At 56.3% G+C, this 68,014-nt stretch overlaps 3 protein-coding genes across 3 annotated transcripts in view; all 3 read left to right on the top strand.

The window, feature by feature from the left end:
• The window catches only part of SZRD1 (SUZ RNA binding domain containing 1), a 17,851-nt gene extending 15,983 nt beyond the window's left edge, over positions 1-1,868 (top strand). The window contains exon 5 of the mRNA XM_054394867.1: positions 1,766-1,868. Within this exon, the coding sequence (XP_054250842.1) occupies positions 1,766-1,868 (103 nt within the window). The remainder of the gene's footprint in view (positions 1-1,765) is intronic.
• A 3,010-nt stretch (positions 1,869-4,878) lies between these two features.
• Positions 4,879-9,780, top strand: NECAP2 (NECAP endocytosis associated 2). The gene is made up of 8 exons (XM_054395012.1): positions 4,879-4,979; positions 5,768-5,868; positions 5,973-6,077; positions 6,477-6,558; positions 7,667-7,775; positions 8,601-8,778; positions 8,917-8,998; positions 9,732-9,780. Exons 1-8 carry the CDS (start codon positions 4,879-4,881, stop codon positions 9,778-9,780), a joined length of 807 nt encoding a protein of 268 aa, XP_054250987.1.
• A 4,523-nt stretch (positions 9,781-14,303) lies between these two features.
• On the top strand, positions 14,304-56,172 carry CROCC (ciliary rootlet coiled-coil, rootletin). Its single transcript, XM_054394866.1, has 36 exons — positions 14,304-14,588; positions 16,959-17,069; positions 20,711-20,896; positions 20,974-21,057; positions 22,011-22,102; positions 22,187-22,352; positions 24,116-24,222; positions 24,329-24,523; positions 25,503-25,599; positions 26,235-26,330; positions 26,560-26,688; positions 28,394-28,593; positions 29,580-29,741; positions 30,663-30,807; positions 31,352-31,720; positions 32,812-33,005; positions 33,089-33,216; positions 35,285-35,448; positions 37,151-37,252; positions 37,328-37,462; positions 38,692-38,823; positions 39,776-40,014; positions 42,006-42,165; positions 42,529-42,696; positions 44,941-45,277; positions 46,156-46,283; positions 46,364-46,491; positions 47,534-47,678; positions 48,780-49,005; positions 49,553-49,565; positions 50,009-50,141; positions 50,220-50,369; positions 51,712-51,831; positions 54,674-54,802; positions 55,896-56,024; positions 56,122-56,172. The coding sequence occupies exons 1-36, from the start codon at positions 14,304-14,306 to the stop codon at positions 56,170-56,172; spliced, it is 5,535 nt and encodes a 1,844-aa protein (XP_054250841.1).
• Positions 56,173-68,014: the final 11,842 nt, after the last annotated feature.

The raw sequence follows: 68,014 nt of genomic DNA, 5'->3' as shown, positions 1-68,014 counted from the left end.
TCTAGATAGGTGAGGAGACCCTGTTCTGGGTAGTGAGGGGACCTACTCCAGAAAGATGAGGAAACCCATTCTAGATAGGTGAGGAGAACCCACTCTAGGTGAGTGAGGAACCCTGTTCTAGATGGGTGAGGGAACACATCCTAAGTAAGTGAGGGACCTCGTTCCAGATGGGTGAGAAACCTACCCCAGATAAGGGAGGGACTTCATTCTAGATGGGCAAGGGGACCCAGTCTTGGTAGGTGAGGAAACTCAGTCTGGGTAAATAAGGAACCTTGTGCTTGTCCTGTGGTGGTGACATCCTACCTGAAGATAGGTGGTGCACCCACCCTGAGGTGGGTACAAGGTTATTTGTTGAAGGCATACAGTGTTCTGCTGCCTATCATCTCCATGCTCTAGGGAGACCTTCTAGTGGCCTTCAAGTGCTTGAAGTGGTAAATCAGAAAGCTGGGCAGAGACTTTTGAGCATAGCCTGTTGTGAAAGGACAAGGGGTGATGGTTTGGAGAGAGATTCAAAGAAGGGGATTCAAACTGGAGAGAAGGAAGAGATTTTTAACCTGACGGTGTTGAGATCCCTGCCCAGGTTGCCCAGAGAGGTGGGAAGTGTCCCATCCCTGGAACCATTCCAGGTCAGGTTATTTGGAGTTCTGAGCAACCTGATACAAGGTTCAAGCAGGACCAGTGCAGAGATTGTCCCCTTGTAGTGGGCACTGGTGGGACTATGACTTGAGTCCTGGGTTCAGTTTTGGGACTGTCACTCCAAGAAGGACGTAGAGGGGCTGGAGCAGGTCCAGAGAAGGGCAAGGAAGCTGAGGAAGGGTCTGGAGAGCAGAGCTGGTGAGGAGCAGATTGTGGACCTGGGGTTGTTTAGCCTGGAGGAAGGGAGGCTGAGGAGAGACCTTGTTGCTCTCTACAACTCATTGAAAGGAGAGTCTAGTTGCAGCTGCCCCTGCTCACTGCAGGGAGATTAGGCTCCCAGGATCAGAGGATGTTAGTGGTTAGAAGGGACCTCTGAAGATCATCAAGTCCAACCCCCCTGCCAGAGCAGGACCATAGAATAGAGCACAGGTCACACAGGAACACATCCAGATGGGGCTGGAAAGTCTCCAAAGAAGGAGACTCCACAACCTCTCTGGGCAGCCTGTTCCAGTGCTCTGTGACCCTCACAGTGCAGAAGTTCCTCCTCATGTTGAGGTGGAACCTCCTGTGCTGGAGTTTCTATCCATTGCCCCTTGTCCTGTTCCAGGGTGCAACTGAGCAGAGCCTGTCCCTGTCCCCTGCCTCCTGACCCCCAGCCCTGAGACAGTTCTAAACATTGATCAGATCCCCTCTCAGTCTTCTCCTGTCCAGACTAAGCACCCCCAGGGCTCTCAGCCTCTCCTCCCCAGGCAGTGCTCCAGTCCCTTCAGCATCCCTGTAGCCCTCCCTTGGACTCTCTCCAGCAGATCCCTGTCCCTCTTGAACTGAGGAGCCCAGAACTGGCTGCAATATTCTAGGTGTGGCTTTCACCAGGGCAGAGTAGAGGGGGAGGAGAACCTCCCTGGATCTGCTGGACCGATGTATGCCCCCCAGGACCCTCTGTATGCCCCCCAGGACCCCATTGGCCTTCTTGCCCACCAGAGCACATTGCTGCCCCATGCAGCACCACCAGCTGCATGTTGTCCACCAGCACTCCCAGGTCCTTCTCCACGGGGCTGCTCTCCAAGCAGGACAGCCAAGATCTGACCTGCACAGCTGCCTTCCAACCCAAAGCCCTCTGTCCCTGCAGGCCGCCGAGGATCTCGCAGCCGGAGGACAGCCGACAGCCCAACAATGTGATCCGACAGCCGCTGGGTCCCGATGGCTCGCAGGGCTTCAAGCAGCGCAGATAAACGCCGGCGGGAGGCGCCGGGCCCAGCCGGGACGGACAGACGGACTCGAGCAAAGGGAACTCCCTGGTTTATTTGCACTGTGATCCCCCTTTTGCTCTGCCCACTGTGACCTTCAACCCCTACGCACTGTGACCTCCCCTCTCCACACCCACTGTGACCGGCAAACCCAGAAGGGCTTGGTCCCCCCTCAGAAACAAAGCAACGAAACAAAAGGAGGGAGGGGACAGAGGAGGTGGGGAGGGGGTTGGAAAGGACTCGGGGTGGGTGCAGGGAGAGCCCTGTGAGTGGCACTGGGGTCGAAGGCGGCCCCAGCAATAATGGTTGTGCTCCAAACCTGGCATTCTAAGGCTAAAACAAAGCAAAGAACCCAACGGGGAGGCTCTCCCCGGCTGCACGCGGTGCTCTCGTTGCCTACAGAGCAACTCAGCTTTCCAAGGAGCTCTTTTCAGTTCTTTTTGATTCTTTCTGTTTGGTTTTTTCTTCTTTGTTTTCCATGGAGCAGCTCCGCAAGAGTGTATGGGAAAAGGTTTTTGAAAGCCTTGGGTTGAATTCTGGAGAGGTTTTCCTCTCCCAAAAAAAAAAAAAGGCACCAAACAGTTTTGGTGAATATTTTGCCATTTTCATGGCTCAGGTTTGGCAAACTCCTGCTTCTGGTCCTCTTGTTTCTCCTGCTGCCAAGCACGTGGAGGTGGCCTCCTGCCATACCTGGCCTTTTCCAACGCCTTGGGAGTCTTCATCTCCTTCACATCTTGCACCTCTTCAAGCTTGGCTGGTGTTTTCTGCTGGCTTTTGAGGAAGAGCTTCAAAACACAGCTTTTTGTTGTTTGTTTTTTCTTTTTTGTTTTTTTGTGTTTGGGGAGAAGGGAATGTAGATGGATCCCACGGAAATCCTGGCTGCCTGGCTGCTGTTAATGCCAGGTGGGGAAGGATTAGGGCTCCATGGTGAGGAGGAGGAGGAGAAGAGCTGGTGCCGCTCTGCTCCGTGAAATAAGGAGGTGGCCAGGGAGGAGCCCAGCTCTGGACTGTGGAACAAAGAGGAACCACAAAGGCTCCGATGGGTCTCTTGGTCACGGTACAAGCTGCCTTTGCCTCCTGAAATGGCAGACATCAGGGTAAACCCAACAGCCTTGGATACAGTGTGGATGGTTCCACCGTCTTCCCGGCTCCTCACCAGGCTTCAGAGAAGGGATTTTTCTTCCTCCAGCTCCTGGGAAGAGGATGAGGAGGCTCAGTGGTCTGCAGGAACATGGCTGTTCCCCTTCGGATGAAGCTGACCTTACCTTACCATCGCTTGAGAGCGAGGGATGAGATGAACACTAAAAGCTCTTCATGGAGGGGGATGGTACCCAGAAACCAGTTCTGGTTCTTGACGGCTGAGGCCGCAGGGGTGCAGCCTTCCCTGGCCAGGGGTGAACGAGCGAAGCGGTGCTGCCCTGCCCCAGGCACAGGGAAGTGACCCCACGGAAAGAGGTGTCCTGGAGACCTTGGCTTCAGAACAAACCAACCCGGGAAAATAAAACCTCCCTGTGTGCAAACGAACCTGCTGCGGCGTTAATTAGCTGATCAAAGCTGATGGAAGGTCCTGGCGAGGTGTGGGGATGGGTGGGCGGATGGCCACTGGAACACCCCCAGCTGCTGGGGCTTTGACTGGGAAGGGCTGGATCTCATTTTTTTTTCCCCCTTCCCCCAAGCTGGGGGTCTGGATGAGTACCTGGGGGTAGCGGGAGGGTAGAAGGATGTCAGCAATAACCGTAGTCACCGCGCCTTTCCTTAATTATTACTGAAAATAGCTTTTGATGGCCAAAATACCCCAAATCCACCCAAATCCTGGTAGAGCTGGGCCAGTGTTAAAGGCGCCATCATCTCCCGCACCCAAATCCTTCCCCGTTTCCAGCACCGAAATCGTCGTCTCCAGCACCAAAATCCTCCCATTTCTGTCACCAAAATCTTCCTCTCCGGCACTGAAATCCTCCGTCACCGAAACCTCCTGGTTCCTCCATCCCGATGCCCAGGATACGTCCGGCCCGCGGGCAGGGCTCGGCGGCGTTCCTGCGGGAAGCTCCTTCCTCCCCGTGGAGGAAGGTGGAGGAGAAAAAGCCGGGAACTGCCTGTTCTCAACCCAAACCGTGCGCCGGAAAGAAACCCCTTTTATAAATGGTATTTTAAAATAAATGTCTTTAAACTTTTACCGACTTCAGCCCTTTCTTTTTTTCTCTCTCTCTGTTTTCTCGCCGTCTCACAGGGGCTGCTGCGAGAGGGCTGTTTCTATGGCAGCTTAAGCACCCGGCGTGACTAGGACCTTAAAAAAAACTTCAGGAAGGTAAAATTTGGGAGTGTTTGGAAGGAATTGCGCCGATTTTTACCCCAAAAGGCAGAATTTTAACCATTTTAACCCTTTGTCCTCTGTGGTTTTTAGGCTCACTGGGGAGATGCTGCCGGAGGAGGGTGGGAAGTGGCACTGCTCAGAGGGACCCTAATGAGCTGTGCCTGTGCTGTTTCTCACCTTGGAGGAGAAAGAAGTGATTTTGGGGTTATTTTAGTTATTTTAATTCGTTTCTGGACTCTCCACCTTGCGTGTTCTGTTTGGAGAAGGTGGGCAGAAGCTGTCGGGGTGCCTCTGACCCGGGAGGAGGGGTCAGGGTGTGCTGGCAGCTCCCACAGGTGATTGACTTTGAATTTTTTTTTTTTTTAATGTCAAATCAGGCAAACCCGTGATTTTTCGTGGCAGAATGTTGCTAGCTGATGAGGTAAACTGCTGCAGCAGCATGCCCTGCCAGAGCCCGGGCTGGGAGCTGGCCGCAATCTCACCCCACCACCATATCCTGGTTCCAAGTTCCAGCAGCCGACTACCTCCCGCCCGCCAGGGGGCGTCGCGGCGGCGGGGCGGGGTGTACAGAAGTGACTCCTCCCACTCCTCGGCCCCGCCCGGGGACAAGGGGCGGTACCATCGAGGCGGGGCGGGGCGGGGCAGAGCGGCAGGGGCGGGCCGGGTTCCGCCGTGCTGGCGGCCATGGCAGCGGAGGAGGAGGAGGAGTACGAGGCGGTGCTGTGTGTGAAACCGGCGGTGCACGTCTACCGGGTCCCGCCGCGGGCCTCCAACCGCGGCTACAGGTGCGGCCTGCCCCTCTCCTGCGGAGCCTGTTGCCCTGTCCCGCTTCGGGTTATATGGAGCCTGTCCTTGCCCTTCCCAGAGCCTGGCTGGCCTCCTGTCATGGGGCTAAGGGAGGTTTGTCTCCTCTCCCTGGGATGTTTGTGATCTGCCTTTTCCCCGTGGGCCCTGTCGCGCTGTGTGGGACTTCTGTCCCTTCCTTAGGTTACGGGGTGCCTGTCCCCTGGCTGTCCAGAGGGTGTCTGGTCACCTGTCATGGGGCTGTGGAGGGCTTTGCCCCTTCCCCGTGGTGTCTCTGGCGCAGCAGGACCTGCCCCTCATGAGGTACCTCTGCCTCTATGCCCAGCCCCACGCCCACAACAAGGGTTCTCCACCCACCCATGTGTTTTGGGGCACCTCTCCCCTCACTCCTCAGGCTGCCCTGGCAGAGCCAGGCTGTAGCTAGGGCACCTCAGCACCTCTGGGAAGCTGTTTCCGAGCTGCAGATCCTGCGGAAGGGGAAGTGAAACCTGTCGTGTGATTCTTGCCCAGTCCCTGCTGGGACCTGCGTCTGGTTCTGCAGGGGTCTGGCTGGTTTGGGGTGAAACAAGACACGTCACGGTGAATCTGTCCCCTTCCCCAGCGAGCACAGGTGCCAGCAGGATCTCTCTTATGCCACTTTGGTGCTGTCAGTGAGGAGAGTCAAGCAGCTGAGCTCTGTGCTACATTACAGGGGCACTACAATAGGTTGATGGTGTTGTCTGGGGTGTGAGGCAGCTCAGACCCCTGTTGCTGTTTCCTCTTTCTCCAGAGCTGCAGAGTGGCAGCTGGACCAGCCGGTGTGGAGCGGCAGGCTGCGGATCACAGCCAAGGGCAAGACTGCGTTCATTAAGCTGGAGGATAAAAACTCGGGTAAGGAGAAAGGAAAGCAGAAGCTCCGTGCCTCTTGGTGAGGAAGAAGATGGTGCAGAGAAGCTACGCCCTGGTGTTAACCCACCCCTGTTTCTCTTTCTCAGGAGAGCTTTATGCCCAGGCACCAGTGGAGCAGTTCCCTGGCATCGCTGTGGAGAGTGTGACTGACTCCAGCAGATACTTCGTCATCCGGATCGAGGATGGGAACGGTACCGGATGGGTGCCCCAGCTGGGGACAGGCTGGGGGAGTCACCTTACAAAGTCTCCAGTGCCCTCACTGTCCTTGTTTGTGAAGGATTCCTGCTGTCAAGGGCTAAATGTCCCCTGTGTTCCAGTGGCAAAGAGACAATTATCTCACTGCCAGGAGCAGCCACGCTGCGTCCTTCACCAACAGTCAAAGCAGCTGCGTTTTGCTGCTCACTGTTAGCCTCAGGACCCCTCTCTGGTTTTGCTCAGCCTGTGTGTGCAGCCAGCAAGCTAAAGATATCTCCAGTCCCATATCTCAGTCTCCAGAGGGTATCTGCAGCTGGAGGAGGTGGCAGGCAGGAGGGTGTGTGGGATGTGGCACTGTTTTGTGACTGCAGCCCTTGCTCTTCCTCCCTCCCCAGGCCGCCGGGCATTCATCGGAGTTGGCTTTGTCGACCGAGGGGATGCTTTTGACTTCAATGTAGCCCTCCAAGACCATTTTAAGTGAGTTTGTGCCTCTCCCTGTGGCCCCTCAGCTTGTTTTTTTGTGTTTTTCTTGTGCACATCCCCTAGAAGGGGTGTGGGAGAGGAAGCTGCGAGCTGCTGTCGTGCTTGAGCAGGCAGCTGTGGTGTCAGGTGGAAATGCCTGGTCCTCTGCACAGCCTCTGAGCAGGCAGCTCTTCCTCTCTCAGAAATGTTCAACATCTTTGTCAGGGACCTGGCTGCCAGGTTGCTGATGATCCAAAGCTGAGAGGAGCGGCTGATAGCTCCTCAGCCTGGGCTGGCATTTAGCTAGGCCTGGCCAAGCTGGAGAGTTGGGCCAAAAGGGCAAGTGTAGGGTCCTGCCCCTGGGGAGGAGCAACCCCCTGCAGCCCTACAGGGGAAAGGTGACCTGCTGGGAAGAAGCGCCATAGAGAAAGACCTGGGAGTGCTGGGGGACAATAAGTTGCCCAGGAGCCAGCAATGTGCCCTCCTAGCCAAGAAGGCAAATGGTCTCCTGGGGTGCATGAAGAGTGAGGCCAGCAGGTCACAAAGGGAAGTTCTTCTCCCTCTCTACTCTGCCCTGGTGAGCCACCTCTGGAGTCCTGGATCCAGTTCAGGAGAAACAGGAAACAGCTGGAGAGATTCCAGTGGAGGCTGTGAAGCTGCTGAGGGGCCTGGAGCAGCTCTGTGAGGAGCAAAGGCTGAGAGCCCTGGGGCTGAGAGCCTGCAGAAGAGCAGCCCCAGAGGGGAGCTGAGCAATGCTCAGCAAGAGCTAAAGGAGCTGTGGGGGGCAAGAGGCAGGGGCCAGCAACAGCACAAGGGACTGTGGGCACAAACTGGAACTCCACTTAAACAGGAGAAGAAACTTGTGTGGTGCTGGAGGGTGCTGGAGGCCTGGAGCAGGCTGCCCAGAGAGGTTGTGGAGTCTCCTTGTGTGGAGAGCTTCTAACCCCCCCTGGGCATTGTGCTGCTGGGCAAGCTGCTGTGGGTGCCCTGCTGGAGCAGGGGTTTGGACTGGATGAGCCCCAGAGGTCCCTTCTAGCTCCAGCATGCTGGGATTCTGTGTCTTGGCCATGATTTGTCTAGGGGAGCCTAAGGCTTGTTGTGAACTTGTCCTTCTCTCCTGCAGGTGGGTTAGGCAGCAGAGTGAGCTGGCCAAACAGGCTGAGAACCCTGAGCAGGGCCCCAAACTGGATCTGGGTTTCAAGGAAGGACAAACCATCAAGCTCAACATTGCGGTGAGGCTCCTGCAGCTGGATCTGCTCCTGCCCTTTCCTGGGGCTGGCACCAGAGGAAGTGGCAGCTTCACCTTGAAATCCCCACACATGGGGAGCACCCAGTGCAGAGCCCTGTGAGATAATGCTGCCTGCAGTGATGTGCAGAGGGATTCCCAGTTTCAGAACTGGGTCTCTGGGTTCATGGTGGGGATTTGTGGGGCAAAACCAATCTTGGGTTCACCAATTTAGGACATCCAACTGTTGGAGTGGGTCCAGAGGAGGCCACAAAGATGATCAGAGGGCTGGAGAACCTCTACTATGGGGACAGGCTGGGAGAGATGTGGCTCTTCAGCCTGGAGTAGAGAAGGCTCCAGGGAGACCTTAAAGTAGCCTTCCAGTACCTGTAGAGGGCTCCAGGAGAGCTGGGGAGGGACTTTGGACAAGGGCTGGGAATGACAGGATGAGGGACAATGGCTTTGAGCTGGGAGAGGGGAGAGTGAGAGTGGAGATGACGAAGAAATTCTTTGGAGTGAGGGTGGGGAGAGACTGGAACAGGTTGCCCAGGGAGGTTGTGGCTGTCCCCTCCCTGGAGGTGTTCAAGGCCAGGCTGGATGAGGCCTTGAGCAAGCTGGGCTGGGGGGAGGTGTCCCTGCCCATGGCAGGGGGTTGGAACTGGATGAGCTTTGAGGTCCCTTCCAACCCAACCCATTCTGTCAGTGTGTGACTCTTGGCACACCAGAGCACAGCAGCTTTTTGATCCCCAGATAAAGTGAGCCCTGGCTGGGAGGAGCCACACTCCAGCCCTGCATTTAACCATGCCACTCAACTGTCCCTCTCTTCTTTCAGAACATGAAGAAAAAGGAAGGAGGAACAGGGAACCCCAGACCACGTCCTGCAGGTCCTGGGGGCCTGAGCTTGCTGCCTCCACCTCCTGGAGGAAAATCTTCCACTGCAGTTTGTCCTTCTGCCGAGCGGCCGACACCGCTCGCTGCACCCACCCAGCTCCCAGGCACCCCCATCACAGGTCTGTGGTCACACAACCACCACTGCAGAGCTCTCCAGGCTCCATTGCATCCATCAGAGTTGGGAAAAGAGAATGGGAAGCTGGGAAGAGGAGCAGAAAGTAACTCCTGCTGTTTGTTTGCTCTCTTTCTGCCTTCAGACTCCCTCTTGTCCTGGCCACAGCCTGCTGCTCCCTCTGCTGCCACTGCTGACATCTGGGGAGACTTCACCAAAGCTTCAGGGTGAGGCCCTGAGGGGTTTGTTTGTGACCTGGGGGATCCCCACACTGTTAAAAAACCCAAATCCCACCTGTTCTGCTGCAAACTCTACTGGGCTGGGGGCTCTGCTCCAGCCAAACACCCCTTTGGGATTTAAAGCTGGCTCTGGCAGTGTGTCCCAAATTCATAGAATCATGGAATTGTTTGGGCTGGAAAAGGCCTCTGAGATCATGGAGTCCAACCTTCAACCCAGCACCACCATGGCCACTAAATCATGTCCCACAGTACCATGTCCACACATTACTTGAACACTTCCAGGGATGGGACCTCCACCACCTCCCTGGGCAGCCTGTTCCAATCCCTGACCATTCTTGCAGGACAGAAATTGGTCCTCATGTCCAACCTAAACCTTCCCTGGCACAATTTCAGGCCATTTCCTCTTGTTCTATCATTTGTTCCTTTGACAAAAAGGAGCAACCCCCACCTGGCTTCAGCCTCCTTTCAGGGGGTTGTAGAGAGCAATGAGGTCTCCCCTCAGCCTCCTCTTTTCCAGACTAAATTCCCATAGCCCAGTGCAGCTCCATGGGTTCTGCCTTCCTCTTTCTCCCAGCACTGGTGTCATGCTCCTCTCCCCTTGCTGCCTTGTGCAGGGGGAGTTTTGGGGTGACCCCAGAGGCTCCATTTCTGGCTGCCCAGCTCCCTCCTTGTGTGCCACATCCCCTTGCAGACTCTAAACCCTCTTCTTTCCCCCTTCTAGGTCACCTTCTTCCCAGAGTCAGGGAAATTCAGGCTGGGTTCAGTTCTAACCCAGGCCCTTCATCTGCTCTTCTCTGGGTGCTGGGATCATTTGGATTCCTTCAGGACCAAAGAAAGGGCTCTGGGGTGCCCCACTCCTGCCCTTAATCTCCTCCTCTGGCTGCAAAATGCTGAAATAGTTCCAGAGAACAAAGAAATCTGTGCCTTAAAACATTCCACACAGCACCCTCGCTGTGGAGGGGCTTTTGTTATCCACCAGGCTTGCAGGAAACCTCTGAGGCTTCTCCTGGTTGGCTTTGTCTCCTCTCCTTGGGCACTGCTCGGAGCAGCAGGACTCTGGCTCACAGTTAAGGGAATTCACACTGAAGGTTTATGCAGGAAGAACCTCCTTGGAGATGTCACTGCTGGATAAATCCTTCCCTGGTGGAGGGAGCATCCTCCTGGACTCACCTCACAGCTGAGGACCATCCTGAGCATCACCTCAGGGGGGTTTGGAGGACTTAAACCTGTGCTGAGTGGAGCTGCTGCCGCTGGAGGCTGAAGGGCCTCAGTTCTTGCTCCTGGAAATTTGGGGGTTCCTCCTTTCACTTTGAAGATGGAGGTTTTTTTACCTCCTCTGTTTCAAAGACAGATATTTTTTTTTCCCTGGGTTATTGTGAAGGCAGATTTATTTTTTCCCCTCTATTTTGATGACAGAATTTTCCCTCCCTTATTTTGAAGACAAATTTCCCCCCCTTTATTTTCAAGACAGATTTTTACCTCCCCTATTTTGAAGACAGAAATTTTCACCTCTACTATAAAGACATTTTTTTCCCACCCCTTTATTTTCAAGACATTTTTCCCCACCTGTTTATTTTCAAGACATTTTTCCCCACCTGTTTATTTTCAAGACATTTTTCCCCACCTGTTTATTTTCAAGACATTTTTTCCTCCTTTATTTTCAAGACATTTTTTTCCTCCTTTATTTTCAAGACTTTTTTTTTTCCTCCTTTATTTTCAAGACTTTTTTTTTCCTCCTTTATTTTCAAGACTTTTTTTTTCCTCCTTTATTTTCAAGACTTTTTTTTCCTCCTTTATTTTCAAGACTTTTTTTTCCTCCTTTATTTTCAAGACTTTTTTTTTCCTCCTTTATTTTCAAGACTTTTTTTTTCCTCCTTTATTTTCAAGACTTTTTTTTCCTCCTTTATTTTCAAGACAGATTTTTTTTTCCCTCCTTTATTTTCAAGACAGATTTTTACCTTTCCAATTTTGAAGACAGATTCCCCCCCCCCCCCCTCTACTTTTTAACCAGATTTTTTCTCTCTGTTTTCCAGACAGAATTTTATCCTCCTTTATTTTGAAGACAGAATTTTTTCACCTTTATTTTGGGGCCAGATTTTTTTTTCTCCCCTATTTTGAAGGCAGATTTTTTCCTTCTTTTTTAATACAGATTTTTTTTCACCCCTACTTCAAAGACAAATTTTTTCCTCCTCTGTTTTGAAGACAGATTTTTTTTCTCCTTTATTTTCAAGACAGAATTTTTCCTCCTTTATTTTCAAGACAGATTTTTTTTTCTCCTTTATTTTGAAGGCAGAATTTTTCCTCCCCTAGTTTGCAGGCAGATCTTTTCCTTCTCTACTTTCAAGATGATGTTTTCCTCCTTTATTTTGGGGACAAATTATTTTCTCCTCTATTTTCAAGGCAGACTTTTCCCCTCTCTTTTAATACAGATTTTTTTCCACCCCTACTTCAAAGACAATTTTTTCCTCCTCTATTTCAAAGACAGATTTTTTTCTCCTTTATTTTGAAGACAGAATTTTTCCCTCCTCTACTTTGAAGACAGAATTTTTCCTTCCCTATTTTGCAGGCAGATTTTTTTCCTTCTCTACTTTCAATATGAATTTTTCCTTTATTTTGAGGACAGATTTTTTTCTTCCCTATTTTGAAGACAGAATTTTCCTTTCTCTTTTAATACAGATTTTTTTTCACTCCTACTTCAAAGACAATTTTTCCCTCCTCTGTTTCCAAAGCAGAATTTTTCCTCCCCTATTTTCAAGCCAGAATTTTTTCTTCTTTATTTTGAAGACAGAATTTTTCCCTCCTCTACTTTGAAGACAGAATTTTTGCTTCCCTATTTTGCAGGCAGAATTTTTTCCTTCTCTACTTTCAAGATGAATTTTTCCTCCTTTGGGGACAGATGTTTTTTTCTTCCCTATTTTGAAGACAGAATTTCCCTTTATCTTTTAATTCAGATTTTTTTTTCCACCCCTACTTCAAAGACAAAATTTTTCCCTCCTCTATTTCCAAGGCAGAATTTTTCTTCCTCTATTTTGAAAACACAATTTGTTCTTTATTTTGAAGACAGAATTTTTCTTCCCCTATTTTGCAGACAGATTTTGTTCCTTCTCTAACTTTGAAGATGGATTTTTCCTATTTTATTTGCAAGTTAGACTTTTTTTCTTCTCCTTTCTTTTGGAGAACTTTTTCACTTCTATTTTGGAGACAGATTTTTTTGTCCTCTATTTTAATACACTTTTTTCCCCTCCACCCCTAATTCAAAGACAAATTTTCCCCCTCCTCTACTTTGAAGAGATAATTTTTCCTCCCATTTTGCAGATAGATTTTGTTCCTTCTCTACTTTGAAGATGGATTTTTCATATTTTATTTGCAAGTCAGATTCCCCCCCCTCCCCTATTTTGAAGACAGATTTTTCCCTCCCCTATTTTGAAGACAGATTTTTTTTTTCTCCCCTCCCCTATTTTGAAGACAGATTTTTTTTTCTCCCCTCCCCTATTTTGAAGACAGATTTTTTTTTTCTCCCCTCCCCTATTTTGAAGACAGATTTTTTTTTCTCCCCTCCCCTATTTTGAAGACAGATTTTTTTTTTCTCCCCTCCCCTATTTTGAAGACAGATTTTTTTTTCCCTCCCCTATTTTGAAGACAGATTTTTTTTTTCTCCCCTATTTTGAAGACAGATTTTTTTTTTCTCCCCTATTTTGAAGACAGATTTTTTTTTTCCCCTCCCCTATTTTGAAGACAGATTTTCCCCCCCCCCCCTATTTTGGAGACAGATTTTTCCCTCCCCCATTTTGAAGACAGATTTTTTTCCCTATTATTTTGGAGACAGATTTTTTTTTTCCCTCCCCTATTCTGGAGACAGATTTATTTCCCTCCCCTATTTTGAAGGCAGATATTTTCCCTCTATTTTAATACAGGTCATTTTTTTCTTCCACCTCTACTTTAAAGACAAAATTCTTTTCCTCCTCTATTTTGAAGGCAGAATATTTCCTCCCCTCTTTTGAAGACAGCTTTTTACTCTGTGGACATCTCCTCTCTGTGATGAAGGACAGAAGGGAGTCATCTGTTGGACAGAGCTGGGCTTGAGATTCCTCTTGAAGCAAATAAATATTTTCTTACCTATTTATACTGAACCCTTCCTAAATTCTTTTTTAGCAGCACCTTGGATTTTTGTTATTTATTCCCCAAGGGATATGCTGAGTGTTTTGATTTCAGAGCCATGCCCTGGCAGTGAGTGAGGCAAACCCAGCTGAGAGCTGGGATGGTTCAAAGCCGATAATAAAACGGTTTGGAGGCCAAAGAGGAATTTTGTGACCCTCCCCTGGCAGGGTTTGGAGGGGCTGTGATGAGCTTTTGTGGTTCCCCCCTCCTCGCCGGTGTCGAGGAGACGGCGGCAGCCGCCGAGCACAACAGAGGCTTGTTGCTTAGCACTGGGTTTATGGTTGAGGAGGACGTCGGGAGGGGAAGGTAAGGGAAGAAATGAGGGAGGAAAGGAGCTTTTTGCATCCCCGAAGTGAAGGCAGAGCCTGGAGGCAGCTCCTGCTGGCCGCAGGGACCCCAGATGCTATTAATCCTCAATCCTGTCCCCCCTCTCTGTGGCACTTTGGGAGGGGGACCAGACCTTTGCCTGGGCTGGGCGATTGCGAAGAGAGCAGCCAGGAGACCCCGACCCTCTCCAGGGGGTGGCTTGAGGTCGGATCTCTGATTTATTTTTGGGGACAGGATGTCTCCAGCCTCCCCCACGGGGGATTTGGAGCTCAGGTTGAGGATTTACCAGCAGCTTTCTCTGCCGGGATGGGGGGATGGGGCAAAAAGTCCTTAATTACCCCAAGGGGTAAAATTTACTGCCTGAGGGCGTCTGGGGAGGCTCCACCACAGGGAGATGGGATGGGAACTGTCCCCGGGAGGGGGTTGTTAATGCTGCTTAGCCCCGGGGCAAACTCAATCCCAAGGCTTTTCGTGCAAGAGCAACCCCCTGGGCGTTAAGGAGCTTAGGGACGGCCGGGATTTAAGGAATGGGCTGGGCTCTTCTCGCCAAGGAGCTCCTTTCCCGGAGGGAACCAGGGACCCAGCACCATCCTGCTGGGGGGAGGGGGGGCGCAGCACAGCACTGTAAGCCCCTTCCCACCCCTTCTGGGGCAGGGGGAAGCGCTGGGCACTGCTGGGTTTTGTCGCTTTTCCTTTCTTTTCCTTCTTCCTCTCGCCCAGAGCCTCGCTGCTTTGTTTTTCTTCCCAAATTCCCGTTCTGGGCACTATTCCGGGAGGGTTTTTTTTTTAATGGAGTTAGATGCTCCAGATGTTGCTGCTGGGGGAGGCGTTGGGACCCCCCCACACGCTCCCCTACCCAAGGCTGGCCCAGGAAGAGGAGGGTCCCCGGGTCCCCACCGTCACGCAGGGAGGGGGCCTGGACTTGGGGCTAATCCCGACCGCGCATCCGCTTCTCCCTCGGCAGGCAGGAAAACCGGGAAACCCCCCAGAATCCCGGGAAAGGGCTTGGGAGAGCGGCGAGAGGGGAGCCGAAGGCTCGCCGGACCCCCTCGGGCAGCAGCCCATGAGCGAAGCGGAACCGCCTGGGGCTGAGGTGGGTGTCCAGTACCCCCCCCCGGAACTGGTCACGGAGCCACGGCCCGGAGGGGAGGGGACACGACACGGGGCGGGGGGGGGGAGGTGAGGCTGAAAGTGGCACCTGGGAGGAGGGGGGGCTGGGGGAGGAGGTTTGGTGCAGTTTGGGGGTCGCAGATGTGAACTTGTGCCGGGTTTGAGGCTGCAACGGGAAGTTTGCACCGGTTTGGAGATTGCAACTGGAACTCTCTGCTGGCGTGGGGAAGGCAGCTGCAAGTTTGAACCAGTTTGGGGGCTGCAACTACAAGTTTGCAGCAGTTGTGAGGTTGCAACTGTGAATTTGCAGCAGTTTGGGTTTGCAGCTGTTTGCAGTTTGGGGGATGCAGCTGGAAGTTTGCAGCAGTTGTGGGCGTTGCAGCTGTAAACTCGTGCCGGGTTTGAGGCTGCAACTGGAAGTTTGCACCGGTTTGGAAACTGCAACTGGAAATCTCTGCTGGCGTGGGGAGGGCAGCTGCAAGTCTGCAGCGGTTTTGGGGTTGCAGCTGCAACTTTGCAGCAGTTTTGGGGCTTGCAGCTGCAAGCTTGCAGCAGTTTGGGGGTTGCAGCTGCAAAGTTGCAGCAGTTTGGGGGCTTGCAACTGTAAATTTGAACCAGTTTGGGGCTTGCAGCTGTAAGTTTGCATCAGTTTGGGACTTGTAGCTGTGAATTTGCACCAGTTTGGGGGAATGCAGCTGTGAATTTATAGTGGTTTTGTGGCTGCAACTGGAAATTTGCAGCAGTTTTGGGTTTGCAGCTGCAAGTTTGCAGCAGTTTGGGAGTTGCAACTGTGAATTTGTGCTGGGTTTGGGGCTGCAACTGGAAATTTGCACTGGTTTGGAGATTGCAACTAGAAATCTCTGCTGGTGTGGGGAGGGCAGCTGCAAGTTTGAAGCAGTTTAGGGGTTGCAGCTGCAAGTTTGCACCAGTTTGGGGATTGCAACTGTATATTTGCAGCAGTTTGAGGTTTGCAGCTGGAAGTTTGCACCAGTTTGGGGTTGAAGCTGTACAGTTCTAGCAGTTTGTTGATTGCAGCTGTAAGTTTGCCCTGGTTTGTGGCTGCAGCTGGAAATGTGCAGCAGTTTGGGGTTTGCAGCTGGAAGTTTGCAGCAGGTTGGGTTGCAACTGGAAATTTGCAGCAGTTTGGGGCTGTAGATGTCAGTTTCTGCTGGTTCTGTGATTGCAGCTGGAGGTTTGCAGCAGGTTGGGGGTTGCAGCTGTGAATTTGTGCTGGGTTTTGTGGCTGCAGCTGTAAATTGCCCCCAGATTGGGGTTTTCAGTTGGAAGTTTGCACCACTTTGGGGCTGCAGCTGTAAATTGGCACTGGTTTGGGGGTTGCAGCTGTAGGTGTGGAACACTTTGTGGATTGCAGAGTGTGTGGGGCAGGCTCAGCCCAAGAACAAAGCAGCTCTTGACTGCAAAGGGCATCTTGGCTCTGTCCTGGGGCCAGATCCTCATCCATGGGCCTGGATCCTCAGCCTTGGGCCAGCTCCTCATCCCATGTCCTGAATCCTCATCCCGTGTCCTGAATCCTCATCCTGTGTCCTGAATCCCCATCCCATGGTCTGGATCCTCATTCCAGACCTATGGATCCCCACTCCAGGACTAGATCCCCATGCTGGGCCTGGATCCTCATCTCAGGGCTGAATCTCCATCTCAGGGGCCATATCCCCATCCCTGGTTTGGATCCTCATCCCAGAGCCAAATCCTTGTTCCAGGCCTGGATCCCCAGACCCCCATGCTGGGCCTGGATCCTCAGCCTAGGGCTGAATCTCCGTCTTAGAGCCTGGATGCCCAACCTGGGACCAGATCCCCCTCCCAGGGCCAGATCGCAGCCCCAGGTTTGAATCCTCATCCCAGAGCCAAATCCTCATTCCAGGCCTGGATCCCCACCCCAGAGCCAGATTCCCATCCCAGGTTTGGATCCTCATCCCAGAGCCAAATCCTCGTTCCAGGCTTGGTTCCCTATCCCAGAGCCAGATCCCCACCCCAGAGCCAGATTCCCACCCCAGGGCCAGATCTGCATCCCAGGTTTGGATCCTCATCCCAGAGCCAGAGCCTCATTCCAGGCCTGGATCCCCATCCCAGGTTTGGATCCTCATCCCAGAGCCAGAGCCTCATTCCAGGCTTGGATCCCCATCCCAGATTTGGATCCTCATCCCAGAGCCAGATCCCTATCCCAGGTCTGGATCCCCATCCCACAGCCAGCTCCTCGTCCCCGGCCCCTGGCCGTATCCCCATCCCCCGGCTGAGCCCCATCCCGCAGCCCCCTGCCGCCGCCCTGCCTCCCCGCGGCCGTGCTGAGCGCTGCCCCTGCGCAGCGGGGGCCATGTCCTCGCTGCTGTCCCTGCAGGAGGAGAACCACATCCTGCAGCAGGAGCTGGCACGCGTGGAGGACCTGCTGGCACAGAGCCGCGCCGAGCGCGATGAGCTGGCCATCAAGTACAGCGCCCTCAGCGAGCGGGTACCGAGCCCTGTGCCCCCCACAGCCGCCTGCTGCGGCCTCACACCCTGCCCTTTTAACCCAACCCCACCTGCTGCGGCCTCACACCCTCCCCTTCTACCCCACACCCACCTGCTGTAACCTCAGACCCTCCCCTTCTACCCCACACCCACCTGCTACAGCCTCACACCCTCCCCTTCTACCCCACACCCACCTGCTGTAACTTCAGACCCTCCCCTTCTACCCCACACCCACCTGCTACAGCCTCACACCCTCCCCTTCTACCCCACACCCACCTGCTGTAACCTCAAACTCACCCATTTTAACCCAAACCTACCCATTTTAACCTCAAACCCAACTGTTCCAGCCCCAAACCCACCCGTTTTAACCCAAACCTGCCTGGTGTAACCTCAGACCCACCCATTTTAACCCTAAACCACCTGTTGCAACCTCAGACTCTTCCATTTTAACCCAGACCTACCTATTGTAACCTCAGACCCTCCCCTTTTAACCCAAACCCACTTGGTGTAACCTCAAACCCTCCCCTTTTAACCCAAACCCACCTGGTGTAACCTCAAACCCTCCCCTTTTAACCCAAACCCACCTGGTGTAACCTTACACTCACCCACTTTAACTCATACCCACCTGTTGTAACCTCAGACCCTCCCATTTTAACCCAAACCGACCTGTTTCAAGCTCAAACCCTCCAATTTTAACCCAAACTCTACCATTTTAGCCTCAAACCCACCTGTTTTAACCCAAACCTATCCATTTTAACCTCAAACCCTCCAGTTTTAACCCAAACCCTCCAGTTTTAACCCAAACCCTCCAGTTTTAACCCAAACCCTCCAATTTTAACCTCAAACCCTCTATCTAACTTTAACCCAAACCCTCCAATTTTAACCTCAAACCCTCTAACTTTAACTCAACCCCCTCTGTTTTAACCCAAACCCACCTGTTTTATAGAAACCATAGAATTGTTTGGATTGGAAGAGACCTTTATGATCATTAAGTCCAACCTTCAACCTGAGACTAAACTCAGCCAGTTCCAACCCCCCTGCCCTGGGCAGGGACACCTCCCCCCAGCCCAGCTTGCTCAAGGCCTCATCCAGCCTGGCTTTGAGCACCTCCAGGGAGGGGACAGCCACAGCCTCCCTGGGCAACCTGTTCCAGTCTCTCCCCACCCTCCAAAGAATTTCTTCCTCATCTCCAGCCTCAGTCTCCCCTCTCCCAGCTCAAAGCCATTCTCCCTCATCCTGGCACTCCCAGCCCTTATCCAAAGTCCCTCCCCAGCTCTCCTGGAGCCCCTTCAGGTCCTGGAAAGCTGCTCTAAAGTCTCCCTGGAGCCTTCTCTTTAAGTCATAACCTCAAACTCACCCTTTTTCACCCCAAAATGAAGGCAGTTCAAGCTGTAACCTTTGTGTAGCCCACTGCTGGAGCAGGAGATGCTGAAAATTCTCCCACCATAGAGTCCTTTTGCTTGGAAGAGCCCTCTGAGATCATCCAGTCCAACCATCAACCCAACCCCACCATGGCCCCAAGTGCCATGGCCACAGGTTTCTGGAACACCTCCAGGGAAGGTTCTGGCAGCTCTGGGCTGCAGGGGAAGCCTCTGTGAGAAGAAACCACAAAAGGGGCCATGTCCAGACCTGCCCCAGCTTGCCAGGGCTTGTCCCATGGGATGCACAAAGCACCCTTCCTCCCATCCCTATTTTGTTTGTCCCTCTGCTTTTTGGGAAGCAGGACCTGCCCTCAGCGTCCTTCCCTTTGCATCCCTTTGCTGTGGCAACAGGGGCATGAGAAAGGAGTTTGGGCAGTGGCCAGAGGCTGAATGTGGCTCCTGGGGAGAACTGAGGGGCTGCCAGGAATTTCTGGGGAGCAGAGCCTCTTGTTTTGGTTGGTTATTTACAAAAAAAAAAAAACCCCAAAACCCCAAACAAAACCCAAAACAGGAAAAAACCCTGAGGGGACTCAGGGAGGATCCTTCTTCACCCACTGGAACCACCTCTGCTGTGCCTGAGGGTTGTTCCCCCCTGGCTAATCCTCCGTGAGCCAGGATGGGGCTGTGCTGAATCCCCATGTGCCAAGTTGGGTTATTATTGAAAGCACCCCCAAATTCTCCTATTAATCCTCATTTTGGGCAAGAAAAGTGGGGGAAAAGGAAGCAGGATTTGGGGAGGGGTCTTAGCTTTGGAGTATTAAGAGTTTGCTGAAGTGGTGGGGTTGTCCAGGGTGAGGTGTTGAGGGTCAGGGAATGCTCAGGGAATTATCAGATTGATTGGATTGGAAGAGACCCCTAAGGGCATCCAGTCCAACCATCAACCCAACACCAGCATGGCCATCAAACCATGGCCACAGGTTTCTTGACCACCTCTAGGGATGGGGACTCCACCACCTCCCTGGGCCACCTGTTCCAGTGTCTGACCACTCTGTCAGGACAGAAATTGTTCATATGTCCAACCTAACCCTCCCCTGGCACAATTTCAGGGCATTTCCTCTTGTTCTGTCACCCGATACTAGGCAGAAGAGACCAACCCCCACCTCACTCCAACCTTTCAGGGAGTTGTAGAGAGCCAGGAGGTCTCCCCTCAGCCTCCTCTTCTTCAGGCTCAACACCCCCAGGTCCCTCAGTTTTTCCTCACCAGCCCTGTTCTCCAGACCCTTCACTTTGTCCTTCTCTGGACCTGCTTCTGCCTCTCAATGTCCCTCTCAGAGGGGGGAGCCCAAAACTGAACCCAGACTCAAGCTGTGGCCTCAGCCAGTGCCCAGTCCCTGGGAATGATCCCTGCCTTGCTCCTGCTGGCAACGCCATTGCTGATCCAGGCCAGGCTGCTGGTGACCTTCTTGGCCACCTGGGCACCCCCTGACTCATATTCAGCTGCTGCCAACCAGCACCCCCAGGTGCTTTCCTGCTGGGCACTTTCCAGCCACTCTGCCCCAGCCTGGAGCCTTCATGGGGTTGTGACCTAAGTGCGGGATCCAGCCCTTGGCTCTGTCGAACCTCATCGATGCCACTGGCCTCAGCCCATGGGTCCATCCTGGCCAGGTCCCTCTGCAGAGCCTTCTTAGCTCTGAGCAGATCAACCCTCCCTCTCAGTGGGCACTGGGGTTGCTTTGGGCTCCCCAGTTCAGGAGAGACAGAGACCTGCTGGAGAGAGTCCAAGGGAGAGCCAGGAGGATGATTTGGGGACTTGAGCATCTCCCTTGTGAAGAGAGACTGAGAGCCCTGGGGGTGTTTAGTGTGGAGAAGAGAAGGCTGAGAGGGATCTGATCAATGTCTATCAATAGCTGAGGGGTGGGGGGCAAGGGGAGGGGGCCAGGCTCTTTTGGGGGGTTCACAGAGATAAGGACAATGAGTTCAAACTAGAACAGAGAAGATTTCAGCTCAACATGAGGAGAAACTTCTCTACAGTGAGGGTGACAGAGCCCTGGAGCAGGCTGCCCAGGGGGGTTGTGGAGTCTCCTTCTCTGGAGACTTTCCAATCCCACCTGGATGCATTCCTGTGCAGACTACCCTCAGTGACCCTGCTCTGGCAGGGGGGTTGGACCTGATGATCTCTGGAGGTCCCTTCCAACCTCTGATACACTGTGAGACTGTGATCCTGTGATCATCCCAGTGTGTCTTTGTGGTTATCCTGGGGGTCTCCCTCCTCCTTTCCCAGCTGGAGCAGAGCCTGCGGCTGGAGGCAGGCGAGCAGGAGGCGGCGGAGAGCCGGAGCCTGGCGCAGCACAACATCGAACTGCGGCGGCTGCTGGAGGAGGAGCAAGCTGCCTACAAGCGCAAGCTGCAGGCCTACCAGGAGGGCCAGCAGCGCCAGGCTCAGCTAGTGCAGAAGCTCCAAGCCAAGGTAAATCCTTCCCAGGGGGGGATGTTTTGAGGGCCACCCCCCTCTTGGTGTCACCCACCCCTGTCCCCGCTGCCCAGGTGTTGCAGTATAAGAAGAAATGCGGCGAGGTGGAGCAGCAGCTGCTGGAGAAGGAGACAGAGCTGGAGCAGGAGAGGCTGACGGTGAGGGATGGTTTTGGGAGGGTTGTCTCAGTCCAGAGAGGGAAAGAGACTCAGTTCTTTTGAATATTCCCCTGTTAGGAAATCAGTGGCACAAACGAGGCCAAAATACCAACATCCAGGCTGTTGATTAACAGAAGAAAGTGGATCGGACAGAAGGAGGGAGAGAGAGAGAGAGAAAGGGGGGAAAAATAGTGAGAGAGGGAGAGAAGAGGAATTATATTACCACACGCCCCCAGGATGGTTTGGATCTGAGGAAGGGTGCTGCTGCTTTGGCTTGGAGGAGATGTCCTCCTTGTTGGCTTGTGCTGTCCTTCCTGGAGGAGGGGAGGGAGAGATCACAAAGTCCCAAGTCCAAGTCCTTTTCTGAGCACCTCCAACATGTGTGCGGTGTCAGTCTCCAGGATTTGCAGCAGGCAGAACTTAGGACACGGAGAGAGGGTTCCTCCTGGTCTGCTGCCTCCAGGCTACGTGGAGATGTCTTTACTCCTGTGTCTGGCCACATGGTGATGTCTTTTCTCCTGTGTCTGGCTACATGGAGATGGCTTTTCTCCTGTGTCTGCCCTTTTCTCTCCTTGTGTTTTCTTCTTCTCCATTTTTCTTTTCCTGAGCAGGCATTGATCAGGTCTTTTATGCAGCTTTTTAGTCACAGGGTTTTTTTTTTAGGTAGGTGTCAAGGTATTGTCCCCAGGGCACTCCAGGTGGTGAATCCATTGTCCTTTTCACCATCCTCCCTTTCTGGGGTAGCTGCTGGGTAGAGATGGTCTTGTCTGTGCACATTCCAGAGAGTCCTTATCCAGTCTGCCCATTACACATTTCTGTTGTCTGGAAGCAAAGGTGATTTTATCTTTGTTGAATCACATCAAGAGAGACAAGATTTAGTCTCTTACAGGGGGTCTCCTGCTCTGAACCTCCCCCAAACTGAGGTGACAGCAAGGGGGCTGATGTCCCCACAGGGCCAGCTGGATGTGAGCAGCTCGCAGCCCGACGAGGAGAGCAGCAACGAGCTGGAGAATGCATTGATCCGGCTGGAGGAGGAGCAGCAGAGGTGACTCAGGGGCATCCCTCCTCCACCAACCCTTTGGTGATGCTCTGGTCATGTCTGACCCACCCTTGCCCCCACTGCTGCCAGGAGCAGCAGCCTGGTGCAGGTGAACTCGATGCTGAGGGAGCAGCTGGAGCAAGCCAACGCGGCCAACGCGGCGCTGAGCGAGGACATTCGCAAGCTGACCGCGGACTGGGCGCGGGCGCGGGACGAGCTGCAGCAGCGAGAAGTGGAGTGGAGGCGTGAGGAGGAGGTCTGGGGGGAGCCTGGGGAGGGGGACAGAGGGCAGCGGGGAGAGGAATGTGAAGGATGTGGGACCATGGGAGGTAGAGTCATAGAACTGATTGGGTTGGAAAAGCTCTCTAAGATCAGAGGATGTTAGGGCTTGGAAGGGACCTTTGAAGATCATTAAGTCCAACCCCCCTGCCAGAGCAGGACCATAGAGTTCAGCACAGGTCACACAGGAACACATCCAGATGGGGCTGGAAAGTCTCCAGAGAAGGAGACTCCACAACCTCTCTGGGCAGCCTGCTCCAGTGCTCTGTGAGCCTCACAGTGCAGAAGTTCCTCCTCATGTTGAAGTGGAACCTCCTGTGCTGGAGTTTCTATCCATTGCTCCTTGGCCTATTCCAGGATGCAACTGAGCAGAGCCTGTCCCTGTCCCCTCCCTCCTGACCCCCAGCCCTCAGGTAGTTCTAAACATTTATTAAGTCCCCTCTCAGTCTTCTGAGACTCTCCAGACTAAGTAGCCTCAGGGCTCTCAGCCTCTCCTCCCCAGGCAGTGCTCCAGTCCCTTCAGCATCCTTGTAGCCTTCCCTTGGGCTCTCTCCAGCAGATCCCTGTCCCTCCTGAACTGGGGAGCCCAAAACTAGCTGCAATATTCCAGATGTGGCCTCAGCAGGGCAGAGTAGAGGGGGAGGAGAACCTCCCTGGCTCTGCTGGCCACACTCCTCTGAATGCCCCCCAGGGTCCCATTGGCCTTCTTGGCCACCAGGGCACGTTGCTGCCCCATGCAGAACTTCTTGTCCACCAGCACTCCCAGCTCCTTCTCCACAGGGCTGCTCTCTAGCAGATCATTGAGACCAAACATCAACCCAACACCACCATGGCCATCAAACCCTGTCCCCAGATGCCATGGCCACAGGTTTCTTGGGGACTCCACCACCTCCCTGGGCAGCCTGTCCCAATGGCTGATGTTGCACAGAGAAAGATCTGGAGGTGCAGGGAATGTGGCATGTGGTGGTCCAGGGCAGGGCCTTGGGGGCATCTGGGGGATGCAGGGGACAAAGGACCACCTGAAGGGCTGGAGGACCACATGAAGGATGTGGAATCATGGGGGACATTGCACAGTGAAGAATTTGGGGATGCAGGGGATACAGCATATGGTGAGAGGATGATGCAGGGTAGAGGGATGGGGAGATGTGGCATGGAAAAGAATGTGGTGATAGAGGGAAAGATGAGAGACCACTGAGAGGGCTGTGAGGTTGTGGAGGATGTGTGGAGAATTTGGGGGTGTAAGGGCTGTGGGATGGGTTGGGAAAGTGATGTGAGGCAAGGGGATGTGAGGAGATAGAGAACCACTGGGATGCGTGTGAGACCAGGGGAGATGTTGCATGGAGAAGAATCTGGGAGTGCAGGGGATGTGGCACATGATAGGAGGGTGATGCAAGGCAGGGGGAGGGGGGCATGAGGCACAGGGGGCATTGGAGGACCACTGGAAGGGTTGCAGGACCATGGGAGATGTTGCATGGAGAAGAATTTGGGGGTGCAGGGCCTGCAGCACATGGTGGGAGGGTGATGCAGGGCAGGATGGTGTCTGTCCCCTGTCCAAAGTGGAGGGGAGTTGGGGCGGGGGGCTGCTGGCTGCGGAGGAGGTTGGGTGTGCTGGGCGCAGGCATGAGGGTGTTGCATGGAGATCTGGGGAACCAAGGCAGAGGGATGAGGAGTGTGGGGAGCTGGAGGTGCTGCCAGGGGAGGCATCTGGCCAGGACTGATGCTGCTCTGTCCCTTGCACAGTCCTTCAACACCTACTTCAGCAACGAGCACAGCCGGCTCCTGACCCTCTGGAGGCAGGTGGTGGCCTTCAGGCGGCACTTTGGCGACATGAAAGCCACCACTGAGAGGTCAGCGGGGAGGGTCCCGGGAGGGCTCCCAGGGGGCCCTGAGGGCCTCAAAGACCAGCAGGTCCCCAGGGCTGGCCGGGTCCCATCCTGTGTCTGCTGGTGGCAGGGATCTGTCGGAGCTGAGCCACGAGGTGTCGCGGGCCGGCAGGGCTGCCCACGCTGCCTGCCTGCACCTGGCTGCCAACCTGCGGCTGGCGGAGAGCCAGGCAGGAGCCGCTCGGGAGCAGCAGAGGATGCGGCTGGCACAGCTGGAGGAGAGGGCACAGGATGCAGACAGGGAGAAAGCTGCCCTCGGAGACAGGTACTGGGGAGAGGCAGCTGGTTTGCCTGGAATGAGGGAGTTGTTCCACTTGGAAAAGACCTTTAGGATCATCCAAGTCCAACCCTGAGCCCAGCACTGCTCAGGGCACCACCGAACCATGGCCCTCAGCACCACCGAACCATGGCCCTCAGCATCACCAAACCATGGTCCTCAGCACCACTGAACCATGGCTCTCAGCACCACATCTCCAGGGATCTGAAACCCCTCCAGGGATGGGGCCTCCACCACTGCCCTGGGCAGCCTGGGCCAGGCTTTGGCAGTCCTCAAGGGGAAGAAATTGTTCCTCATGCCCAACCTAAACCTCTGTTGGGGCAACTTGAGGCCATTTCCTCTTGTCCTAGGACCAGCCCTCACCTGGCTCCAACCTCCTATCAGGAGGTTCAGAAGGTTTCCCCTCAGCCTCCTTTTCTCCAGGCTCAACACCCCCAGCTTCCTCAGCTGTTCCTCTTCAGCCCTGTTCTCCAGACCCTTCATCATCTTCCCTGCCCTTCTCTGGACCTGCTCCAGCCTCTCAATGTCCTTCTTGGAGTGAAGGGTCCAAAACTGAACCCAGGACTCAAGCTGTGGCCTCACCAGTGCCCAGTCCAGGGGCACAATCCCCGCTCTGCTTCTTCTGGCCACACTATTACTGATCCAGGGCAGGCTGCTGGTGACCTTCTTGGCCACCTGGGCACCCCCTGGCTCATCTTGAGCTGCTGTCACCCAGCACTCTTAGATGTTTCTCTGCTGGGCAGTTTTCAGCCACTCTGCCCCAGGCCTAGAGACTTCATGTGGTTGTTGTGACCCAGGAGCAGGACCCAGCCCTTGGCCTTGTTGAACCTCATCCTACTGGCCTTGGCTCATGGATGCAGCCTGGCCAGGTCCCTCTGCAGAGTCTCCGATGCTCCATCTTTGCTGAAGATCTCAAAGAGCACAGAGGGTCACAAGTGCCCTGCTGCTGCCTGGTGTCTTGCTGCAGGTTGACAGAGGTGGTGGTGGCCCTGGAGCGGCTGCGGGGTGAGGATGAGGAGAAGGAGCGGACGGTGGAGACGCTGAGGCTGCAGCTGCAGCAGCTGGTGAGTTGGGGGGGGATGGGTGCTGAGGCTGGGCATGCTGGGGCACAAAGCATGGTGAGCTGCATGCAGCACAGGAGTCACAGGGCAGGATGCATGCCACACTGCAACACACACTGCATGCCAGGGCAGGATGCATGCCAAGCTGCAATGCTGAATGCACGTGGGGGGGTGTGTGTGAGAGAGATGCATGCCAAGTTGCAACACACGATGCAAAACAGCACCAAGCCACAATGCATTATGCCTTTAGGGGCATGCTGCTTGCCAGTGTGCAACATATGATGCACACCAGGGCACACTGCATGCCACTGCATGATGCACACCAGGGCAGGATGCATGCCAAGCCACAGCACCTGCTGTGTGTCAGGGCATACTGCATGCCACACTGCAGTGCATCCTGCACGCCAGAGCACGATGCATACCAAGCTGCCATGCATGATGCATGCCAGGGCATGCTTCAGGCTGGGTTGCACTGCAAAGTACATGGTTCATGCCAGGCTGCAGTAAGCACCAGGGTGTGTCGCATGGTGCATGCCCAGGCAGTGCTGCATGCTGCATGCCAGGCTGTGATGCATATCAGGGCACGATGCCCAGCATGCCCCAGCCGTGCCCAGCACTGCACTGGGGTTGATTTGCAGGAGGCCTCACGTGCCCAGGACCCAGCACCAGCAGAGGTGGAGGCTCTACGCTCAGAGCTGGAGCTGCTCCGTCGGACACTGCAGGACATCACCCAGGTGCTGGGGGCTCCCCAGTGTCCCCAACCCCTCCCCAGTGTCCCCAACCCCTCCCCAATGTCCCCAACCTCTCCTCAGTGTCCCCAACCCCTCCCCAGTGTCCCCAACCTCTCTTCAGTGTCCCCAACCCCTCCCCAGTGTCCCCAGCCCCTCCCCATGCCCTGTGCTCCCCCTTACTGAACCAAATTCTCACCTCACTGACCGAGGGTTTCTCCCTGTCCCCTCACAGGAGGTGCTGGCTGAGGACCCTGAGTCCCCTCTCTTGCCCTCAGTGTCCCCTCCATGTCCCCCCACATCCCCTCAGCACTGTGCCACCACCATCCACGCTGCCCTGCGCCGCCGCCGCCTCCAGCTGCAGGTGAGAGGTGGGGGGCTGCAGGGTGAGGTGGTGCTGAGGTGGGTTGCAAAGTGGCTCCACAACAGAGCTCAGAGGGTTGTCAGCAGTGGCACAGAGTCAGCTTGGAGGCCTGTGGCCAGTGGTGTTCATAGGATCAGAGGATGTTAGGGGTTGGAAGGGACCTCTAGAGGTCATTGAGTCCAACCCCCCTGCCAGAGCAGGACCATAGAGTTCAGCACAGGTCACACAGGAACACATCCAGATGGGGTTTGGAAGTCTCCAGAGAAGGAGACTCCACAACCTCTCTGGGCAGCCTGTTCCAGGGCTCTGTGAGCCTCACAGTGAAGAAGTTCCTCCTCATGTTGAGTTTCTATCCATTGCCCCTTGTCCTATCCAGGGTGCAACTGAGCAGAGCCTGTCCCTCTCCCCTCCCTCCTGACCCCCAGCCCTCAGATATTTCTAAACATTGATTAAATCTCCTCTCAGTCTTCTGAGACTCTCCAGACTAAGCAGCCTCAGGGCTCTCAGCCTCTCCTCCCCAGGGAGTGCTGCAGTCCCTTCAGCATCCTTGGAGCCCTCCCTTGGACTCTCTCCAGCAGATCCCTGTCCCCCCTGAACTGGGGAGCCCACAACTGGCTGCAATATTCCAGGTGTGGCCTCAGCAGGGCAGAGTAGAGGGGGAGGAGAACCTCCCTGGCTCTGCTGGACACACTCCTCTGTTCCCCAGGGATCAGCACTGGGCCCGGTTTTGTTCAATACCTTTATCAAGGACCTGGCTGAGGGCATTGAGAGGACCCTCGGCAAGTTCATTGATGATACAAAACTGGAGGGGGGCTGACACCTGTCAGGCTGTGCTGCCATCCAACGTGACCTGGACAGGCTGAGAGCTGGCTGCAGGCAAACCTCATGGAGTTTAATAAGGACAAGTGCAGGGTCCTGCATCTGGGGAGGAATAACGACAGGCACCAGGACAGGTTAGAAGCTGTCCTGCTGGAAAGCAGCTCCATGGAGAAAGACCTTGGAGTGCTGGTGGGTAGCAAGTTCTGCATGGGAGAGAAATTTGCCCTGGTGTCCAAGAGAGCCAATGGGATCCTGGGGAACAGCAAGGGAAGTGTGGGCAGCAGGACTGGGGAAGTTCTTCTACCTCTCTACTCTGCCCTGCTGAGACCACAGCTGCAATTCTGTGTCCAGTTCTGGGCTCCCCAGTTCAGGAGAGACAGAGACCTGCTGGAGAGAGTCCAAGGGAGAGCCAGGAGGATGATTTGGGGACTTGAGCATCTCCCCTGTGAAGAGAGACTGAGAGCCCTGGGGGTGTTTAGTGTGGTGAAGAGAAGGCTGAGAGGGATCTGATCAATGTCTATCAATAGCTGAGGGGTGGGGGCCAAGGGGAGGGGGCCAGGCTCTTTTCAATGGTGCACAGCAATAAGCCAAGGAACAATGAGTTCAAGCTTGAACAGAGAAGATTTCAGCTCAAGAGGAGGAGAAACTTCCTTACAGTGAGGGTGACAGAGCCCTGGAGCAGGCTGCCCAGGGGGGTTGTGGAGTCTCCTCTGAAGTCCTTCCAACCCCACCTGGATGCATTCCTGTGCAGACTCCCCTCAGTGACCCTGCTCTGGCAGGGGCCTGGACTGGATGACCTCCAACTGCTAATATACTGTGAGACTGTGATCCTGTGATGATGATGATGACGATGATGAAAGCTGATCCCACCTTGTACCTCATCCAGGATGCCCGGAGCCAGGCAGATGCCAGCCGGAAGGTGGCTGAAGGCCTTCAGCGGGAGCTTGGGGACAGCAAGCAGCAGCTGGGGACCCTGGAGCGGAGGCTGCAGGAGCTCAGTGCTGAGGCCGAAGGCTCCCGGAGGGCGCAGGATGAGGCCCTGTGCGAGGTGGCTCGGCTGCAGGTGGAGGCTGAGGGCCTGCGCAGGTAGCCAGTGCCTGTCCTCCTGTCTGTCCTCAGCTCTGTCTGTCCCTGAGGGGCTGCCTCTGCATTCCTCTGTCTGTGCTCATCCTTGTGTCCATCTTCTTTCCCTCCCCAACTTTGCATCCCCATCTGTCCCTCTGCATCCTGACCTGTCTGTCCATCCTCTGTATCCCTGCACATCCATCATGCCCTGCACATCTATCCCCTGCACATCCATCCCCTGTATCCTGGCCACTCTGTCCATCCATCCATCTCTCCATCTCTCCATCCATCCATCCAAAAACCTCCAGGGATGAGGCTTCCACCACCTCCCTGGGCAGCCTGTGCCAGTGTCTCACAACCCTCATGGGGAAGAATTTCTTCCTTACATCCAGTCTGAATCTCCCCACTTCTAGTTTTGCCCCATCCCCCCCAGTCCTATCACTCCCTGACACCCTAAAAAGTCCCTCCCCAGCTTTCTTGGAGCCCCCTTCAGATCCTGGAAGGCCACAAGAAGGTCTCCTTGGAGCCTTCTCCTCTCCAGACTGCACAACCCCAACTCTCTCAGTCTGTACCCATAGCAGAGCAGCTCCAGCCCTCTGCTCATCCTCGTGGCCCTTCTCTGGACACCTTCCAGCATGTCCATAGCCCTCTTGTAACAGAGGCTCCAGAACTGGACACAGAGCTCCAGGAGTGGTCTCAGCAGAGTGGAGCAGAGGGGGAGAATTCCCTCCCTGGCCCTGCTGGCCACACTTCTCCTGCTACAGCCCAGGCTCTGCTTGGCTCTCTGGGCTGCAAGTGCTCACTGCTGGCTCCTGGTGAGCTTCTCATCCCCCAGCACCCCCAAGACCTCTTCTCCAGGGCTGCTCTCCAGCCAGTCCCTGCCCACCCTGTATACAGTGCTTGGGATTGCCTTGACCCAGCTGCAGGACCTTGCCCTTGGTCTTGTTGAACCTCATGAGGTTCAACATCCCTCTGTCCATCACCCACCGTGTCCGTCTGTCGGTCAGGGAGCAGCTGCGGGCAGAGGCAGCACTGGCAGCAGAGCAGCAGCGTGCAGGTGCCCTGCAGCAGGAGCGAGCACAGCTGCAGCGCCAGGCTGAGGGGCTGGAGGATGCCTGTGCCGAGGCCACCCGCACTGCCGAGGCCACCCAGCAGCAGCTGCAGCACAGGTGGGTGCCCCCACCCCTCCTGGGGTGCTGCATGGAGGTGGTGGGTGCTGCATGGTGGTAATGGGCACTGCATGCTGATAGTGGGTGCTGCATGGAGGTGGTGGGTGCTGCATGGTGGTAATGGGCACTGCATGCTGATAGTGGGTGCTGCATGGAGGTGGGTGCTGCATGGAGGTGGTTGATGCTGCATGGAGGTGGTGGGTGCTGCATGGTTATGGTGGGTGCTGCTTGGCAACAATGTGTGCTGCATGGTGGTGGTGGGTGCTGCATGGCAATAATGGGTGCTGCATGGAGGTGGTGGGTGCTGCATGTTTATGGTGGGTGCTGCTTGGCAACAATGTGTGCTGCATGGTGGTGGTGGGTGCTGCATGGCAATAATGGGTGCTGCATGGAGGTGGTGGGTACTGCATGGTGATTATGGGTCCTGCTGCATTCCCCTTGCCAAGTGGGTGCTGCAAAATCCCAGTGGGACCCCTGCAACCTCCCCCCAAATCTAAGTGCTGCCACCTTGCCCCTTCCTAAATTGGGTGCTGTACCCCCTTCAACTGGGTGCTGCAAAATGTCAGTGGCTGCTGCAGCCTTCCCCCACATGAGTCCCCTGAATCCCCCTTGATGGGCATGCTGCCACTTCTCCCCCTTCCCAACTGGGGTGTTACAACTTCTCCCCCTCCCCCCCAAGTGGGTCTCCTGAAGCCTTCCTGTAAGGTGGGTGCTGCAGGACGCCCCCCCGCAAAGTGGGTGCTGCCACTGTGGCCCCTCGAGGAGGGTGCTGCAGAATCCCCCAAGGGGTGGGGTGCAAAACTTCTGGGGGTGCTGCCACCTCCCAAGTGGGCGCTGCAAATGGGTGCCACAAAACAGGGGGTGCTGTGATACCCCTTTGAGTGGGTGCTGAGCCCCCCATCCCCTGGGGGAATCCTCCAGCCAGCAGCAGGTGGAGGAGCTGGAGGCGCAGAGGGCTGCGGCGCAGCAGGAGCTGCTGGAGGCACGGGAGGCGCTGAGCAGGGCGGCGCTGGAGGCAGAGGTGGCTCGGGGGGAGCAGGAGGCTCTGGCTGAGGCGCTGGCAAAGGTGGGTCCCCAGGAAGCCCGTCCCCCCTGTGCAGTGGATGTACCCCCAGCAGTGGGTGCAGCTCCCCTCCCATGCATCAGGCTGAGTCCCCTCTGTGGATGCTGTCACCTCTCCCAGTCAGTGCCTGCAGCCCCTAAGCAACAGGCACAGCTCATGCAGCAAGTGCAGCTCCCCAGCAGTGGGTGCATGCCCATGCAGCAGGTGCAGCCCCTCAACGACACTCAGCTCCTGCAGCAGGTGCAACTCTTACACACCAGGCTCATCCCATGCAGTGGGTGCAACTCCCAAGCAGCAAGTGCAACCCCTGCAGCAGGCACAGCTCCAGCAGCAGGTGCAGCCCCCTGCAGTGGGTGCAACCCCTAAGTACCAGGCTTATTCCATGCAGTGAGTGCAACTCCCCTGCAGCAGATGCATCCCCTAAGCAACAGGCACAGCTCCTGCAGCAGGTGCAGCCTTCCTGCAGCAGGTGCATCCCCCTGCAAGCCATGAGCAGCAGGCTGAGCAGGTGCTGCAGGGTGCCACAGAGCTCTGACCCCCCCGGCAGGCGCAGGGGAGCTGCGGGGAGCTGGCGGCGGCGCAGAGGGCGGCGGCGGCCGAGGAGGGTCGGCTGCGGGACGCCCTGGCCAAGACGAGCGAGCTGGCGGCAGGCCTGGCCCGGGACAAGGCGGAGCTGAGCCGCAGCCTGGAGCGGCTGGAGGAGGAGCGGGAGCGGGGCCGCGGCCGCACCCGGCAGCTGCTGCAGGAGCTGGGCCGGCTGCGGGCGCAGCTGGAGCGGGGCCGCGGCCTCGGCGCTGCAGGGCTGCAGGGGCTGGAGAGGGCTCGCAGGGAGGCCGAGGAGGGCAGGCAGGGGCTGCGCACCGAGCTGCGGGCACTGCGCGGCCAGCACCAGCGTCTGCGCCAGCACCTGGGCCAGGTGCGGCTGGGGGCGCAACGGGGAGCCATGGGGAGGGGGTGTGGGGTAACTGGGAGCGGTGGGGAGGGGATATGGGGTAACTGGGAGCGGTGGGGAGGCGGTGTGCGGGAACTGGGAGTGATGGGAAGGGGATATGGGGTAACTGGGAGTGATGGGGAGGGAGTGTGGGGTAACTGGGAGTGATGGGGAGGGGGTGTGGGGTAACTGGAAGGGACTGGGAAGGTGTCAGGTATAACTGGGAGGGGGCGTGTGGTAACTGGGAGTGATGGGCAGGGGATATGGGGGAACTGAGAGGGGCTAGGAAGGTGTCAGGTGTAATTGGGAGGGGGCACGTGGCAACTGGGAGCTATGGGCAGGGGATATAGGGGAACTGGGAGGGGGTGTGGGGTCACTGGAAGGGACTGGGAGGGCATTAGGTGTAACTGGCAGGGGGCATTTGGCGACTGGGAGTGATGGGGAGGGGATAAGAGGTAACTGGGAAGGGGTATGGGACAACTGGGAGGGGTGGGGAGGGGGTATGAGGTAACTGGGAGGGTGCCAGGTGTAACAGAGAGGGCAGAGGGCAGCTGGGATGGATGGGAAGGGAGTGTGGTGTAACTGGGAGAGGGTGCATGGGGCATCTGGGAGGACTTGGGACGGGACATGGAGTAGCTGGGAGAGTGCACAGGGCAGCTGGGATGGATGGGAAGAGTTGCATGGGTAACTGGGAGGGGGCAACAGGTTAACTGGGAGGACCATTGAGGTGGCATGGGGAAACTGGGAGGGGTGGGGAGGATGTGCAAGGTAACTGGGAGGGTGCTCTGGGTAACTGGGAGGGAGGGGGAGGATGTGCGGGGTAACTGGGCAGGCACTCTGGGTAACTGGAAGGGTGCTCTGGGTAACTGGGAGGGATGGGGAGCACATGCAAGGTAACTGGGCAGGCACTCTGGGTAACTGGGAGGGATGGGGAGCACATGCAGGATAACTGGGAGGCAGGGGGAGCACATGCAGGGTAACTGGGTGGGCACTCTGGGTAACTGGGAGGACTGGCAGACACGGGGGCGCTGGGGTGGCTCTGGGATGCTGAGTGCCAGGCGGCTGGCTGCTGGCAGGCGGTGCAGGAGCAGGGTGCAGCGGGCGAGGCGCTGGCACAGGCGCGGGCGGAGCAGGAGCGGCTGCGGGCGGAGCTGCTGCGGCTGAGCCGTGCCCGCCAGGGGCTGGCCAAGGAAGGTGCCAGCCTGACCGTCCAGCTTGCTGCCGCCCAGCGCCACGGCCAGGATCAGGCCCAGGAGGTGGCCAGGCTCAGGTGGGTGCCACTGGGGCTGTCATGGGGTCACCCCCAACCCTGCAGCCCCCCGGGTTGGCAGCCTGGTCGGTGGTGTCCTGCAGGTCGGAGAAGGAGGGCTTGGAGGGCAGCATCTTCCAGCTGCAGCAGCAAGTGGAACAGCTGGATGCCCGCAACCAGCAGCTGGAGGCCGAGGGCCGGACCCAGCTTCAGGCCAAGGAGGCGCTGGAGGGTGAGGGGTCCCCAGCCCTGCTCTGTCCTCAGCACCCTGGCCGGCCCCAGCCATCCTCATCCGCATCTAGCCAGCACCTCCCTAGCACCATCCCCAGACATCTTCATCTTCTTCATCATCTTCATCTTTATCCTTGTCCCCATCTTCACGCTGAGCTCCATCGATGTCTTTGTTCTCATGCCCATCCATCCCCATCTTCATCTTCTGTCCTCATCCCTATTCATCCTCTTCCTTATCCATCTCCCATTGTCATCCCCATTCATCCTCATCTTCAGCATCTCCATCTTCATCTCCATCTTTTCCATCCATCCCTATTTTCATCATCATCATCACCATCCTTATTCTCATCCCCATCTACATCCTTATCCCTGTTCATCTTCATCCCCATCCATCCCCATTTTCATCCTCATCCCCATCCACCTTCTTAACCAACTTCATCCATCCCCATCCGTATCTTCATCCTCTTCTTCCCCCATATCCTGATCCCCATCTATCCCATTTTATCCTCACTGCTATCCACTTTCTCCCTTCTCTTCCCTATCTTCATCCTTACCCATCTTGTCCCCTCTCATTCCTTTCCATCCCCATCATCATCATCCTCATCTTCACCCCCATGCATCTCCATCCTTATTCCCATCCATCCATCATTATCCTCATCCTATCTTCATTCCCATCTCCATCCTTATCCATCCTCATCTTCATCCCAATCTTCGTCCCCATCCATCTCTACCCAGACCATGACAAACTCTCTTCCACCCCCACACTTCCCCTGTGTCCCCACTCCTCTCACTTAACCACATTCTTGCTGCTGGGTGGTTGACCCCTGCTGCTGAGTGGTGGAACCCCATTGTTGGGTGGTGGATCCCTACTGCTGGGTGGGAGATCCCTGCTGCTGGGTGGTGGATCCCTGCTGCTGGGGGTGGTGGATCTCCATTGTTGGGGGTGGATCCCTGCTTTTGGGTGGCAGATCTCCACTATTGGATGTTGGATCCTTGCTGTTGGGTGGCAGATTCTGCTGTCAGGTGGATGATCCCTGCTGTCGGTGGTGGATCCCTTACTATTGGGTGGCAGATCCCCACTTTTGAGTGGTGGATCACAGCTGTTGGGTGGCAGATCTGCACTGCTGGGTGCTGGATCCTCACTGTTGGGTGGCAGATCTGCACTGCTGGGTGCTGGATCCTCACTGTTGAGTGGCAGATCTGCACTGTTGGGTGCTGGATCCTCACTGTTGAGTGGCAGATCTGCACTGCTGGGTGCTGGATCCTCACTGTTGGGTGGCAGATCTGCACTGTTGGGTGCTGGATCCTCACTGTTGGGTGGCAGATCTGCACTGCTGGGTGCTGGATCCTCACTGTTGGGTGGCAGATCTGCACTGCTGGGTGCTGGATCCTCGCTGTTGGGTTGGCAGATCTGCACTGCTGGGTGCTGGATCCTCGCTATCAGGTGGCTGATCTGCACTGTTGGGTGCTGGATCCTCACTGTTGAGTGGCAGATCTGCACTGTTGGGTGCTGGATCCTCACTGCTGAGTGGCAGATCTGCACTGCTGGGTGCTGGATCCTCACTGTTGGGTGGCAGATCTGCACTGCTGGGTGCTGGATCCTCGCTGTTGGGTGGCAGATTTGCACTGCTGGGTGCTGGATCCTCGCTGTTGGGTGGCAGATCTGCACTGCTGGGTGCTGGATCCTCACTGTTGGGTGGCAGATCTGCACTGCTGGGTGCTGGATCCTCACTGTTGGGTGGCAGATCTGCACTGCTGGGTGCTGGATCCTCGCTGTTGGGTGGCAGATCTGCACTGCTGGGTGCTGGATCCTCGCTATCAGGTGGCTGATCTGCACTGTTGGGTGCTGGATCCTCACTGTTGAGTGGCAGATCTGCACTGTTGGGTGCTGGATCCTCACTGTTGGGTGGCAGATCTGCACTGCTGGGCGCTGGATCCTCACTGTTGAGTGGCAGATCTGCACTGCTGGGTGCTGGATCCTCACTGCTGAGTGGCAGATCTGCCCTGCTGGATGTTGTCTCCCCGCTGCGGAGTGTTGGCTCCGCGCTGAGCTCCGTGTCCCCGCGCAGGGGAGCTGGCTGCGGCGCGGCGGCAGCAGGAGCAGGAGCGGCAGGGGGCGCTGCAGGCGCGGCGGCAGGCGGTGGCGGCGGCAGAGGCGGCGGCGGTGGCGCTGACCCTGCAGAGCACCCGCGACAGCCACCGCCGGGAGCTGGGCAGCCTCCAGCGCCAGAAGGTGAGTGCCAGGGTGCCAGGAGGGACTTTTTGGAGAGAAGGGGGCACGATGGTGACTTTCGGAGGGCGGTGGTGGTTTCGGGGGCGCAGCGCTGGTTTCTGGGGTGCAGTGGTGGCTTTGGGGTCATGGTACTGAGTCCAGTGGAGAGCTGCCAGGATGCTGAAGGGACTGAAGCACTGCCCTGGGAGGAGAGGCTGAGAGCCCTGGGGCTGCTTGGTCTGGAGAGGAGAAGGCTGAGAGGGGATTTAATAAACTTTAATAAAATTTGAACAAAACTGGACCCAGTGCTGATCCCTGGGGAGCAGAGGAGTGTGGTCAGCAGAGCCAGGGAGGTTCTTCTCCCACTCTACTCTGCCCTGCTGAGACCTCACCTGGAATGTTGCAGCCAGTTCTAGGCTCCCCAGTTCAAAAGGGACAGGGATCTGCTGGAGAGAGTCCAAGGGAGGGCTCCAAGGATGCTGAAGGGCCTGGAGCACTGCCTGGGGAGGAGAGGCTGAGAGCCCTGGGGCAGTTTAATGTGGAGAGGAGAAGACTGAGAGGGTTTAATGAATGTTTAGAAATATCTGAGGGCTGGGGGTCAGGAGGGAGGGGACAGGGACAGGCTCTGCTCAGTTGTACCCTGGGATAAGACAAGGAGCAGTGGGTGGAAACTCCAGCACAGGAGGTTCCACCTCAACATGAGGAGGAACTTCTGCACTGGGAGGCTCACAGAGCACTGGAACAGGCTGCCCAGAGAGGTTGTGGAGTCTCCTTCTCTGGAGACTTTCCAGCCCCATCTGGATGTGTTCTGTGTGACCTGTGCTGGATTCTATGCTCCTGCTCTGGCAGGGGGGTTGGACTCGATGATCTCCAGAGCTCCCTTCCAACCCCTAACATCCTCTGATCCTGTAATTGGGGAATCATCCTGAATTTTGGGGTGCAGCACTTCTTTTGAGGGCGTGATTCTGACTTTTTGGGGGTGCAGTGCTGAGTTTTGGGACTCAATGGTGATTTCTTTTGGTATCATGCTGCTTGTGTGATGTTGATTTTTGGGGTGCAGTGCTGGTTTTTGGGGAGCAATCCTGTTTTGGGAGGCACAGTGGTGATTTTGGGAGGTCTAGTGGTGATTTTGGGGGGTCCAATGCTGATTTTTGGGGATCCATTGCTGATCTTTGGGTGTCCAGTGCTGATTTTTGGGGGTTCAATGCTGCATTTTGGGGGTCCAGTGCTGATTTTGGGTGTACAATGCTGATTTTTGGGGTCCAGAGCTGATTTTTGGGGGTATAGTGCTGGTTTTTGGGGGTCTAATGCTGATTTTTGGGGTTCCAATGCTGATTTTGGGGGGTCCATGCTGATTTTGGGCATACACTGCTGATTTTTGGGGGTCCAATGCTGATTTTTGGTGTCTAGTGCTGATTTTTGGGTGTATAATGCTGATTTTGGGGGGTCCAGTGCTGGTTTTTGGGTGTCCATGCTGATTTTGGGTGTACAATGCTGATTTTTGGGGGTCCAATGCTGATTTTTGGGGGTCCAATGCTGATTTTTGGGGGTCCAGTGCTGGTTTTTTGGGGTCCAGTGCTGGTTTTTTGGGGTCTAATGCTGATTTTTAAGGTTCCAATGCTGATTTTTGGGCGTCCAATGCTGATTTTTGGGTGCACAATGCTGTTTCTTGGGGCTCCAAAGCTGATTTTGGGGTTCCACTGCTGATTTTGGGGGTTGCCAGGAGGAGCTGGAGGCTGACCGGGGCCGGCTGGCGCTGGAGCAGGAGGCGCTGGCAGCGGAGTTGGCAGCGCTGCGGCGGCAGCGCGAGAGCGAGAAGCAGCAGGTCGGTGTCCCCAGGGTCCCCTCCCTTGTCCCAGCTCTGCTGTCCCCCCAGAAGCTGAGCTGTGTCCCCCCCCAGGCCCTGGTGCTGCAGGAGGAGGAGCGAGCGGCCATGGCCCAGACGCTGGCAGGGCTGCAGCAGAGCCTGGCCCAGGCCACGGCCGAGCTGGAGCAGCAGCGACGAGAGGTCACTGGGCACCAGGAGAAGGAGCAGGTGGGTGGGGAAGGGGTCCTGGGACCTCCCCCAGAATAGCACAGAGTCCTCTGTGCCCTCACTGCAAACCCCTGTGGCTGGGTGTCCCCCATGCCCCCACCAATGCAAACCCCTGTGCCTGGGTGTCCCCCATGCCCCCCACCAATGGAAACCCCTGTGCCTGAGTGTCCCCCATGGCACCCCAATTGCTAACTCCTGTTCCTGGGTGCCTCCCATGGCACCCCCACTGCTAACCCCTGTTCCTAGGTGCCCCCCATGGCACCCCCACTGCTAACCTCTGTTCCTAAGTCCCCCCCATGACACCCCCATTGCTAACCCCTGTGCCTGAATGTCCCCCATGGCACCCCCACTGCTAACCCCTGTTCTTAGGTGTCCCCCATGGCACCCCCACTGCCAACCCCTGTGCCTGAGTATCCCACGTGCCCCCCACCACTGCAAACCCGTGTTCCTGGGTGCTCCCCATGGCACCCCCACTGCTAACCCCTATGCCTGGGTGCCCCCCATTGCAGTGCTCCCCATGCTTGGGTGGTTCCCCATGACCCCCCCATTGCCAACCCCAGTGCCTGAGGGCTCCCCTTGCCAGCTGCAAGCCCTCATGCCCAGCCATTCACCCCTATTGGATGCTCAGGTATTCCCCATGCCCGCCCTAAATCCAGCCCCCCAGTTCCTGGGTACTCCCCCCATTACAATTCCCCTTTCATGGGCACCCCCCCATTGCTGGGCACCCCTCTGTTGCAGCCCCCCCATGCCCAGGGTATCACCCATGGCCCCCCCATTGCAAACCTCTGTGTCTGGGCATCCCTAACACTCCCTCCCTCCCCCCTGCAACCCCCCCCAAGCCTAAGCACCCCAACACTGCAAACCACTCCTGTGCCTGGGTGTCCCCCATGCCTGCCCCCCCATTCCCAGACCCCCATGCTTGGCCCTTCCCCCCACCCCGTCACTATGAGCCCCCACACTTGAGCACCTCCCACTGCAACCCCAAACCCTGAGGCCCATTGCAAGGCCACCCCCACTGCACCCCCAACTTGCAGCCCCACGCCCTGACTGCCCCTTTCTTGCCCCCCCTGGCTGCCAGCTGCCCTCTCCCAGATGCAAGCCCAGGGGCGCTGGGGATGCTTGGGTACCAAAGCCATCCCCATGCCTGCCCCATCCCCATCGCACCTCCCCCGGCCTGGGGACCCTCACCCTGCTTTGGGAGGGGGCTGAGGGTGCTGTGCCCCCCTCAGAGCCTGGCAGCAGAGGTGCACAGCCTGCGGCTGCAGGCACAGGAGGCAGCAGCAGCGCAGGAGCAGGAGGCCAAGGCCCTGCGGGACCAGGCCACGGCGGTGGCGCAGCAGCGGGACAGTGCCCTCCGGGAGGTGAAGCCCTCCCCGGATCCCTCTCAAGCCCCCCAGATCCCTTCCCGACCCCCAGGTCTCTTCCCAACATCTTCCCACCCCTCTAGATCCCTTCCCACCCTGCTAGATCCTTCCCCAGCTCCCCAAATCCCATCCCACCCCCAAATCCTTCCCCAACTCCCAAATCCCATCCCACCCCCCCAATCCTTCCCCAACTCCCAAATCCCATCCCACCCCCCCAGATCCTTCCCCAACTCCCAAATCCCATCCCACCCCCCCAATCCTTCCCCAACTCCCAAATCCCATCCCACCCCCCCAGATCCTTCCCCAACTCCCAAATCCCATCCCACCCCCCCAATCCTTCCCCAACTCCCAAATCCCATCCCACCCCCCAGATCCTTCCCCAACTCCCAAATCCCATCCCACCCCCCCAGATCCTTCCCCAACTCCCAAATCCCATCCCACCCCCCCAATCCTTCCCCAACTCCCAAATCCCATCCCACCCCCCCAGATCCTTCCCCAATTCCCAAATCCCATCCCACCCCCCGATCCTTCCCCAGCTCCCCAAATCCCATCCCACCCCCCAAAATCCATTCCAAACCCCAGATCTCTCCCCACCCCATAGATCCCTCCCCAGCCTACTGAATCCCTCCCCACCCACCCAGATTCCTCCTTAGTCCTTCAAATTCATTCCCTAACCCCAGATCCCTCCCTGACTCCCCAAATCCCATCCCACCCCCCCAGATCCCTCCCCAAATCCCATCGCACCGATCCCCAAATCTCCCTTCCCAACTCCCCAAATCCCATCCCACGCTCCCCCAGATAGCCCTCCCCAACTCCCCAAATCCCTCTGTCCTCCCACCCAGATCCCTTCCCAACTCCCCAGATCCCATCCCACCTCCCGCCAGACCCCTCCCTACCCCCCACCCCCCCGATCCCTCCCCAGCCGCATCCCCCCGTGCGCTGCCTGCAGGCGGAGGCGGCGCGGGCGCAGCTGCGGCTGGTGTGGGAGTGCCGGGCGGCGGGACGCAGGGAGCTGCTGGAAGCCCAGCGGGAGGCCAGGCGGAGCCGGGAAGGGTGGGAAGCGCAGCGCCGGCAGGCCCAGGAGGCACGGAGGGCCCTGGGGGATGAGGCCAGGGAGAAGGAGACCCTCAGGCGCTCCAATGAGGAGCTGCGGGCGGCGCTGCGGCGAGCAGAGGGACAACGCATCAGGTGAGGGGCAGGGGTCTGCAGGGCACGGGGGGTGCAGGGAAGGGGATTGTAGGGCAGGGGTGGTGTAGGGCAGGGGTGGTGCAGGGCAGAGGTGCTGTGGGGCATAGGTGCTGGAGGGCCAGAGGTGCTGGAGAACAGAGGTGCTAGAGGGCAGAGGTGGTATAGGGCAGAGGTGCTGAACGGCAGAGGTGGTGTAGGGCAGAGGTTCTGGAGGGCAGAGGTGCTGGAGGGCAGAGGTGCTGGAGAGCAGGGTTGGTGTAGGGCATAGGTGCTGGAGGACAGGGGTGGTGTAGGGCAGAGGTGCTGGAGGGCAGAGGTGCTGGAGGGCAGGGGTGTTGTAGGGCAGGGGTGTTGTAGGGCATAGGTGTTGGAGGGCAGAGGTGCTGGAGGACAGGGGTGGTGTAGGGCAGAGGTGCTGGAGGGCAGAGGTGCTGGAGGACAGGGGTGGTGTAGGGCAGAGGTGCTGGAGGGCAGAGGTGCTGGAGGGTAGAGGTGCTGGAGGGCAGAGGTGCTGTAGGGCAGAGGTGCTGGAGGGCAGAGGTGTTGTAGGGTATAGGTGCTGTAGGGCAGAGGTGCTGTAGGGCAGAGGTGTTGTAGGGTATAGGTGCTGGAGGGCAGAGGTGCTGGAGGGTAGAGGTGCTGGAGGGCAGGGGTGCTGGAGGACAGGGGTGGTGTAGGGCAGAGGTGCTGGAGGGCAGAGGGGCTGGAGGGCAGAGGTGCTGGAGGACAGAGGTGCTGGAGGACAGAGGTGGTACAGGGCAAGAGGGGTGCAGGGCAGGGGGCGCATAGGGCAGGGGCGGTGCAGGACAGAGGTGGTGCAGGTTAGGTACCTGTGGTGGTGTCATGCCTGGAGAATGATGCTTGTGGCTGGGTGATGCTTGGGACGTGAGGATGCTCAGCTGAGGAGATGCAGAGGGTGGTCTGATGCCATGGGGGTGGACATGGAGTGGTGCTCAGGACAGGGGGATGGCCAGGCTGGTGGATGCAGCACTTCTGAGGGTGATGCTCAGGGCTGGGGCATGCCCAGGTTAGGAGGTGCAGCACCTTGGAAGATGATGCTCAGGGGGCTGAGTGTCGCCCAGGAGAGGATGCTCAGGTTAGGTACTTGGGGTGGGGTCATGCCTGGAGAGTGATGCTTGTGGCTGGATGATGCTTGGGACATGAGGATGTTCAACTGAGGAGATGCAGAGGGTGGTCTGATGCCATGGGGGTGATGCTCAGGATCAGGGTGATGCCAGGGACAAGGAGTGGTGCTCAGGACAGGGGAATGGCCAGGCTGGGACATACCTGGGGTGGTGCAGTGCCTCAGAGGGTGGTGCTGGAGGCCAGGGTGATGCTCAGGACAGGAGGATGCCCAGGCTGGAAGATGCCAGGGGGTGGAGGGGTGCTTGGGACCAGGGTGATGCTCAGGACAGGAGGATGCCCAGGCTGGAAGATGCCAGGGGGTGGAGGGGTGCGTGGGACCAGGGTGATGCTCAGGACAGGAGGATGCCCAGGCTGGAAGATGCCAGGGGGTGGAGGGGTGCGTGGGACCAGGGTGATGCTCAGGACAGGAGGATGCCCGAGCTGGGGCTCAGAGAGTGATGCAGCACCTTGGAAGGTGATGCTGTGGGTTGAGGTGCTGCTGGGGATGGGGGGATGGACATCTGAGGCTGGAGGGGAGGTGGTCAGGGGTGGTGGGGACAGTACAGGGGTGCCCAAGGTGACACATGCCTGGGGTGGGGCTGTGCCTTCGAGGGGGCTGCTGGGGGGCAGAGGAGGGCTGTGGGGGTAGCAGTGCTCAGGGTGGGGACCAGGAGGGGGTGCCCAGGGTTGGGGGACACTCAGGGCTGGGGAGATGCCTGGGGTGGAACAGGGGTGGCTTGGAGCAGTGTGCTGGGGCCAGAGGTCCTGGCTCAGGACAGGCTGGCACTGGGAATCAGGAGATGGCCTGGGGCCAGGGTGATGTCCCCAGGAGGGTGGTGCCAGCCCCTTGTGCCCTCCTGCTGCAGCCTGAAGCGTGCCAGTGAGGAGAAGGAGCAGCAGCTGGCACTGCTGGAGGATGGGCGGCTGGCAGCAGACAGGGAGGTGGCAGAGCTTCGAAGCACCCTGCGGGAGGTGGAGCGTGCCAGGCTCGATGCCCGCCGCGAGCTGCAGGAGCTGCGCCGCCAGGTGAGCAGGAGGCTGGCGAGGTGCCAGCACCCCTGGCTGAGGTGCCACCACCCCCCAGGCTGAGGTGCCACCACCCCTCCAGCTGAGGTGCCAGCACTACCCAGCTGAGGTATCAGCACCCCTGGCTGAGGTGCCAGCACTACCCAGCTGAGGTGCCAGCACCGCCCAGCTGAGGTGCCAGCACTGCCCAGCTGAGGTGCCACCACCCCCATCCGAGGTGCCACCATTACCCATCTGAGGTGCCAGCACCCCCCAGCTGAGGTGCCACCACCACCCATCCGAGGTGCCAGCACCCCCAGTCCGAGGTGCCACCACCACCTATCTGAGGTGCCAGCAAGCTGCTCCCTTCTCCTCCTGGGGCAGGTGAAGGACCTGGGCAGTGAGAACAGCAAGAGGAGCAAGGAGCTGGGGGAGCTACAGGCCAGAGTGGCCCTGGAGGAGCAGCGTGAGGAGGAGAGCCGCAGGGAAGCCTTCGGCCTCAGGCAGAAGGTGGTGGAGAGCGAGGCTGGCGTGGAGGCTGCCAGGAAGGAGGTAGGGGGTCCCCAAGAGCCCACAGCATCATGTTGCTTGGTGCTTCTCACCCCAGTGCTCTCATCACCCCACAGCTTGGTGTCCATCACCCCACAGCTTGGTGCCCATCACCCCACAGCTTGGTGTCCATCACCCCACAGCTTGGTGCCCATCACCCACAGCTTGGTGCCCATCACCCCACAGCTTGGTGCCCATCACCCATAGCTTGGTGCCCATCACCCATAGCTTGGTACACATCACCCCACAGCTTGGTGCCCATCACCCATAGCTTGGTGCCCATCACCCATAGCTTGGTACACATCACCGCACAGCTTGGTGCCCATCACCCATAGCTTGGTGCCCATCACCCACAGCTTGGTACCCATCACCCCACAGTGCCCTCATCACCCCACAGCTTGGTGCCCATCCTCCCATAGCTTGGTGCCCATCACTTACAGCTTGGTGCCCATCCCCCCATAGCTTGGTACCCATCACCCCACAGTGCCCTCATCACCCACACCTTGGTGCCCGTCACCCCATATCTTGGTGCCCATCACTTACAGCTTGGTGCCCATCCCCCCATAGCTTGGTACCTATCACCCCACAGTGCCCTCATCACCCCACACCTTGGTGCCCATCACCCTGCAGCATGTGCAGGGTACCAGGCTGTGGGGGGTGATGAGGACACTGTCCCCTATGCCCTTGCCCCATAGCATGGTGCCTGCTGTCCCCTGGCATTCTTGCTGCCCCCCAGCTGGTATCCTCTGGCCCTGGTGTCCCCTGCTTGCCCACTTGCTGCCATGCCCCTGGGTCCCCATTGCCCTCTGCTCTCTCCCCTGCATTCCTGGGGGTCCCTTGTGTCCCTCATCACTGCATCTGCTGCACCCACATCATCTCCTTGCTCTGGGCCTGATGTCCCTGAGTGTCCCCCATCACCTCACTGCTCCATCCTCTGCATTCTTGGGGTCCCCCATCACCCCATTGCTCCATCCCCTGCATCCCCTGGGGTCTCCTATCAGCCTCTTGCTGCATTTTTGGGGTCCCCCATCACCCCATTGCTCCATCCCTTGCATCCCCATCCCCCTATTGCTGCATCTCTTGCCTCTCTGGTGTCCCCCATCATTCAGTTTCTCCATCCTTGCACCCCATCACCCTGCAGCTGTGTCCTCTGCATCCCTGGGCTCCCCCTTACCCCATTGCTCCACCCCCTGCATCCTCATCACCCCATTATTCCATCCTTGGGGTCCCCCATCACCCTGTTGTTCCATCCCTTGATGCCATCCCCCTATTGCTCCATCTCTTGCATCCCACATCATTCCCTTCCTCCATCCTTGCACCCCATCACCCTGTTCCTGTGTCCTCTGCATCCCTCAGGTCCCCCATACCCCATTACTCCAACCCCCTGCATCCTCATGACCACATTATTCCGCCCTTGGGTGTCCCCCATCACCCCGGGTGCCCCCCATCACCCCGAGTGCCCCCCATCACCCTGAGTGTCCCTTATCACCCTGAGTGCCCCCCATCACCCCGAGTGTCCCTTATCACCCCCGGTGCCCCCCATCACCCTGAGTGTCCCCTATCACCCTGAGTGTCCCTTATCACCCTGAGTGCCCCCCATCACCCCGGGTGTCCCCCATCATCCCAAGTGCCCCCCCATGTCCCCGGATGCCCCCCATCACCCTGAGTGTCCCCCATCACCCCGAGTGCCCCCCATCTCCCCGGATGCCCCCCATCACCCTGAGTGTCCCCCATCACCCTGAGTGCCCCCCATCTCCCTGGATGCCCCCCATCACCCTGAGTGTCCCCCATCACCCCGAGTGCCCCCCATCTCCCTGGATGCCCCCCATCACCCCGAGTGCCCCCCATCTCCCTGGATGTCCCCCATCACCCTGAGTGCCCCCCATCTCCCCGGATGCCCCCCATCACCCTGAGTGCCCCCCATCACCCTGAGTGCCCCCCATCTCCCCGGATGCCCCCCATCACCCTGAGTGTCCCCCATCACCCTGAGTGTCCCCCATCACCTCGGGTGTCCCCCATCACCCCGAGTGTCCCCCATCACCCCGAGTGCCCCCTGTCACGCCGGGTGCCCCCCATCACCCCGGCTGTCCCCCATCATCCCGTTGTTCCATCCCTGGCGTGTCTCTCCTCACCCCATTGCTCCATCCCCACCATCTCCATCCCCCCTTGCACCCCATCTTCCCTTCTCTCCTCACCTCTCCCCATCCCCCGCCTTTCCTCCTGCCCCTCTCCTCCTCCCGCCCGCAGCTCCAGCGCCTGCAGCGGCGGCTGGCGGAGGCGGAGGGCGAGTTCCGGCAGCGGGAGAAGGACCTGGCCCGCAGCTTGGAGGAGGCTCGGGGCAACGAGAAGAAGCTGCTGGCCGACGCCCGCAACCTGCAGCTGAAGGTGGAGGCGGCGCGGGAGGAGGCGGCGGAGCTGAGCCTGCGGCTGAGCGCGGCCGAGGGCAGGGCGCAGGGGCTGGAGGCGGAGCTGGCCCGCGGCGAGGCGCTGCGCCGGGCGGCAGAGACCCGCCTGGGGGGCATCCAGTCCGCCCTGCGCCGCACCATGGGCATCGGCCGCCCGCAGGCAGCCTCCCCCAGCAAGGGTGAGAGGCCCTGGGGACCCTCCCCGAGGGCCTTTGGCTCTTGCTTAGGGGAAAGGGGATGTGTCCTGCTGCAGTGCATCCCAGTGCAGTGCTCTTTCCCCTGCGTCCCTGTGGATCCTCTGTATCTCATTGCTCCATTCCCTGCACCTCTGGAGGGCCCCCATATCCCATTGCTTCATCCCCTGCACCCCTGGAGGTCCCCCATATCCCATTGCTCCATCGCCTGCACCCCTGGAGGGCCCCCATATCCCATTGCTCCATCCCCTGCACCCCTGGAGGTCCCCCATATCCCATTGCTCCATCCCCTGCACCCCTGGAGATTCCCTATATCCCACTGCTCCATCCATGGGGTCTCCCATCCCCTCATTGCTCCATCTCCTGCATCCTTGGAGGTATCCCATTACCTCCTTGCTCCAATTTTTGCATCTCCATAGAATCAGAAAATTGTCAGGGTTGGAAAGGACCTCAAGGCTCAGCCAGTTCCCACCCCCCCTGCCATGGGCAGGGACACCTCACACCAGAGCAGGTTGATCAGAGCCACATCCAGCCTGGCCTTAAAAACTTCCAGGGATGAGGCTTCCACCACCTCCCTGGGCAACCTGTGCCAGCGTCTCACCACCCTCATGGGGAACAACTTCTTCCTAACATCCAATCTGAATCTATCATCCCACTCCTCCATCCCCTGCATCCTTGGAGCTCTCTCATCACCCTATTGCTCCATCCCTCAGGTCCCCCCCCATCCCCTCATTGCTCCATCCCTGGGGGGTCCCCCAGCACTCCATATCCCACAGGCACATCCCACTCGCAGCGCATCCTCCTCTCCCTTGGCTGCTGTGTCTCCCCCCTTGTCCCCGTGTCACCCAGTGTGTCCCACACAGGTGGGGGCCCCGAGGGCTCGGGGAGCCCCAGCTCAGCCCCAGACCCCGAGGCCACGAGCGAGCCCGAGGTGGTGCGGGCAGCCCTGAGGGATTTCCTGCGGGAGCTGCAGGATGCCCAGCGGGAGCGGGTGCGTGCCCCACTTCCCCTGCCCCTCCCTTCCCCATCCCCCCTAAAAATGCCCTTTTTCACCCCAGTTCCTCCCCCCAGGAGGAGCTGCGGGTGCAGGTGGGCAGCCTGGGCCGGCAGCTGGCAGAGGTGGAGGAGGAGCGGGACAGTGCCAGCAGCCGGGCACAGCAGCTCCAGAAGCTGCTGGCTGACAGCAAGGAAGGTAAGGGGTTGGTGGGATCGTTGGGGTGTATCCTCCTCCCCCTCCCCCCCCCCCCAGATTGTGGGGTTTGGGGTGATTTGGGGGCTTTGGGGAAAAGGAGGGGTGTGGGGGGGAGGTAGGGTGGTGCTTCGCTGGTACTGCTGGGTGCTTGGTGGGATTTCCTCATGCTTAGCCCCAAAATCCTGGTAAAACTGGTAATGAAATTGGTAATCCCCTGTGCAGAGCCATGAATCCCAGTTAAACTGGTAACCCCCCTGTGCAATCCCCCCCTAAATCCCAGTTAAACTGGTAACCCCCCTGTGCATCCCCCCTAAATCCCAGTTAAACTGGTAACCCCCCTGTGCATCCCCATGAATCCCAGTTAAACTGGTAAATGCCCTGTGCATCCCCCATAAATCCTAGTTAAACTGGTAACCCCCCGTGCATCCCCCCTAAATCCCAGTTAAACTGGTAACCCCTCTGTGCATCCCCCCTAAATCCCAGTTAAACTGGTAACCCCCTCTGTGCAGAGCCATGAATCCCAGTTAAACTGGTAACCCCTCTGTGCATCCCCCCTAAATCCCAGTTAAAATGGTAACCCCCCCTGTGCATCCCCCCTAAATCCCAGTTAAACTGGTGACCCCCTTGTGCATCGCTCCTAAATCCCAGTTAAACTGGTGACCCCCTTGTGCATCGCTCCTAAATCCCAGTTAAACTGGTAACCCCCCCTGTGCAGAGCCATGAATCCCAGTTAAACTGGTAACCCCCCCTGCATTGCCCCTCAATCCCAGTTAAGCTGGTAAATGCCCCCCTCCATCCCCCACAAATCCCAGTACCACTGGTAAATGCCCCCCCCTGCATCCCTGCCACCCCCCAGTGGCCCTGGCAGACGTCCCCAAGTGTCCCCCATAGCCCCCAGTTCAACCGGTCCAGCCCCTTGGTGTCACCATTAAACCCTGATAAATGCCCAGTAAGCCCCAGTCAGCCCAGGCTGTGCCCCACCACCCCCCCCCAGCTCCCAGTATCCCCAGTAAGGTGTGTGCTGGTGGCATGGCAGGGCATGGCAGCAGGGAGCTGAGCAGCAGCCAGGCCTCGCTGCTGCTGCAGGAGGAGAGGCTGCGGCGCGGCGAGCAGGAGCGGAGGACGCTGCAGGACAAGGTGGCGGCGCTGGAACGGAGCCTGCAGCACGCTGAGGGCGAGCGGAGAGCTGCCCAGGTGGGGGTCACCGTGAGGGGGGCGAGGCAGGGAGCCATAGGACTGTTTGGGGTGGGAAAAGCCTCTAAGGGCATCCAGTCCAACCATCAGCCCAACACCAGCATGGCCATTGAACCATGGCTGCAAGTGTCTTGAGCACCTCCTAGGATGGGGACTCCACCACCTCCCTGGGCAGCCTGTTCCAATCCCTGACCACTCTTGTAGCAAAGAAATTGTTCCTCATGTCCAACCTAACCCTCCCTTGGGGCCACTTGAGGCCATTTCCTCTCCTTCCATCACCTGATACTAGGGAGAAGAGACCAACCCCCACCCAGCTCCAACCTCCTTTCAGGGAGCTGTAGAGAACCAGAAGGTCTCCCCTCAGCCTCCTCTTCTCCAGGCTCAACACCCCCAGCTCCCTCAGCTGTTCCTCCCCAGCCTTCTTCTCCAGACCCTTCTCCAGCTTCCCTGCCCTTCTCTGGACCTGCTCCAGCCTCTCAATGTCCTTGGAGTGAGGAGCCCAAAACTGAACTCAGGATTTAAGGTGTGGCCTCAGCAGTGCCCAGTCCAGGAGCACAATCCCTGCCCTGCTCCTGCTGGCCACACCATTGCTGATCCAGGCCAGGCTGCTGGTGACCTTCTTGGCCACTTGGGCGCCCCCTGGCTCATCTTCAGCCGCTGTCTACCAACACCCCCAGGTCCTTTACTGCTGAACACTTTCCAGCCACTCTGCCCCAGGCCTGGAGTGTTCATGTGGTTGTTGTGACCCAAGAGCAGGGCCCAGCCCTTGGCCTTGTTGAGCCTCATCCCATTGGCCATGGACCCAGCCTGGCCAGGACCCTCCTTAGAGTCTCTCCCATCTGCAAACTGAGGGTACCTCAATCCCCATGTCCAGATCATTGATAAAGATGTTAAAGAGACCTGGCCCCAGTACTGAGCCCTGGGGAACACCACTTGTGATTGGCCAGCACCTGGAGTCAACTCCATTCCCCACCACTCCTGGGGCCCAGCCATCAGCCAGCTTTTCACCCAGCCAAGCATCCACCCATCCATGCCACGAGCAGCCAAATCCTGCCCCTGTCCCTGCCCCCATCCCCATGGCAGCCTCCTGGTGCCTTGCAGGAGAAGCTGAGCGCAGTGCGAGCCAGCGAGGCCGAGCTGCAGGATGCCAAGCGGCGACTGGAGGTGGCGGAGAGCCGCAGCTGCCGCCTGGAGCTGCAGCAGAGGGTGCTGGAGGGAGAGCTGCAGCGGGCACGGACGGCACTGGGTGAGCGGCAGGCAGAGGCGCGGGCGATGCAAGACAGAGCTGAGCTGCTCCAGAAACAGGTAATGGCACCAAGCCCTCTGAGTCTCCATCACCAGCCCTGCAGGTGTTCAATGCAAGGTTGCTTTCCCCTTTTGGGCCCTCATTCCAAGAAGGACATTTGAGGGACTTGAGCAGGTCCAGAGAAGGGCAAGGAAGCTGCTGAAGGATCAGCAATGGTGTGACCGACAGGAGCAGGGCAGGGATTGTGCCCCTGGACTGGGCACTGGTGAGGCCACACCTTGAGTCCTGGGTTCAGTTCTGGGCTCCTTACTCCAAGAAGGACATTGAGGGTTTGGAGCAGGTCCAGAGAAGGGCAGGGAAACTGGGGAAGGGTCTGGAGAACAGGGCTGGTGAGGAGCAGTTGAGGGACTGCTGGGGGTGTTGAGTCTGGAGAAAAGGAGACTGAGGGGAGACCTTGTGGCTCTCTACAACTCTCTGGAAGGAGGCTGGAGCCAGGTGAGGATTGGTCTCCTTTCCCTAGTATCAAGTGATAAAATGAGAGGAAATGGCCTGAAATTGCCCCAGGGGAGGTTTAGGCTGGACAAGAGGAACAATTTGTGTACTGCAAGAGTGGTCAGGCACTGAACAGGTGGCCCAGGGAGGTGGTGGAGTCCCCATCCCCAGAGGTGCTCAAGAAACCTGTGGGCATGGCACTTTGGGCCATGGTTTAATAAAGGCCATGGTGGTGTTGGGCTGATGGTTGGACTGGATGATCTTAGAGACCTTTTCCCACCTCTGATTCTCTGGAGCAGCTGAGCATGGCCTAAACCCTTCCTTTGCTTTGGACGTTTTCCTGATTCTGTTGAATTTTGCTGTCATTTCTGGGCTGTAGCAAGCAACAAGCAAGCTGCCTGCTGGGGCCGCAACCGCCGGCCGCGGCGTCAATCCTCTTTACTTGGGGTTGTCAACGATTCTCTTTCATTTCCCTGCTTGCTCTCGGGCTGCAGCTCAGCGCCAGCGAGCAGCGGGCCGGAGCCTTGCAACTGGCGACGGAGCGGCTGAGCACGGCGCTGGCCGGCGGCGGCTCCAAGGGCGATGCTCCGAGCGCGGCGCCGGCCGGGGGCGGCTCCAAGGGCGATGCTCTGAGCTCGGCGGTGCCGGCGGCTGATGGCCACCACCGGCTGCTGCAGCTCCAGAGCGCCCTGACCGCCGGCGAGCAAGACCGCCGGGTGCTGCAGGTGGGGGCATCCTAGGATGGCTGGGGTGTGACACTAGGGTACACCCGTGGGGTCACCACGGATGTCCTTTGGTCCCAGGAGGGGCTGGACGTGGCCCGACGGGCGCTGGCGGAGGCGCGGGAGGAGAAGGCAGCGCTGCGGGAGCAGCTGCAGGCGCTGCGGGGGGAGCAGGAGGACCTGCAGCGCAGCAAGGACGAGCTGGAGGCGCAGGGTCGGCAGCAGCAGGAGGTGAGTGGGAACTTCTTCAGTGTGAGGGTCACAGAGCACTGGAACAGGCTGCCCAGAGAGACTTTCAGGCCCCGTCTGGGTGTGTTCCTGTGTGACCTGTGCTGGATTCTATGGTCCTGCTCTGGCAGGGGGCTTGGACTCGATGACCCTCAGAGGTCCTTTCAACCCCTAACATCCTCTGATCTTGTAAGGGTCAGGGGGTGCAGCCTGTGATGGTGGGGCTCCCCAAATTCACCCTCCTTTGTCCCCATGCAGCACCTTTGCCTGCACCATGAAGTGTATTTTCCCCCCATGTGGCACCACCAACCCTTTTCATCCCATGTAGCACCCTGCACACCTTTCCCCTCCTTGCAGCATCCTTTGCTTCTCCCTTCCCACCTTGTATCACCCTATGGACCCCCATATAGGTCCAGCACCCTCTTGCCTGCACCCTGTTACCCCCCTCCCCAGGCCTGGAACCTCATTGTCTCTTGCCCAGCCTCTCCCTTGTCCCACCTTATGGACTGCCCCCATGCAACCCCAGCAGCACCCTCTTACCCACCCTGACCCACATCCTATTGCCTCCGTACAGCCCCCTGCACCCTTTCCCTCCCCACGTAGCACCTTACAGCCCCTACCTAACACCAACAGCCTCTTGCCCCCCCTTGCCCTACCCAGTAGCCCCAGCAGCCTCTTGCTCCCTGAGCCTCTTGTATCCTTCAACTTTTCCCTGCAGCCCCCTATTGCCCTCCTGCAGCCCCCTGCACCCTCTTAACCACCTCTCCCAGCACCCTATAGCCAGCCTCAGCACCCTCTTACTTCCTGCTGCAGCACCCTTTCCCACCCTCCCACTAGCACCCTGTTGTCTCTATGCAACACCAGCACCCTATAGCACCCCATGCAGCCCCTGCACACTTTCCCACCCCCATAGCACCCTATTGCCCCCATACAGCACCAGCACCCTCCTGTCCCAGCACCCTATAGCCCCCATACACCTCCAGCACCCTGTAGCCCCCATACACTCCCAGCAACCTGTAGCCCCCATACACCCCCAGCACCCTGTAGCCCCCATAGAGCCCCCAACACCCTGTAGCCCCCATACACCCCCAGCACCCTGTAGCCCCCATACACTCCCAGCACCTTGTAGCCCCCATACATCCCCAGCACCCTGTAGCCCCCATACACTCCCAGCACCCTGTAGCCCCCATACACTCCCAGCACCCTGTAGCCCCCATACACCCCCAGCACCCTCTTTGTCCCAGCACCCTGTAGCCCCACACAGCCCCTGCACCCTGTGTGCCCCTGGGTGCGGTGCTGATGTGGGCGGGTGCAGGGGCTGCAGCAGCAGGTGCTGAGCCTGCAGCAGCAGGTGCTGAGCCTGCAGCGGGCACTGGCACGGGTGCAGGGCGAGCAGAGGGCAGCCCAGCGCCAGGCCCTACGCCTGGAGAAGGACCACAGCGCCCTCAGGAGCCCCCTGGGCAAGGTGAGCAGGGCTGGGGGGCACCCTTGGGTGCTGTGGGGATGGAATGGGCACAGCAGGGCACTGGGGTTGGCATAACTCCAGCTTTGAGGGCAGCCCTGGGGGGCTATAGGAGTAGGTCCTAAAAGCAGCCTAGTGGTAGGGCTGTGGTTGGCCAAGCACAGTTCATAGATCTGTGGTCTAAATGCACTTAAATATATCCTTTGGATTCTGACAGCTGTAAGGTGTGGGCACTTTCAGCTGCTTGGCTTCCTCTTTTTCTGTGGTGCTGCTGTATTTTCTACTTTAGCTACACATCAGCTGCTGTGCTTTCTACTTTAGGTCCATGTTTGCTGCTGTATTTTCTACTTCAGGCACTTACTAGCTGCTGTATTTAGTATATAGTTGCTCTATTTTCTGTTTTCCATTTTCATTTTCTCCTACATTTCATATTTTCTCCTCTATTTCATACTTTACATCTCTATTACCTGCTGTATTTTGTGTTTAATCTGTATTCTGTATCTCCTGTATTTTCTGTTTTCCATCTTCATTGTGTCCTATATTTCATATTTTCTCTTGTATTTCATACTTGCCTTCTCTACTACCTGTTGTATTTTGTGTTTAACCTGTATGCTACATCTCCTGTCTCCTCTATTTTCTGTTTTCCATCTCCATTTTCTCCTCTATTTTGTATTTTCTGCTCTATTTCATACTTTACATCCCTATTACCTGCTGTAGTTTGTGTTTAATCTTCATTCTACATTTCCTATCTCCTGTTTTCTGTTTTCCGTCTCCATTTTCTCCTCTATTTCATATTTTCTCTTGTATTTCACACTTTACTTCTCTACTACCTGTTGTATTTTGTGTTTAACCTGTATTCTACATCTCCCATCTCCTCTATTTTCTGTTTTCCATCTACATTTTTCTCCTCTATTTCATACTTTACATCCCTATTACCTGCTGTATTTTGTGTTTAATCTTCATTCTACATTTCCCATCTCTTGTATTTTCTATTTGCCATCTACATTTCTCTCCTCTATTTAATATTTTTACTATATTTCATACTTCACATCTCTACTACCTGCTGTATTTTGTGCTTAATCTTCATTCTACATTTCCTATCTCCTGTATTTTCTATTTTCCATCTATGTTTTCTCCTCTATTTCATATTTTCTCCTATATTTCATACTTCACATCTCTACTACCTGCTCTATTTTGTGTTTAATCTTCATTCTACATTTCCTGTCTCCTATATTTTCTATTTGCCATCTACATTATCTCCTAAATTTCATATTTTCTCCTATATTTAATCTCTTTTTTCATCTCATTTACGTCTCTTCTTACCTGCTGTATTTTGTATTTAATATTTATTATCTGCTATATTTCCTATCTCCTGTATTTTCTATTTTCCCATCTCCATTTTTCTCCTCTATTTCATATTTTCTGCTATATTTCATGCTTCACATCTCTACTACCTGCTGTATTTTGTGTTTAATCTTCATTCTACACTTCCTGTCTCCTGTGTTTTCTACTTTCCATCTACATTATCTCCTATATTTCGTATTTTCTTCTATATTTTATACTTTACATCTGTTACCTGCTCTATTTTGTATTTAATATTTATTATCTGCTACATTTCCTCTCTGTCTCCTATTTTTATTCCTGTTTCCTATTTTCCTATGTCATCTTCTACATTTTATACACATATCTGCCTCTATTTTCTCTACATCACCTGCTAGATTTCCTATGTTACAGCTCTCCTCTATTTTTAATATATCTCTGCTATGTTTTCTACTTCAGCTCTATTTTATCCACTGTATTTTATATTCTACACCTTAGCTGTTCCATTTACAATCCCTTTTCTGCTCTCTGTTAAACAAATTTAATCTTTGTGTAATCTGCTCTATATCACACATCCCACACATCCATGCATCCAGTGGTTGGAGTGGGATGGTGCTGGGCTCACTGTTGGGGTGCTTTGAAGCTTGAGGAGGTGGTGGTGTTTGGAGTGGGATGGTGCTGGGTTCATTTTTGGGGTGCTTTGAAGCTTGAGGAGATGCTGTTGCTTGGAGTGGGATGGTGCTGGGCTCCTTTTTGGGGTGCTTTGGAGCTTGAGGAGATGCTGGTGCTTGGACTGAGATGGTGCTGGACTCATTTTTGGGGTGCTTGGAGTGGGATGGTGCTGGGCTCATTTTGGGGTGCCTCAAAGCTTGAGGAGATGCTGGTGCTTGGAGTGGGATGGTGCTGGGCTCATTTTTGGGGTGCTTCAAAGCTTGAGATGCTGGTGCTTGGATAGTGCTGGGCTCATTTTGGGGTGCTTCAGATCTTGAGGAGATGCTGGTGCTTGGACTGAGATGGTGCTGAGCTCATTTTTGGGGTGCTTCAGATCTTGAGGAGATGCTGGGGCTTGGAGTGGGATGGTGCTAGGCTCATTTTGGGGTGCTTTGGAGCTTGGGGAGCTGGTGCTCGGACTGGGGTGGCACTGAGCTCATTTGTGGGGTGCCTCAGACCTTATGGATGTGATGGTGCTTGGAGTGGGATGGCACTGGGCTCGTTTTTGGGGTGCTTCAGATCTTGAGGAGATGCTGGTGCTTGGACTGAGATGGTGCTGGGCTCATTTTTGGGGTGCTTCGAAGCTTGAGGAGATGCTGGTGCTCGGAGTAGGATGGTGCTGGGCTCTATTTTTGGGGTGCTTCAGTTCTTGAGGAGATGCTGGAGCTCGGACTGGGGTGGTGCTGGGCTCAGCCCAGTTTGTAGCCGTGGTGATGCTTTCAGGGGAAGGGTTCTGTGGCCAGGAGTGCAGTATTGGGGTGCAGGGTGACCCTCCAGCCCTGTCCCACGTCCCCCTGATGTCTCTCTGGGGCAGGTGGAGCAGAAGCTGGGGACGCAGGAGGCCTCACAGCAGCTCTCAGCCCAGCACCAGCAGCTCGGCCGCTCGCTGGCCACCACCCAACAGGAGCTGGCCCAGGCCCAGCACCGCGTCCAGCTGCTGCAGGTGGGGGCTGAGTGCAGGATGGGGCACCTGTGGGTGCTGCCTGCCTGCTCCCTGTACCCGCTCTTGGGACTGGGAGGGTGCTGGGCTCATTTTTGGGGTGCTTGAGAGCTTGAGGAGATGCTGGTGCTTGGACTGGGAGGGTGCTGGGCTCAGGTTAGGGTGCTTTGAGGCTTGAGGAGATGCTGGTGCTTGGACTGGGAGGGTGTTGGGCTCATTTTGGGGTGCTTTGAAGCTTGAGATGCTGGTGCTTGGACTGAGAGGGTGCTGGACTCATTTTGGGGTGCTTCAAAGCTGGAGGAGATGCTGGTGCTTACACAGGGAGGGTGCTGGGCTCAGGTTGGGGTGCTTCAAAGCTGGAGGAGATGCTGGTGCTTACACAGGGAGGGTGCTGGGCTCAGGTTGGGGTGCTTCAAAGCTGGAGGAGATGCTGGTGCTTACACAGGGAGGGTGCTGGGCTCAGGTTGGGGTGCTTCAAAGCTGGAGGCGATGCTGGTGTTTACACGGGGAGGGTGCTGGGCTCAGGTTGGGTTGCTTCAAAGCTGGAGGAGATACTGGTGCTTGGACTGGAATGGTGCTGGGCTCCTTCAGGGGCTCATCCCAGTTTGTAAGACTGCTGGTGCTTGGATTGGAGTGGTGCTGGACTCATTTAGGGTCCCAGCCCAGTGTGTAGGAATGGTGGTGGTTGTACTGGGATGGTGCTGGGCTCATTTGGGGGTGCTTCAAAGCTTGAAGAGATGTTGGTGCTTGCACTGGGAGGGTGCTGGGCTCATCCCAGCTTGACAGAAGGTGCTGATGTTTGCAGTGGGATGGAGCTGGAATCTTGTTCCAGCTTGGGAAGATGCTGCTGCTTCCACCTGGATGGTGTTGGGCTCTTTTTCTGGGGGGGACCACAGCAGTTCAGGGAAGGTGCTGGTTTGGACTGGGAGGGTGCTGGGTTCCTTCTGGGGCTCTTCTCAACTTGGCACAGTGGCTGGGAACTGCCAGTGGGGTGGCACTGGGCTCATCCCAGTTGCCAGGGACGCTGGTGGTGGTCTCTTGGGCACCCCCAGCCCGGTGCCCGATTTGGGGGTGAGCCCCTGCCTTGCCCCCCCAGGCGCGGGTGGCAGCGCTGGAGCACTCAGCACCGCTGGAGCACTCAGCACCGCCCGGGCCAGGAGCCGGCCCGGAGCTGCCGCGGCTGAGCCTCGCCCAGCCCCCAGCCCAGCGCAGCCTGCAGGAGCGGGTGAGGCATGGGGAGGGGGACGACATACACACCCCGGGGTGCAGACAGCCCTGCCCCTCCTCCTCCTCCTCACCATCTCCCCTCCTTTCCCCTGCAGATCGCACTGCTGAAGGGGTCGGAGCTGCAGCCTCACCCCAGCAGCATCTAGAGACCCTCGGCCGGGAGCAGCAGCAGCTCAGCTGCCTCCCTCCCCCCCTCCCAGGCTCAGACCCATCCACGTTTGTCTCAGCATTCCCTTTTTCCATCCAAAAGCTGCACTTTGCCCACCGGACAGCAATGAGCCTGAGGGGTTTTCGTTGAGGTTTGGGGCCCAAAGGCTCTTTTTTTCCCCATTTTTTTTTCAATTGCAATATTTTAACCAAAAGGTTGGGAATTATCCTTTTTTTTTTTTTTTTTACCCCTCTTTCATCCCCTGATCTATCCCCCTCCTCAAAACTTCTCCACTTCCACCCTTCTCCCCAACACTCACCACATCCTAATTTCATTACCTTTTTCTAACCCAAAAACCCCTCCTCTAAATTGGTATTTTGGAGATTATTTTTTTAGCCAATAATTTGAATTTTTTTTCCTACGGTGATTTTTGATGTTGAAGGGTTTTTTTTACTGGTGCTACTGTGAAACCCAAGGGGGAATCCCACACCTACAATGAGGTGGGGGGTTGTGAGTGTACCCCCAACCCACCTCAGCCTCCCCACCCCTGCCCCCCAAATGGCAGCTCATAGGGTTGGGGGTCAGATTTTGGGGGGGGGGGGCCCACAGGATGTGGCCTTTTGGGGAAGACCACAGAGGTGTCCCTTGGGCCCTCAGGGTGGATTCAGCTCCCTCAACAATAAATAATACTGAAAATAATAAAAGAGTCAAAATATTAAAGGCTTATTAATAAATTAATAAATAATCAGCAATGAAGGGAGCTATTTATTAGTCATTAATAATAGCAGAAATAAACACTAATAAATGGCACTCAAGGGAGGGGAGGGGGGAGGATGAGAGAGAAAAGTTGATACTGAACACCCCCCCCCCCCAGGATTTTTTTCTATAGGTAGAGTATAGACGGAAGGGACACTTACAGAGCTGTGTAGGAGGGAAGCAGAACGTAGAGAAGAGCTACAAACTATACAGAGCAGTGTCTATAAGGGACTCAGCCCTGTAGGAGAGCTGCACCCTATGGAAAGGTGTAGGCCTGCCCTATAGATGAGTACAGACCTCTAGAGCTGCCTGTAGATGAGTGCAGACCTAGAGAGCTGCCTAGAGATGAGTGCAGACCTAGAGAGCTGCCTAGAGATGAGTGCAGACCTAGAGAGCTGCCTGTAGATGAGTGCAGACCTAGAGAGCTGCCTAGAGATGAGTGCAGACCTAGAGAGCTGCCTAGAGATGAGTGCAGACCTAGAGAGCTGCCTGTAGATGAGTGCAGACCTAGAGAGCTGCCCAGAGATGAGTGCAGACCTAGAGAGCTGCCTAGAGATGAGTGCAGACCTAGAGAACTGCCTAGAGATGAGTGCAGACCTAGAGAGCTGCCCAGAGATGAGTGCAGACCTAGAGAGCTGCCTAGAGATGAGTGCAGACCTAGAGAGCTGCCTGTAGATGAGTGCAGACCTAGAGAGCTGCCTAGAGATGAGTGCAGACCTAGAGAGCTGCCTGTAGATGAGTGCAGACCTAGAGAGCTGCCTAGAGATGAGTGCAGACCTAGAGAGCTGCCTAGAGATGAGTGCAGACCTAGAGAGCTGCCCAGAGATGAGTGCAGACCTAGAGAGCTGCCTGTAGATGAGTGCAGACCTAGAGAGCTGCCCAGAGATGAGTGCAGACCTAGAGAGCTGCCTAGAGATGAGTGCAGACCTAGAGAGCTGCCTAGAGATGAGTGCAGACCTAGAGAGCTGCCTGAGATGAGTGCAGACCTAGAGAGCTGCCTAGAGATGAGTGCAGACCTAGAGAGCTGCCTAGAGATGAGTGCAGACCTAGAGAGCTGCCAGAGATGAGTGCAGACCTAGAGAGCTGCCTAGAGATGAGTGCAGACCTAGAGAGCTGCCTAGAGATGAGTGCAGACCTAGAGAGCTGCCCAGAGATGAGTGCAGACCTAGAGAGCTGCCTAGAGATGAGTGCAGACCTAGAGAGCTGCCTAGAGATGAGTGCAGACCTAGAGAGCTGCCAGAGATGAGTGCAGACCTAGAGAGCTGCCTGTAGATGAGTGCAGACCTAGAGAGCTGCCTAGAGATGAGTGCAGACCTAGAGAGCTGCCCAGAGATGAGTGCAGACCTAGAGAGCTGCCTAGAGATGAGTGCAGACCTAGAGAGCTGCCTGTAGATGAGTGCAGACCTAGAGAGCTGCCTAGAGATGAGTGCAGACCTAGAGAGCTGCCCAGAGATGAGTGCAGACCTAGAGAGCTGCCTAGAGATGAGTGCAGACCTAGAGAGCTGCCCAGAGATGAGTGCAGACCTAGAGAGCTGCCTAGAGATGAGTGCAGACCTAGAGAGCTGCCTAGAGATGAGTGCAGACCTAGAGAGCTGCCTAGAGATGAGTGCAGACCTAGAGAGCTGCCTAGAGATGAGTGCAGACCTAGAGAGCTGCCTAGAGATGAGTGCAGACCTAGAGAGCTGCCTAGAGATGAGTGCAGACCTAGAGAGCTGCCCAGAGATGAGTGCAGACCTAGAGAGCTGCCCAGAGATGAGTGCAGACCTAGAGAGCTGCCTAGAGATGAGTGCAGACCTAGAGAGCTGCCTAGAGATGAGTGCAGACCTAGAGAGCTGCCTAGAGATGAGTGCAGACCTAGAGAGCTGCCTAGAGATGAGTGCAGACCTAGAGAGCTGCCTAGAGATGAGTGCAGACCTAGAGAGCTGCCTAGAGATGAGTGCAGACCTAGAGAGCTGCCCAGAGATGAGTGCAGACCTAGAGAGCTGCCTAGAGATGAGTGCAGACCTAGAGAGCTGCCCAGAGATGAGTGCAGACCTAGAGAGCTGCCTAGAGATGAGTGCAGACCTAGAGAGCTGCCTAGAGATGAGTGCAGACCTAGAGAGCTGCCTAGAGATGAGTGCAGACCTAGAGAGCTGCCTAGAGATGAGTGCAGACCTAGAGAGCTGCCTAGAGATGAGTGCAGACCTAGAGAGCTGCCTGTAGATGAGTGCAGACCTAGAGAGCTGCCTAGAGATGAGTGCAGACCTAGAGAGCTGCCTGTAGATGAGTGCAGACCTAGAGAGCTGCCTGTAGATGAGTGCAGACCTAGAGAGCTGCCTAGAGATGAGTGCAGACCTAGAGAGCTGCCCAGAGATGAGTGCAGACCTAGAGAGCTGCCTAGAGATGAGTGCAGACCTAGAGAGCTGCCTAGAGATGAGTTCAGACCTAGAGAACTGCCTAGAGATGAGTGCAGACCTAGAGAGCTGCCCAGAGATGAGTGCAGACCTAGAGAGCTGCCCAGAGATGAGTGCAGACCTAGAGAGCTGCCCAGAGATGAGTGCAGACCTAGAGAGCTGCCTGTAGATGAGTGCAGACCTAGAGAGCTGCCTAGAGATGAGTGCAGACCTAGAGAGCTGCCTAGAGATGAGTGCAGACCTAGAGAGCTGCCTAGAGATGAGTGCAGACCTAGAGAGCTGCCTAGTAGATGAGTGCAGACCTAGAGAGCTGCCTAGAGATGAGTGCAGACCTAGAGAGCTGCCAGAGATGAGTGCAGACCTAGAGAGCTGCCTAGAGATGAGTGCAGACCTAGAGAGCTGCCCAGAGATGAGTGCAGACCTAGAGAGCTGCCTAGAGATGAGTGCAGACCTAGAGAGCTGCCCAGAGATGAGTGCAGACCTAGAGAGCTGCCTAGAGATGAGTGCAGACCTAGAGAGCTGCCTAGAGATGAGTGCAGACCTAGAGAGCTGCCTAGAGATGAGTGCAGACCTAGAGAGCTGCCTAGAGATGAGTGCAGACCTAGAGAGCTGCCTAGAGATGAGTGCAGACCTAGAGAGCTGCCTAGAGATGAGTGCAGACCTAGAGAGCTGCCTGTAGATGAGTGCAGACCTAGAGAGCTGCCTAGAGATGAGTGCAGACCTAGAGAGCTGCCTAGAGATGAGTGCAGACCTAGAGAGCTGCCTAGAGATGAGTGCAGACCTAGAGAGCTGCCCAGAGATGAGTGCAGACCTAGAGAGCTGCCTGTAGATGAGTGCAGACCTAGAGAGCTGCCCAGAGATGAGTGCAGACCTAGAGAGCTGCCTAGAGATGAGTGCAGACCTAGAGAGCTGCCTAGAGATGAGTGCAGACCTAGAGAGCTGCCCAGAGATGAGTGCAGACCTAGAGAGCTGCCTAGAGATGAGTGCAGACCTAGAGAGCTGCCCAGAGATGAGTGCAGACCTAGAGAGCTGCCTAGAGATGAGTGCAGACCTAGAGAGCTGCCTAGAGATGAGTGCAGACCTAGAGAGCTGCCTAGAGATGAGTGCAGACCTAGAGAGCTGCCCAGAGATGAGTGCAGACCTAGAGAGCTGCCTAGAGATGAGTGCAGACCTAGAGAGCTGCCAGAGATGAGTGCAGACCTAGAGAGCTGCCTAGAGATGAGTGCAGACCTAGAGAGCTGCCTGTAGATGAGTGCAGACCTAGAGAGCTGCCCAGAGATGAGTGCAGACCTAGAGAGCTGCCTAGAGATGAGTGCAGACCTAGAGAGCTGCCCAGAGATGAGTGCAGACCTAGAGAGCTGCCCAGAGATGAGTGCAGACCTAGAGAGCTGCCAGAGATGAGTGCAGACCTAGAGAGCTGCCTAGAGATGAGTGCAGACCTAGAGAGCTGCCCAGAGATGAGTGCAGACCTAGAGAGCTGCCTAGAGATGAGTGCAGACCTAGAGAGCTGCCCAGAGATGAGTGCAGACCTAGAGAGCTGCCCAGAGATGAGTGCAGACCTAGAGAGCTGCCTAGAGATGAGTGCAGACCTAGAGAGCTGCCTGTAGATGAGTGCAGACCTAGAGAGCTGCCCAGAGATGAGTGCAGACCTAGAGAGCTGCCTAGAGATGAGTGCAGACCTAGAGAGCTGCCTAGAGATGAGTGCAGACCTAGAGAGCTGCCTAGAGATGAGTGCAGACCTAGAGAGCTGCCTAGAGATGAGTGCAGACCTAGAGAGCTGCCTAGAGATGAGTGCAGACCTAGAGAGCTGCCTAGAGATGAGTGCAGACCTAGAGAGCTGCCCAGAGATGAGTGCAGACCTAGAGAGCTGCCTAGAGATGAGTGCAGACCTAGAGAGCTGCCCAGAGATGAGTGCAGACCTAGAGAGCTGCCTAGAGATGAGTGCAGACCTAGAGAGCTGCCAGAGATGAGTGCAGACCTAGAGAGCTGCCTAGTAGATGAGTGCAGACCTAGAGAGCTGCCTAGAGATGAGTGCAGACCTAGAGAGCTGCCTAGAGATGAGTGCAGACCTAGAGAGCTGCCTAGAGATGAGTGCAGACCTAGAGAGCTGCCTAGAGATGAGTGCAGACCTAGAGAGCTGCCCAGAGATGAGTGCAGACCTAGAGAGCTGCCTAGAGATGAGTGCAGACCTAGAGAGCTGCCTAGAGATGAGTGCAGACCTAGAGAGCTGCCTAGAGATGAGTGCAGACCTAGAGAGCTGCCTAGAGATGAGTGCAGACCTAGAGAGCTGCCTAGAGATGAGTGCAGACCTAGAGAGCTGCCTAGAGATGAGTGCAGACCTAGAGAGCTGCCTAGTAGATGAGTGCAGACCTAGAGAGCTGCCTAGAGATGAGTGCAGACCTAGAGAGCTGCCTAGAGATGAGTGCAGACCTAGAGAGCTGCCTAGAGATGAGTGCAGACCTAGAGAGCTGCCCAGAGATGAGTGCAGACCTAGAGAGCTGCCCAGAGATGAGTGCAGACCTAGAGAGCTGCCTAGAGATGAGTGCAGACCTAGAGAGCTGCCAGAGATGAGTGCAGACCTAGAGAGCTGCCCAGAGATGAGTGCAGACCTAGAGAGCTGCCTAGAGATGAGTGCAGACCTAGAGAGCTGCCTAGAGATGAGTGCAGACCTAGAGAGCTGCCTAGAGATGAGTGCAGACCTAGAGAGCTGCCTAGAGATGAGTGCAGACCTAGAGAGCTGCCCAGAGATGAGTGCAGACCTAGAGAGCTGCCTAGAGATGAGTGCAGACCTAGAGAGCTGCCAGAGATGAGTGCAGACCTAGAGAGCTGCCTAGAGATGAGTGCAGACCTAGAGAGCTGCCTAGAGATGAGTGCAGACCTAGAGAGCTGCCCAGAGATGAGTGCAGACCTAGAGAGCTGCCTAGAGATGAGTGCAGACCTAGAGAGCTGCCTAGAGATGAGTGCAGACCTAGAGAGCTGCCTAGAGATGAGTGCAGACCTAGAGAGCTGCCTAGAGATGAGTGCAGACCTAGAGAGCTGCCTAGAGATGAGTGCAGACCTAGAGAGCTGCCTAGTAGATGAGTGCAGACCTAGAGAGCTGCCTAGAGATGAGTGCAGACCTAGAGAGCTGCCTAGAGATGAGTGCAGACCTAGAGAGCTGCCTAGAGATGAGTGCAGACCTAGAGAGCTGCCTAGAGATGAGTGCAGACCTAGAGAGCTGCCTGTAGATGAGTGCAGACCTAGAGAGCTGCCTAGAGATGAGTGCAGACCTAGAGAGCTGCCTAGAGATGAGTGCAGACCTAGAGAGCTGCCTAGAGATGAGTGCAGACCTAGAGAGCTGCCTAGAGATGAGTGCAGACCTAGAGAGCTGCCTAGAGATGAGTGCAGACCTAGAGAGCTGCCTAGAGATGAGTGCAGACCTAGAGAGCTGCCTAGAGATGAGTGCAGACCTAGAGAGCTGCCTAGAGATGAGTGCAGACCTAGAGAGCTGCCTAGAGATGAGTGCAGACCTAGAGAGCTGCCTAGAGATGAGTGCAGACCTAGAGAGCTGCCTAGAGATGAGTGCAGACCTAGAGAGCTGCCTAGAGATGAGTGCAGACCTAGAGAGCTGCCTAGAGATGAGTGCAGACCTAGAGAGCTGCCTGAGATGAGTGCAGACCTAGAGAGCTGCCTAGAGATGAGTGCAGACCTAGAGAGCTGCCTAGAGATGAGTGCAGACCTAGAGAGCTGCCTAGAGATGAGTGCAGACCTAGAGAGCTGCCCAGAGATGAGTGCAGACCTAGAGAGCTGCCTAGAGATGAGTGCAGACCTAGAGAGCTGCCTAGAGATGAGTGCAGACCTAGAGAGCTGCCTAGAGATGAGTGCAGACCTAGAGAGCTGCCTAGAGATGAGTGCAGACCTAGAGAGCTGCCTAGAGATGAGTGCAGACCTAGAGAGCTGCCTAGAGATGAGTGCAGACCTAGAGAGCTGCCTAGAGATGAGTGCAGACCTAGAGAGCTGCCTAGAGATGAGTGCAGACCTAGAGAGCTGCCTGAGATGAGTGCAGACCTAGAGAGCTGCCCAGAGATGAGTGCAGACCTAGAGAGCTGCCTAGAGATGAGTGCAGACCTAGAGAGCTGCCTAGAGATGAGTGCAGACCTAGAGAGCTGCCTAGAGATGAGTGCAGACCTAGAGAGCTGCCTAGAGATGAGTGCAGACCTAGAGAGCTGCCTGTAGATGAGTGCAGACCTAGAGAGCTGCCTAGAGATGAGTGCAGACCTAGAGAGCTGCCTAGAGATGAGTGCAGACCTAGAGAGCTGCCTAGAGATGAGTGCAGACCTAGAGAGCTGCCTAGAGATGAGTGCAGACCTAGAGAGCTGCCCAGAGATGAGTGCAGACCTAGAGAGCTGCCTAGAGATGAGTGCAGACCTAGAGAGCTGCCTAGAGATGAGTGCAGACCTAGAGAGCTGCCTAGAGATGAGTGCAGACCTAGAGAGCTGCCTAGAGATGAGTGCAGACCTAGAGAGCTGCCCAGAGATGAGTGCAGACCTAGAGAGCTGCCTAGAGATGAGTGCAGACCTAGAGAGCTGCCTAGAGATGAGTGCAGACCTAGAGAGCTGCCTAGAGATGAGTGCAGACCTAGAGAGCTGCCTAGTAGATGAGTGCAGACCTAGAGAGCTGCCTAGAGATGAGTGCAGACCTAGAGAGCTGCCTAGTAGATGAGTGCAGACCTAGAGAGCTGCCTAGAGATGAGTGCAGACCTAGAGAGCTGCCTGAGATGAGTGCAGACCTAGAGAGCTGCCTAGAGATGAGTGCAGACCTAGAGAGCTGCCTAGAGATGAGTGCAGACCTAGAGAGCTGCCAGAGATGAGTGCAGACCTAGAGAGCTGCCTAGAGATGAGTGCAGACCTAGAGAGCTGCCTAGAGATGAGTGCAGACCTAGAGAGCTGCCTAGAGATGAGTGCAGACCTAGAGAGCTGCCTAGAGATGAGTGCAGACCTAGAGAGCTGCCTAGAGATGAGTGCAGACCTAGAGAGCTGCCTAGAGATGAGTGCAGACCTAGAGAGCTGCCTAGAGATGAGTGCAGACCTAGAGAGCTGCCTAGAGATGAGTGCAGACCTAGAGAGCTGCCTAGAGATGAGTGCAGACCTAGAGAGCTGCCTAGAGATGAGTGCAGACCTAGAGAGCTGCCTGTAGATGAGTGCAGACCTAGAGAGCTGCCTAGAGATGAGTGCAGACCTAGAGAACTGCCTAGAGATGAGTGCAGACCTAGAGAGCTGCCTAGAGATGAGTGCAGACCTAGAGAGCTGCCCAGAGATGAGTGCAGACCTAGAGAGCTGCCTGTAGATGAGTGCAGACCTAGAGAGCTGCCTAGAGATGAGTGCAGACCTAGAGAGCTGCCTAGAGATGAGTGCAGACCTAGAGAGCTGCCCAGAGATGAGTGCAGACCTAGAGAGCTGCCTAGAGATGAGTGCAGACCTAGAGAGCTGCCTAGAGATGAGTGCAGACCTAGAGAGCTGCCCAGAGATGAGTGCAGACCTAGAGAGCTGCCTAGAGATGAGTGCAGACCTAGAGAGCTGCCTAGAGATGAGTGCAGACCTAGAGAGCTGCCTAGAGATGAGTGCAGACCTAGAGAGCTGCCCAGAGATGAGTGCAGACCTAGAGAGCTGCCTAGAGATGAGTGCAGACCTAGAGAGCTGCCTAGAGATGAGTGCAGACCTAGAGAGCTGCCCAGAGATGAGTGCAGACCTAGAGAGCTGCCTAGAGATGAGTGCAGACCTAGAGAGCTGCCTAGAGATGAGTGCAGACCTAGAGAGCTGCCTAGAGATGAGTGCAGACCTAGAGAGCTGCCTAGAGATGAGTGCAGACCTAGAGAGCTGCCTTAGATGAGTGCAGACCTAGAGAGCTGCCCAGAGATGAGTGCAGACCTAGAGAGCTGCCCAGAGATGAGTGCAGACCTAGAGAGCTGCCTAGAGATGAGTGCAGACCTAGAGAGCTGCCTAGAGATGAGTGCAGACCTAGAGAGCTGCCTAGAGATGAGTGCAGACCTAGAGAGCTGCCTGAGATGAGTGCAGACCTAGAGAGCTGCCTAGAGATGAGTGCAGACCTAGAGAGCTGCCTAGAGATGAGTGCAGACCTAGAGAGCTGCCTAGAGATGAGTGCAGACCTAGAGAGCTGCCTAGAGATGAGTGCAGACCTAGAGAGCTGCCCAGAGATGAGTGCAGACCTAGAGAGCTGCCTAGAGATGAGTGCAGACCTAGAGAGCTGCCTAGAGATGAGTGCAGACCTAGAGAGCTGCCTAGAGATGAGTGCAGACCTAGAGAGCTGCCTAGAGATGAGTGCAGACCTAGAGAGCTGCCTAGAGATGAGTGCAGACCTAGAGAGCTGCCTAGAGATGAGTGCAGACCTAGAGAGCTGCCTAGAGATGAGTGCAGACCTAGAGAGCTGCCTGTAGATGAGTGCAGACCTAGAGAGCTGCCTAGAGATGAGTGCAGACCTAGAGAGCTGCCTAGAGATGAGTGCAGACCTAGAGAGCTGCCTAGAGATGAGTGCAGACCTAGAGAGCTGCCTAGAGATGAGTGCAGACCTAGAGAGCTGCCCAGAGATGAGTGCAGACCTAGAGAGCTGCCTAGAGATGAGTGCAGACCTAGAGAGCTGCCTAGAGATGAGTGCAGACCTAGAGAGCTGCCCAGAGATGAGTGCAGACCTAGAGAGCTGCCTAGAGATGAGTGCAGACCTAGAGAGCTGCCCAGAGATGAGTGCAGACCTAGAGAGCTGCCTAGAGATGAGTGCAGACCTAGAGAGCTGCCCAGAGATGAGTGCAGACCTAGAGAGCTGCCTAGAGATGAGTGCAGACCTAGAGAGCTGCCTAGAGATGAGTGCAGACCTAGAGAGCTGCCTAGAGATGAGTGCAGACCTAGAGAGCTGCCTAGAGATGAGTGCAGACCTAGAGAGCTGCCCAGAGATGAGTGCAGACCTAGAGAGCTGCCTAGAGATGAGTGCAGACCTAGAGAGCTGCCTAGAGATGAGTGCAGACCTAGAGAGCTGCCTAGAGATGAGTGCAGACCTAGAGAGCTGCCCAGAGATGAGTGCAGACCTAGAGAGCTGCCCAGAGATGAGTGCAGACCTAGAGAGCTGCCTAGAGATGAGTGCAGACCTAGAGAGCTGCCAGAGATGAGTGCAGACCTAGAGAGCTGCCTAGAGATGAGTGCAGACCTAGAGAGCTGCCAGAGATGAGTGCAGACCTAGAGAGCTGCCTAGAGATGAGTGCAGACCTAGAGAGCTGCCTAGTAGATGAGTGCAGACCTAGAGAGCTGCCTAGAGATGAGTGCAGACCTAGAGAGCTGCCCAGAGATGAGTGCAGACCTAGAGAGCTGCCTAGAGATGAGTGCAGACCTAGAGAGCTGCCTAGAGATGAGTGCAGACCTAGAGAGCTGCCTAGAGATGAGTGCAGACCTAGAGAGCTGCCAGAGATGAGTGCAGACCTAGAGAGCTGCCTAGAGATGAGTGCAGACCTAGAGAGCTGCCTAGAGATGAGTGCAGACCTAGAGAGCTGCCTAGAGATGAGTGCAGACCTAGAGAGCTGCCCAGAGATGAGTGCAGACCTAGAGAGCTGCCTAGAGATGAGTGCAGACCTAGAGAGCTGCCTAGAGATGAGTGCAGACCTAGAGAGCTGCCTAGAGATGAGTGCAGACCTAGAGAGCTGCCTAGAGATGAGTGCAGACCTAGAGAGCTGCCCAGAGATGAGTGCAGACCTAGAGAGCTGCCTAGAGATGAGTGCAGACCTAGAGAGCTGCCTAGAGATGAGTGCAGACCTAGAGAGCTGCCTAGAGATGAGTGCAGACCTAGAGAGCTGCCTAGAGATGAGTGCAGACCTAGAGAGCTGCCTAGAGATGAGTGCAGACCTAGAGAGCTGCCTAGAGATGAGTGCAGACCTAGAGAGCTGCCTAGAGATGAGTGCAGACCTAGAGAGCTGCCTAGAGATGAGTGCAGACCTAGAGAGCTGCCTAGAGATGAGTGCAGACCTAGAGAGCTGCCTGTAGATGAGTGCAGACCTAGAGAGCTGCCCAGAGATGAGTGCAGACCTAGAGAGCTGCCAGAGATGAGTGCAGACCTAGAGAGCTGCCTAGAGATGAGTGCAGACCTAGAGAGCTGCCTAGAGATGAGTGCAGACCTAGAGAGCTGCCTAGAGATGAGTGCAGACCTAGAGAGCTGCCTAGAGATGAGTGCAGACCTAGAGAGCTGCCTAGAGATGAGTGCAGACCTAGAGAACTGCCTAGAGATGAGTGCAGACCTAGAGAGCTGCCTAGAGATGAGTGCAGACCTAGAGAGCTGCCTAGAGATGAGTGCAGACCTAGAGAACTGCCCAGAGATGAGTGCAGACCTAGAGAGCTGCCTAGAGATGAGTGCAGACCTAGAGAGCTGCCTGTAGATGAGTGCAGACCTAGAGAGCTGCCTAGAGATGAGTGCAGACCTAGAGAGCTGCCTAGAGATGAGTGCAGACCTATAGAACCATCCCACCCCCCAAAAAAATTATCAGGATCCCCCCAGAAAAATCAGAAAATTCCCTCCCAAAACCCAACCCCTCCCCCAAAATAGCAAACCCACTCCAAAAAGGAGAAAATCCTCCCCCCAAAAGAGCCCCCCAAAAAATCAGAAGCACCCCCTAGAAAAATCAGAACTCCTGAAAAAATCAGAAAATTCCATCCCAAA

Source organism: Indicator indicator, chromosome 32 (assembly GCF_027791375.1).
Source record: "Indicator indicator isolate 239-I01 chromosome 32, UM_Iind_1.1, whole genome shotgun sequence".
Taxonomy (NCBI): domain Eukaryota; kingdom Metazoa; phylum Chordata; class Aves; order Piciformes; family Indicatoridae; genus Indicator; species Indicator indicator.
This window is presented reverse-complemented; position numbering and strand designations above follow the sequence as displayed.

What these genes read in the sequence shown, in the direction of transcription:
- NECAP2 (XM_054395012.1), top strand. Translation starts at nt 4,879, where the DNA reads ATGGCAGCGGAGGAGGAGGAGGAGTACGAGGCGGTGCTGTGTGTGAAA. An exon ending in GCCTCCAACCGCGGCTACAG is followed by an intron (nt 4,980 to 5,767) that starts GTGCGGCCTGCC and finishes CTCTTTCTCCAG; the next exon opens with AGCTGCAGAGTGGCAGCTGG. An exon ending in GACTTCACCAAAGCTTCAGG is followed by an intron (nt 8,999 to 9,731) that starts GTGAGGCCCTGA and finishes TCCCCCTTCTAG; the next exon opens with GTCACCTTCTTCCCAGAGTC.
- CROCC (XM_054394866.1), top strand. Translation starts at nt 14,304, where the DNA reads ATGTTGCTGCTGGGGGAGGCGTTGGGACCCCCCCACACGCTCCCCTAC. An exon ending in CGGAACCGCCTGGGGCTGAG is followed by an intron (nt 14,589 to 16,958) that starts GTGGGTGTCCAG and finishes CTGTCCCTGCAG; the next exon opens with GAGGAGAACCACATCCTGCA. An exon ending in TGGAGCAGGAGAGGCTGACG is followed by an intron (nt 21,058 to 22,010) that starts GTGAGGGATGGT and finishes ATGTCCCCACAG; the next exon opens with GGCCAGCTGGATGTGAGCAG.